The sequence below is a fragment of the Thalassophryne amazonica genome, chromosome 4 (assembly GCF_902500255.1).
Source record: "Thalassophryne amazonica chromosome 4, fThaAma1.1, whole genome shotgun sequence".
Lineage (NCBI taxonomy): Eukaryota > Metazoa > Chordata > Actinopteri > Batrachoidiformes > Batrachoididae > Thalassophryne > Thalassophryne amazonica.
The window spans coordinates 34401819-34473907 of record NC_047106.1 but is presented as its reverse complement, the minus strand read 5'-3'; the positions used below and the strand labels follow the sequence as shown (position 1 = coordinate 34473907).

General features: G+C 42.9%; 1 long non-coding RNA gene across 1 annotated transcript; it reads right to left on the bottom strand.

Annotated features, from left to right (window-relative positions):
• Window positions 1-31317: 31317 nt before the first annotated feature.
• LOC117509140 lies at window positions 31318-47724 on the bottom strand. The gene is made up of 3 exons (XR_004560264.1): window positions 47712-47724; window positions 33457-33463; window positions 31318-31469 (listed from the first exon to the last, which is right to left on the bottom strand). It is a non-coding gene; the product is annotated as an uncharacterized LOC117509140 (long non-coding RNA).
• Between the last annotated feature and the right edge of the window lie 24365 nt (window positions 47725-72089).

Sequence of the window (72089 nt, the reverse complement as noted above, 5' to 3'; positions counted from 1 at the left end):
TCAGTTAGCTGTTTTACAACTACCCTTTCAAGAATTTTTGAGAGAAAAGGAAGGTTGGAGATTGGCCTATAATTAGCTAAGATAGCTGGGTCAAGTGATGGCTTTTTAAGTAATGGTTTAATTACTGCCACCTTAAAAGCCTGTGGTACATAGCCAACTAACAAAGATAGATTGATCATATTTAAGATCGAAGCATTAAATAATGGTAGGGCTTCCTTGAGCAGCCTGGTAGGAATGGGGTCTAATAAACATGTTGATGGTTTGGATGAAGTAACTAATGAAAATAACTCAGACAGAACAATCGGAGAGAAAGAGTCTAACCAAATACCGGCATCACTGAAAGCAGCCAAAGATAACGATACGTCTTTGGGATGGTTATGAGTAATTTTTTCTCTAATAGTTAAAATTTTGTTAGCAAAGAAAGTCATGAAGTCATTACTAGTTAAAGTTAATGGAATACTCAGCTCAATAGAGCTCTGACTCTTTGTCAGCCTGGCTACAGTGCTGAAAAGAAACCTGGGGTTGTTCTTATTTTCTTCAATTAGTGATGAGTAGAAAGATGTCCTAGCTTTACGGAGGGCTTTTTTATAGAGCAACAGACTCTTTTTCCAGGCTAAGTGAAGATCTTCTAAATTAGTGAGACGCCATTTCCTCTCCAACTTACGGGTTATCTGCTTTAAGCTACGAGTTTGTGAGTTATACCACGGAGTCAGACACTTCTGATTTAAAGCTCTCTTTTTCAGAGGAGCTACAGCATCCAAAGTTGTCTTCAATGCGGATGTAAAACTATTGACGAGATACTCTATCTCCCTTACAGAGTTTAGGTAGCTACTCTGCACTGTGTTGTTATATGGCATTAGAGAACATAAAGAAGGAATCATATCCTTAAACCTAGTTACAGCGCTTTCTGAAAGACTTCTAGTGTAATGAAACTTATTCCCTACTGCTGGGTAGTCCATCAGAGTAAATGTAAATGTTATTAAGAAATGATCAGACAGAAGGGAGTTTTCAGGGAATACTGTTAAGTCTTCTATTTCCATACCATAAGTCAGAACAAGATCTAAGATATGATTAAAGTGGTGGGTGGACTCATTTACTTTTTGAGCAAAGCCAATAGAGTCTAATAATAGATTAAATGCAGTGTTGAGGCTGTCATTCTCAGCATCTGTGTGGATGTTAAAATCGCCCACTATAATTATCTTATCTGAGCTAAGCACTAAGTCAGACAAAAGGTCTGAAAATTCACAGAGAAACTCACAGTAACGACCAGGTGGACGATAGATAATAACAAATAAAACTGGTTTTTGGGACTTCCAATTTGGATGGACAAGACTAAGAGACAAGCTTTCAAATGAATTAAAGCTCTGTCTGGGTTTTTGATTAATTAATAAGCTGGAATGGAAGATTGCTGCTAATCCTCCGCCCCGGCCCGTGCTACGAGCATTCTGACAGTTAGTGTGACTCGGGGGTGTTGACTCATTTAAACTAACAAATTCATCCTGCTGTAACCAGGTTTCTGTTAGGCAGAATAAATCAATATGTTGATCAATTATTATATCATTTACCAACAGGGACTTAGAAGAGAGAGACCTAATGTTTAATAGACCACATTTAACTGTTTTAGTCTGTGGTGCAGTTGAAGGTGCTATATTATTTTTTCTTTTTGAATTTTTATGCTTAAATAGATTTTTGCTGGTTATTGGTAGTCTGGGAGCAGGCACCGTCTCTACGGGGATGGGGTAATGAGGGGATGGCAGGGGGAGAGAAGCTGCAGAGAGGTGTGTAAGACTACAACTCTGCTTCCTGGTCCCAACCCTGGATAGTCACGGTTTGGAGGATTTAAGAAAATTGGCCAGATTTCTAGAAATGAGAGCTGCTCCATCCAAAGTGGGATGGATGCCGTCTCTCCTAACAAGACCAGGTTTTCCCCAGAAGCTTTGCCAATTATCTATGAAGCCCACCTCATTTTTTGGACACCACTCAGACAGCCAGCAATTCAAGGAGAACATGCGGCTAAACATGTCACTCCCGGTCCGATTGGGGAGGGGCCCAGAGAAAACTACAGAGTCCGACATTGTTTTTGCAAAGTTACACACCGATTTAATGTTAATTTTAGTGACCTCCGATTGGCGTAACCGGGTGTCATTACTGCCGACGTGAATTACAATCTTACCAAATTTACGCTTAGCCTTAGCCAGCAGTTTCAAATTTCCTTCAATGTCGCCTGCTCTGGCCCCCGGAAGACAATTGACTATGGTTGCTGGTGTCGCTAACTTCACATTTCTCAAAACAGAGTCGCCAATAACCAGAGTTTGATCCTCGGCGGGTGTGTCGTCGAGTGGGGAAAAACGGTTAGAGATGTGAACGGGTTGGCGGTGTACACGGGGCTTCTGTTTAGGGCTTCGCTTCCTCCTCACAGTCACCCAGTCGGCCTGCTTTCCCGGCTGCTCGGGATCTGCCAGGGGGAAACTAACGGCGGCTAAGCTACCTTGGTCCGCACCGACTACAGGGGCCTGGCTAGCTGTAGAATTTTCCACGGTGCAGAGCCGAGTCTCCAATTCGCCCAGCCTGGCCTCCAAAGCTACGAATAAGCTACACTTATTACAAGTACCGTTACTGCTAAAGGAGGCCGAGGAACAACTAAACATTTCACACCCAGAGCAGAAAAGTGCGGGAGAGACAGGAGAAGCCGCCATGCTAAATCGGCTAAGAGCTAGTAGCTACGCTAAGCTAGCGGATTCCTAAAAACACGCAAAGTGAATAATGTGTAAATAATTTAGAGGTGATTCAGCAGAAGGAGTGCTTTAGTTAAGGCACGTAAAGATTACACTGGGAAACAAATCGTAATCTAGATAACTAGATCAATCTAACTGCGCAGATTAAACAGCTAACAGATACAGAAAAACACCGCTGTGCTCCGGAACAGGAAGTGATACAATACCGCAGTGAGAGCCAACCACCAGTAGAGGCAAGCAAGAGCAAGGGAGTGAATGAGGTTGTCAGAATGGCGATAGAGCCCACATCGGCGTCCTCAAGGGCATTTTAACCGGCGACAGAGGCAGACAAAACGGCGGCGCTAGCGGACAGTACGCTGTTCTAAATGCCACCTCCCGGTTAATGGTGTTCCAAAGGCCGATAGGCGGCTGTCAATATAAAAACGCTAGTGCGCTGCATGCAGGCCTCTCACTCGCGGCCAGCTCCAGATATTTTTGCAGAGAAGCTCCAGTATGCCTCCTAAAAGAAAATTGGCAGCGGCAAGGACTTACCAAGAGGTCTGGTTCAGAAGCAGAGGGTAGCCCTGTGGTGGAGGGGGAAAGGAAGGAGAAGAAAAGGCTGAGGATGATCTCCCTCCCCCTGAAGTGACAGAGGCTTCAGCCTATTATACTCTGGGGGTGGTGCCTATATGCAAAAGTTCCTGGAGTAACGCAGGATTTGCCTGGATAAATCCAGCGGTACACAGGGCATTATCGGCGGCAGCAGAACACCGCCGTTCTCACACGCGTCTTAACCTGCGATTGTAAAGGATAGAACTGGGTATTAACCCCCGCTGCCTGACGTGTGCCGGATGCTACGGAGTCAAAACGCCGCTTTATTCGTCAGATTTAGTGGTGTTTTATCCGTGTATTTGCGGATAGTACGGCGGCCAAAACGCCGGCGAAATGCTCCGCCCCTTTCCACCGCGAAAACAGACGGAACTACCGCGAACTTCGGTCTACGTACAGCCCGCCGACAAAACCGTCTATGTGTAAACTAGGCTTTACCAAGTTTCAGGAAGTCTTCTTGTCCAAAATGTGCAAAACTTGGGAAGTAAAATTGCAGCGGCAATGAGTTCAGGGTTGGAAAGCATGGGCCCAAACTGCTTCTGAATTCCTTCTTGAAGAGCAAAAATCAGTGGCCAGCAGAACTTGGATGAGGTTAAGAGGCGAACAACCTTCACAGTTAGGAGGGTTACAGTGAGCACCAGCCATCCCATATGGTCATCCACTTCTGTCTGCACTATGTTCAGTGCCTTGGTGATTGGGGTCATAGTTGCAACATATTCACCCAAGAAGGAAAGTTCTGCAGGGCTGAACCTGTTACATAGTGATAGTTGATCAAGCAAAATGTGAAGACAATCCAATATGTAACATAGACAGACAGCTATTGTTACTAAGTGTACCATTAGGTAACATTACGTAAGAAAATAATGACAGTAACTGTGTTTATACAAGACAATGTGTTTGACAGCATAACATCTACATGGGGACTTTAAGTGCAGTGGTAACGGCTCTGACGGCTCCTTCTCCTCTATCTTGGATGATTCGTAGAAGTCATTCCACTGGAAGAAAGAGGGAGTTCCATCTAGTGTCATTTGAGCAAATAAATTGGAGCTTGCACTCCCTTTCAATAACCTCTGCAGCTGTGAATGAGCGAGCACTTTTGCTCCACAGTGCCAAGCACTTTCCAAATACTGCACGTGACATTTTAGTACAGGTTCTAAGCAAAAGTATTGTTCAGATTATGAAGAAAGCATCAAATTTGGCGCAGGTGTAGCACAGGGTATATATAAAATAATTAAGGGGTGGACACCGGTGAAATTGATCTTCTGAAGGTGCAGCATTTTTTTTTTTTTAAGATAGCCACCAGAGTGCTAAAAACTCCGGAAGCGTATTGCATTCACTGGATAAAAAATTTTGACCACTGATCTCATAATTACGAGATCAGGATCTCGTAATTATGAGAAAAGATCAGGTGTCTAAATTGTTTTATGTATATACTTCTGTACTTCCAGAAGCGGGCTGAGCTCAGCCGATGATAACACACTATAATCAAACATAAAGTGTGGATTTTTCCCCTGAAGTGCTCCCGGATGAATGTCCAGGGAGGAGCACGGGGCGACTTCAGCTTTCACTCACACAGACCCACCGACCACTGAGGGACACAGCGCGGCTCACTCCCACCCGGGCACATGTCAGTCTGTGTGCCCGAGCTGTGCCCAGTGAATGCAGTACTCTTCCGTAAAAAACAGCTTTTCTCGCTTTGGTTTTTTTTTATCACTAATGAAGAAATTATTTTTAAAAACTCAGAAAAAATGTGTTGTAGTCTATTAGAAGTGCATTTTCAACATTTTTACCCCCTGCCTTTGACTTTCATGTTGCAAAGATTGACTTTTTACTTGAAGAAATGACGACAACTGTAATAATCTAAGTTTTACTATTCAGTTTTTAATGATATTGAAAGAGTAATACCCCATCACACATAGCCGGAATCACGCAGAGTACCGTCGGAGTTATGAATTGGTGCATATCCAAAAGGTGTCGGATTTCAGTTCCAAAACCTTCTAACAGCCATCTGCAGAAGTCAACACAGTTGGTCAAAATCGGTGGCCCCAAGTCTGACGCACATGTTCATAATTCTCCGGGCATCGTCGGGATGGAACACCTATCCGACAGCGATCCGTATGTAATCTGATGACCGTCTGACCACAATTTGCATATTCTGATGGCGGCATGAACAGGATTTGAAATGATGTCATTGCGGTTGATTGAGACTGATCGATCACAGCAAAGCCTGCCGACATGCTGTGCCACGTTTGTCCACCTCCACTGGACCCCTGCCAGGGAGGGCGAAGGAAATATTATTATGTAATAACATGTATGTGGCACTGTGCGTGCATCAGAGGCACAGCGCAACGCTTCGCAGCATAGCTGAACAGGATGTCAACACTGTAACGTATGCATTATTAGTACACCTCCTAAAGTCTGTAGCAGGTATGATGTAGAAATGTTTGCCCAGCACATGATGACATAAATAAACATTTAACTCACCTCTGGTACCTTGTGTTCCACAGCGCAGACAGCTGGTCAAGTCCCTTTCACCCGGCTGCGCTGTGTGCTGGCAACATCGATCAGATGACAAAAGCATAATCCACCTCTGTAATGAATAAATCCCATGTGAAGTGCCGTTCCACAACAATAATCCAACTACAGTTGTGTTAAGAAGCGTATCAAACAAAATGACAACAAAAAAGAGTTTAAAAAAAGAGAAAAGAGAAAGTCCACTGCTTGCATCTGAATGTTGCGCACATGTGGGAAGTTGGTGCACTGCCAGCACAGTTCAACAGCAGTTACGGAGTCCAGCCGGACAAATAAAATCTAGCAGTGTACGTATATACTGATCAAACACCTAAAGGGATTTTTCACCGGACTGTACAACAGCAGGTGATCACTGACAGCTGTCAGTGCGCTCGGATGAACATCAGCTCCAGTGCTCACGTGCGCCCCACATGCGCAAGCAGAGTTGTTTGTACAGCATTTATGGACACATATACACACAGCTGAGCGAGCATTTCGGCCACACTCGCACACTGCTTTGATCACCTATGTGGGCAGCTCTTGTGCTCTCATGACATGCTGATACATAATTACATACAGACAAGAGCACACTGGGACCGGCCAGCCATGTTTGAGCGCGCATGACATGGTGTGAACTTTGTCATCAGCTGGCCAGCCAAACTAATGAACCTTCCACCACGTAAATTGCAGTCCACATGACAGACAGAAAGAGCGGAAAATAAATAAAATATATGATAAGGGGAAGGCGTGAATTCAGTGATTGCTTTGCTCATAGTACTGTGGACACACAGGGCACTTCAGCTAATCGCCGGCCAGCGACTCACTGTCAGCTGAAACTGACAATGACTCAGTGCACACAATGTGTTAAATTAAAAACACAGAACAAAGCCAGGGAAAATAAATAAATACATACAACAGTAACTGCATACATAATTACATAACAGTAAGTCCCTTTGGCTGCTCCCTTGTTTGCATTCGGGGTCGCCACAGCAAATCCCAGGTGAATCTGCATGTTGAATTGGCACAGGTTTTACGCCGGATGCCCTTCCTGACGCAACTCCACATTACATGGAGAAATGTGGCAGGGGTGGGATTTGAACCCGGAGCCTTCTGAACTGAAACCAAGCGCATTAACCACTTGGCCACCACCCCTACATACATAATTACATAACAAATACATAAAATAAATAGTCACAGAACAAAGGAACAGAGACTTTTTTTTTCTTTGAGCTGAGCTGGTCAGTAGAGGTGGGCATGTCCGTGGCTGCAGCAGCTGTTGAGATCTGTGGACTCGCAAGTCCCAGCTGGAGAACACATAGCCGTGCCATGAAGGATATCACCTGACAACACTCCACCGTGAGATGTGTGCATGGGCATGCTGTCCTCACATGGAAATACATAAAACTACATATTGCCTTTGCGATGGGCAGCAGCGACTGCATCAGTGCACACATCATCAAGCAGGCTGCCCCATGTGAAAAGAGCCATCTGATCATATGAACACAAATGGCGATCTGAATGTCACGTCCACCACATGAGCTGTGGTCCACATAACGCAGTGTCCTTTGGCGTGCTGCTCACTGGAGACACGGCACTGGCTGGACATGTGGGCTGGCTGGACATGCAACACCGGCAGATGTGGACATGATATGACTGCACAGCTTCATTCATGGCAGTCCATGATTGTTTACATCCATGACCATGGGTCATGTACAGAGGAACAGGAGGTTGTATTGTCTGTCACTCTTACTGCCTTACTGTCACTGTTTATAACAGGAATTAAATATTAGAAACTGCAGGGGAGGGTTTTATTTGGGGGGGGGGTTTACAGTGAGATCAGATTTATGACCAGTAACATTATTGTGTTATGCTGCTTTTACACATAACGACGACAAGTCATGAATGCCACGAAGTACACATTCTTGGCCGCTGATCACGAATGTGATGATTCGGGGCAGAGGTGTCAGGTGTCCTCAGGAACTGCTGCAACCTGTTACCACACGTTACGATTAATGGCACATGTTGCCGGAGAATTATCAGGAACCATTACGCACGGTCAAGAATAGTGTTCCGCGTTGTTACGCGCTATCACGCTATTGCGCGTAACAGTGCATCGTTAAGTTCTGTCACGTTGTGAATGAGGTGAATTGTCTCCACACACACCCATATTCATCCAACCGAATTCAGATCGCTCCAGTTTTTCAGAAGAACTTTGTGACTGCATGCGTAGTTGGGCTCTGTGCCATGGAGTGGCGCAGAGAGGAGGAGGAGACAGAGAGAGCCAGATGTGTGGCTTCATGCGGCTCTCGTCTCGTGCATTTTCCCAAACATCAGGCACATGCAGCAGGTGGAACACCTGCAGGAGCACGCTGAAGAGCACTGAAATTAGACTTTGAGCCAACTTGGTGTCAGCAATCAAACTGAATGCAGTACAGCAGGGTTTAATTGTGCGCGCGCTTCTTATTCCGCCGGACTGGAGGAGGTGCAGAGATGTCTGGCTGCACGTGAGTCTCCTCTAGCTCCTCTGGATCAGACTCGTTCTCCCGCTCATCGGTTACAACAGCAGGTGGAACACCTGCAGGAGCGTCCTGAGGAGCTTCAGCAGGAACTGTGGACCGACATTTGGAGCCGAGTTTAATTGTGCGCACATGACAGAAAACTGATTCGCCGTGGCGCGCAGTGAAATGTGACGCCGCGTTACAAGTCGTGTCAAAACTTGACAGTTTCCGTGTCACTTCGTAATAACGCGTGACAGTTTGGGCTCCAAGAACCATCACAGGAACCACTACAAATGTTGTCACGTTCTATTAAGGATCAATACTCATCAAGACGGATCAGTACGCTCAGTTGCGACCTCCATGACGTGAGACGAAATGAGGATGGTGTGTGACATTCGCTGAAGATTTTTTGACAGGCTAAAACATGCTCCACGAATATCAAGAATATCACCCACCAACACGCACTATTAAGAAACATATTCAGATGCGTTAAGTCACATTAAGAATGTCAGGAATGTGTCACGAATGACAGAAAAATGACATTCGTAACGCGTCTTGCTTATGTGTATACACACCTTTACATTTAAACAGTACATTCATTGTTCCTATAATGTTCTGAATCTGTGCTCTAACACTATTTTGTGCTGCCATATTTTCATTAATTTATGTACATTTGTCCAGCATCTAATTGCTCCACTGCTGTGGGAGTATGATGTGGTGCCACACTTTCCACATGCTCATACTGTGTTTGTGCACGTGCACACAAGAGTGCACGACACCATCGCCGCCGGATTGATCACGCCTGTCTTCTTTCACCCACCTTCATGTTATGTGTGAAGGGGCCAAAAAACATAATTTTGTATTGTCTTGAATTTCAGAGGCAGTGGTCAGAACCACCGAAGAATGGTCCAGATACATATTTAAGAGAATAATTAAAGTTTTTTTGTTCCAGGCATAAGTATAATGATCTCTCACTTCTCAGCAACTCAAGCATGCAGAGGGTTGTGTAAATGCAAGAGAAATGCCCTTACTTGCACTGAATTATGTGCTGATGAAGGAGGATGTGCAGAGTAGATGAATATATGACACATTTTGTTGCTTTAACATATATAATGTGACTTGAAAATTCAGTAAGGTATGTCTTCTATAATACATTCCAATTCTAAGGTAGAACTCTACAAGTGTGTACTAAGGTATATCTATCCATCCATCCATTTTCTTCCACTTTATCCGGAGTCGGGTCGCGGGGGCAGCAGCTCAAGCAAAGCCGCCCAGACCTCCCGATCCACACACACCTCCTCCAGTTCCTCCGGGGGAACCCCAAGGCGTTCCCAAGCCAGCCGAGAGATGTAGTCCCTCCAGCATGTCCTGGGTCTTCCCCGGGGCCTCCTCCCAGTGGGACGTGCCCGGAACACCTCTCCAGCGAGGCGTCCAGGGGGCATCCGGAAAAGATGCCCGAGCCACCTCAACTGACTCCTTTCGACGTGGAGGAGCAGCGGCTCGACTCCGAGCTCCTCCCAAGTGACCGAGCTCCTCACCCTATCTCTAAGGGAGCTCCCAGCCACCCTGCAGAGGAAACTCATCTCGGCCGCTTGTACTCGCGATCTCGTTCTTTCGGTCATGAGCCAAATCTCATGACCATAGATGAGGATCGGAACATAGATCGATCGGTAAATCGAGAGCTTTGCCCCCCTACTCAGCTCTCTCTTCACCACGACGGTCCGATACAGCGACCGCATCACTGCAGATGCTGCACCGATCCGTCTATCAATCTCACGCTCCATCCGTCCCTCCCTCGTGAACAAGACCCCGAGATACTTAAACTCCTCCACTTGAGGCAAGGACACTCCACTGACCTGAAGAGGGCAAAGAACCTTTTTCCGGTCGAGAACCATGGCCTCGGATTTGGAGGTGCTGATTTTCATCCCGGACGCTTCACACTGCAAACCGCCCCAGTGCACGCTGAAGGTCCTGATTTGACGAAGCCAACAGAACCACATCGTCCGCAAACAGCAGAGATGAGATTCTGTGGTTCCCAAACCAGACCCCCTCTACACCCTGGCTGCGCCTAGAAATTCTGTCCATAAAAATAATGAACAGAACCGGTGACAAAGGGCAGCCCTGGCAGAGGCCAACGTGCACTGGAAACAGGTTTGACTTACTACCGGCAATGCGAACCAAGCTCTTGCTGCAGTCGTACAGGGACCGGATAGCCCTTAGCAAAGGACCTTTGCTAAGGGCTGCTAAGGTATATCTAAATAGCTAAAAAGAAAAAAAAAAAGTAGAATAGAAAAGTAGAATAGAGTAGAGTAGAGCCACTTAGGTGCCTGGTCTTGAGAACCAGGGATGGTAGGTTTAACATGTATAACTTGTTAAAGGCTTATCATTTTTATTTTAAAAGAGAAGTGAATGGACATTACATGTGTGTTTCTTTAGCATTTTGTGAAAACACCAAGCTGCAGATTTTGATAAATGGATACTTACATAATATTCCTATCTTTAAAAACTACCACTTGCTGAATATTTAGATGTAGCTCTTTTTTGTGAGATTAAAGCTGTTCAAATATGATTTGTTTGTTTGCCAGCTGACTGTTATACAAGTAGAATCATGCATATGCCCATGTAAATGTGAAACGACTTAATAACACCAAACATTTACAAACATTGGCACGATAATCCTAATTAGTTATGTTTATCACCACACAGATGATGAGCCTATTCTATTCCAACATATTATTATTTGCAGTAGCGCCTTTTTATGTTGCTTCTTTTATGAAGATTGTTTAGGATACAAACTGGACAGAAAGAAATTTTGATTGTTGATGCCAATGTATATGATTTGTATAATGGTGACATTGTATAGAATTTGTTCACTTTTTACTATTACTGGGACCTATGTTATTTGGATATCAAAGCAATTAGTGAGAAATATTGATTTTTACAAGTTCAAGCTGTGTGATTGGTTAATAAACTGCGTTTATCAGCTGTATGTATTTACATTCAGTTTCTTTTGGTGGCCCTTATTAAAACCGCCTACCACACCTATTTAATGTGCCTATTTCACTGGTGTCCACTACTTAAATGGTCAATTACAACCTAAAGATTGAGTGGGAGAAGTTTCATGCTTTCTTCATTGACCCATTTGTGGCACCTCAGAACCTGTACTTTTTTTTTTTTTTTTTTTTTGGAGACATCATGAGTTGATATACGTCGTAATGTGCCAAGCACCTCAAAAAAATTTGGGCATGCTTAAAATTTTCAGCATATGCCAACTCATACATCCCACACATGCGGGACATAAGTTGTAGATAAGTTATGCAATTGTTGACACGTTTCTTGTAATTTACTCATAAGTCAAAATACGTCCATTAGGGCCCCTTCACACATAGTATGATTGTGGCCAAATTGCACACAAAGCAGGAATCGTATGTAATATGTGTAAAATTGGAGCTGCCTCCAACGCCTCGTACACCTGTTGCTACAACTATTTGTGCACACCAGCAGCTGAAAGACAGAGTGTGCATTGTGAGAGCCCATTTGATCCCTCTCGCGACAGGAGTTGGCCAAATTCCAGGTGACACACACAAACATTTAACACCGCTCACTTGGCACTGTGTGGACATTCACACTATTAACACGAAAACAGTCAGCAGACAATCAGTTTCGAGCTGGGGGTGAAATTTGTCTAAGTGCCCCCACAAGTGTGCTTTTGCAAAAAACAACACACGTGTGCATGTGTTTTGCATGCTCCCCCGACTCCCCCCACTGCAGGCGGGGCGCCTCTCATCTGATCACAGAGTGAGGCCTTGGTCTGGGGGACAGAGGGCGTGAATGTGGTCCTGGACATTACAGCTGCAGAACATGTACTGTGTTTGGATGGACACACGTGTGTGTGTGCTTGCTGTCCTCACGTGGCCCAACACTCATGTCCTGTGAGCGCACGCTGCAGGACAAGCCAACAGTATGACAAATATGCCATTTTCAGTCAGGTGTCAGCAGAAATACCCCGTAACAAATGCCGTTTGGTGAGTTATCACAGCGCTTTTTTCTCTTTTTAAAAAAATACGTTTATCTCTTTGTTGATTTTATCCATTCCATGCTCCTTTTATAAGACAGTGATTGTAGCGCAGTGGTAGTTTCCATCTGGTAATCAGAGCTTTTGTAAATTGTAGGTTCAAATCCCGTGGGTGGCATGTATTTTTTTTCTTTCACAGCAGCTGCGTGATGTGGTTACACATGCTTCAGCTGCTGGCACTGTGTTCTTGCTGCGACAGTGTCATGCACATTTGTGCATGACATCGTTGCAGCGGGATCATTCACGCCTGCCCGTCAGCTTGATGTTTTCATGGTTCTCTCATACGAGCTGTTCCACCGTGATTCGCCTTGATTCGTACTATGTGTGAAGGGGCCCTTAATGCTGACCATTGATTGGCTGAAAGCTGCAGTCCTCATGCAAAAAGACTGTTTTAAATATTAGAAACCATTCACACATGGAGTAAATATCAAGTCTTAACCTTACCTGTTTGTTTCAGTCTGATTCATCATCACAGCCTGAAGAGAAATTATGCACATAAAGCGTCTTGATTTTTGAAAACAACATCTGAACATTCTTTATTTCCCTGTCGTGGCTGAAACATAGTGTTTTATCTCTCAGTGGTTTATCTGCTCCAGCTGCAGCATGAACCACAGGACGCTGTTCTTTTCGCCACAAATTTTAAAGATTCACAGCACCTCATTCACCTCAGCTTTTAACACAGCCATCAGAAGTCTGCGTGCAATGAAAATAAGCCTGTGATCCACCAAGACAAAAATAAAATAATCCACCACCACAAAAATAAAATAATGTTAAATTACTCTGTTTTGCCTCCATGTGGAGAAGAGACAACCCGCAACAGTGTATGTGTGCTCGATGACGTGCTCATCAATATATTTAAGTGTTCCAGGAAAAGATTACACTGGAATCTCCACAAGCCTTTTTTTTTAATCCTTTTTAATTAAAATAATTCCTGTAAATACGGCCATGGATGGTTCATTGAATCAGTTACTTCAGATGATGCTTCAGACACGTCTGCTGTGAGCAAGTGCAAGCTGCAAGTTGTAGCCACTTGGAGTGGCCTGTAGGTGCCTGCTGCCTGTTGCTGCCATTGGAGAAGGATCATACCTGACTGGTTTAGAGCAGGATGGTCCCACTTAGTGCTAGATCCACCAACTTGCTGGAGAAACAAATGTGTGCTGGTCAGATAGCATTTTGGCGAGGAAAAAAACTGATCATAAAATGTACTAGTGTGATGGAACGTATTGTAGAAATGTAGAGTAGAAAGTACAAATACTTGCTACTAAATCAACTTTCACATCATTCAGCATTCAGATCATCTCGCCGGGCAAAACAGTGCATTTTTGAAGATTGTTGGACCATACTTTAACTAAGATATAATGTTTGTGATAAGAAAGAGCTTAATTGCACTCAAGGAAAGAACAAGGGTACTGGAAAAACCATAACTGAATTAAAAAAATACATTTACAGTATTGTAACAGATACAGTATTGTGCAGTTGCACTTTAGCGTGTACCCAGAATTCACACTCTGTCATTGTCAATATGGATACTTTAGTTCATTTCATCACCATTGTGTGGACGGAAAACTCATTTACTATGAGCTTTACATTGGGGTGGTCCCAAAAAACAAACTTTTTCAAGGTGCTTCTTCATTTTTTTATTTTTTTATTTATTTATTTTTTTTTGGTTCTTTTAGTGGTAAAAATATATTGGGTGAAACTTCATGAGATTTGAAATATTAACCACTGCCACCCGGGCCCCTGTTTTTGATTCAGGGCCCCCTGAATCATATTTATCTAATAGATTACAATTTGTTCATGTAAATGGGGAATCTTCTTCACAGACTAAGGTTAATTATGGAGTTCCACAAGGTTCTGTGCTAGGACCAATTTTATTCACTTTATACATGCTTCCCTTAGGCAGTATTATTAGACGGCATTGCTTAAATTTTCATTGTTACGCAGATGATACCCAGCTTTATCTATCCATGAAGCCAGAGGACACACACCAATTAGCTAAACTGCAGGATTGTCTTACAGACATAAGGACATGGATGACCTCTAATTTCCTGCTTTTAAACTCAGATAAAACTGAAGTTATTGTACTTGGCCCCACAAATCTTAGAAACATGGTGTCTAACCAGATCCTTACTCTGGATGGCATTACCCTGACCTCTAGTAATACTGTGAGAAATCTTGGAGTCATTTTTGATCAGGATATGTCATTCAAAGTGCATATTAAACAAATATGTAAGACTGCTTTTTTGCATTTACGCAATATCTCTAAAATTAGAAAGGTCTTGTCTCAGAGTGATGCTGAAAAACTAATTCATGCATTTATTTCCTCTAGGCTGGACTATTGTAATTCATTATTATCAGGTTGTCCTAAAGGTTCCCTGAAAAGCCTTCAGTTAATTCAAAATGCTGCAGCTAGAGTACTGACGGGGACTAGAAGGAGAGAGCATATCTCACCCATATTGGCCTCTCTTCATTGGCTTCCTGTTAATTCTAAAATAGAATTTAAAATTCTTCTTCTTACTTATAAGGTTTTGAATAATCAGGTCCCTTCTTATCTTAGGGACCTCATAGTACCATATCACCCCAATAGAGCGCTTCGCTCTCAGACTGCAGGCTTACTTGTAGTTCCTAGGGTTTGTAAGAGTAGAATGGGAGGCAGAGCCTTCAGCTTTCAGGCTCCTCTCCTGTAGAACCAGCTCCCAATTCGGATCAGGGAGACAGACACCCTCTCTACTTTTAAGATTAGGCTTAAAACTTTCATTTTTGCTAAAGCTTATAGTTAGGGCTGGATCAGGTGACCCTGAACCATCCCTTAGTTATGCTGCTATAGACTTAGACTGCTGGGGGGTTCCCATGATGCACTGAGTGTTTCTTTCTCTTTTTGCTCTGTATGCACCACTCTGCATTTAATCATTAGTGATTGATCTCTGCTCCCCTCCACAGCATGTCTTTTTCCTGGTTCTCTCCCTCAGCCCCAACCAGTCCAAGCAGAAGACTGCCCCTCCCTGAGCCTGGTTCTGCTGGAGGTTTCTTCCTGTTAAAAGGGAGTTTTTCCTTCCCACTGTCACCAAGTGCTTGCTCACAGGGGGTCGTTTTGACCTTTGGGGTTTTTACGTAATTATTGTATGGCCTTGCCTTACAATATAAAGCGCCTTGGGGCAACTGTTTGTTGTGATTTGGCGCTATATAAATAAAATTGAATTGAATTGTTTTTTGTGACGTGCGAGTGACATTTTGAAGTATGGTCAGTTAAAAGAGAAAAGATTGTTGTTTCAATTTGTATTTCAATTGTGAACAGGTACGTTACTACCAACCATTGCAATTTCCACCCCGCGTGGTTAGAATAGTCGTATCAAAATAAAATTTGGCACAAAACATTTTTTCATCAAGATGAAACATTTTGTTAGGAAGCATCTTAAGAAAGTTACATTTCTATTTTTGCCATGCTGTAGAGAACCACCCTACTTCACATGCACATTTACATGTGAATTATCAGTGTCATAAACGGTACTGATTTTCTTCCTCATGGCATCTGATATCATGACTGGAACTGACCATGTTTGCTGAGCGATATTGTTAGTGCCCCAGATTCCAAAAAATCTGAGGAAAAACAGTTCATTTCTGTTTGTTCACATACCTCCACTGATCAGTTGATTATGTTCAAACTGCTGAAGACAAGAAATAGTCTCAAAAAGTTCAGGAAAACATTGTCATTCTGCTATGTGCTGTCAGAACAGCTTATCTGATGATAGGCAGTCATCATCAGAGTTTCCTTCTCAGAGTGGGTCCAGATGGTGCAGGACGTGCTGTCCAGATGTTCTGCATGGCAGTACTCAGAGAGGAACTCTTCTCTTAACGCTTCTTTCTGAGATCCCTCGTGTGGTTTTTACTGAGTTACTTAAGGCCATGTTTCTTCTGTCTGCTAATGCTGGCCAGCTATGTTTTCTGCCATGTCTGCATCTGGACCTTCGTCTTTTCTCTGCCTTCTTTTGTGCTCATCTTTTGTTTTCAGAAGGCTGGAACATGTTGTCTTTCTTCCTCCAGCCAATCCTCTGCTGACTTTGGCATCATTTGTTTGATTCTGCGCTTTTTCTGGGTTGCTTGGACCGTTGCTCCCCTTGATTATCATTTGGCCTGTTCTTTCAGTCTTGGTTCTGAGCAGCACATTTCCTCTCTTTTATCAGCAGAATCTCGCTCCTCTGTGGACATTCTGTCTTTTCGTTTTGGCTAGACTTGGGGGTCTTTTTCTCAACTGTCTCTGTTTGTGCCCGTTGTCTGGCTCTGTAGTCAGCAATGCGCTGTCTCTCACTGGCCTTGTACATCTCACACTACTCTGCTGTCCTTTTTGCAGCTTACTTCTCCCATGAGGTCCTCTTTCTGGGAGCTGCATCTGAAGGGATTTGTTTCCCCATCGTTACTGAGTGGTAGGCTTTACTTCAGGCCTACAACATACAGGAAAACATTTTTATTAATATTTGTGCATGTGACTGGTCTAGAGGCAAAGTCTACTTCCCTAAAACTAATACTCTTCCAACAGCATGTCCATATTTCTGGTCCAATATGAGATACACAAAAATGTGACGTTTACAAAAACGTGACATACAGCAACTGAGACATAAGAGAGATTTGTTGGAACTGTTAGCTACTGCTTGAAGTGTTCAAACCAAGATGTATTGTGAGTATGAAACAACAATGTAATCTTAACTCGTGGCATAGTTCCAAGCCGGTTCTGTAACAATTGGAATGCTCTAGAGTGGGACGTACACAAATCATGATGTACCATGTCTGTGCATCATTAATGGACCTGATATCAAATACATTCAAAGAAATAGATGACTAAATAGTAACTACATCTTAACTATACTTTAACTACTAACATTCCATAAACAGCTGTCCTGCATCATTGGAATGTCATTTCTAAGGTGGAAGTTTTGTGACGTACAAAGTGTTGATTCCCTGGTGGGTAAGGGAGCATGAAAGACAGCCCTCCCCCCTATTGCGCATGCAGTGGGGGGGGGGGGGAGGCGGTACATGCAGCCGCTGACGTGTTCATGTCAGGACCTGCCTTACCTCTCCTCTGGTGTCTGTATGTTATCCAATATATGGACTGATGTGTGTTATACAGGGTGCCCCGATATGGGTTTACTGCACTGCACCATGGACTGGTAGCTATTACTAGTAACAACAGCAGTGGGTGTGCATGCTGGTGATCAGATGTCTGTAATATTGTGATCACACACATAACGTGCAGTTCAGTGATGCGATAGGCAGGGGACCCTGGTTTATATGTATTCAGTCCATGGGTTGGATGTCATGCGAAACCACGCGTGACATCCCCTCCCCTTGCTTGCCTTCCACCCAGACCTCGGGTGGCAATTGGACAGGAACAGGTGCATTCTGCATATTCCTGCAGAATTCTGCCAGCATTGTGAGGTTTCATGCTGTGTTGTGGCCGCATCCGGCCTGCACTCTGGGCATCCATACTGTGTTCCAGCCGCAGTCAACCTGGCGTCGGGAGCTGCTGCATTCCAAATGTGCGCGATTCATTTGAGGCAGCCTGAACACACATTCTGGGTATTCATACGGCATTCGTACACAGCTGTCCGAATGTCTGTCCCTCCAGAATTTGACTTGAATTTGGCTGTTTTTCCCATTCAGGCAGCCTCATTCGCATGCATCCATGCTAACCACAAAGACAGTGTTGTCCAAAGTATCCCAGAAAGAGCCAAGAGGGTGCAGGTTTTCTTTGCAGCCACTGCACTAAGAGAACCTCAGGTCAAGAAAGAAGCTACACCTCTACCAGAATAGCAAAGGCTAGATTTGGACATCAACCATTTAGAAGTGGGAGGGTGTAAAAAACATAAATAAGTGATACGAAGTCCAAGTCTCATTACCAGACAGCAAAACAGGTAGCACCAGAACCCAAAAGTCTTGGACCTTTGTTGGCATGCAAAAATATAGGCATTGCCAAACACCTCTGTCCAGCGACCTAATGACTCCATAATGGCCCGGTCACAAGGCATAGGATGATTCCTGAGCAGGGGCGGATCTACTGGGGTGGCATGGGGTGGCAACTGCCACCCTAAAAATAGCTCTTGCCACCCCAGTTGCCACCCCAATCAGAAGTGGGTGACATTTTTTTCAAAAAAGGGACCTCGCGAATGACTTTAACCAGAGAAAACTGTGCTCTCTGAGCGCCCTTGAATGCAGCACAAGCTGCGCTTCACGCTCTCCCAACCCCCCCACCCCCACCTGTTGTGACGTCGAACTTTCCCTAAAAGACACAACGACACGCCAGCACACACGGCTGCCAGGAAAACTTTGCGGAGAAAGAAATATAAAATTGATACATTCACCAAGTACTGTATAAATTAATAAACAATGAGGAATAAGTTTTCAGTGGTATTTTTTTTAGGGCGGAACCTCTTGTTTCCCTCGTCGTTTCAGGTGAACTGAAAACAAGGACGGATCCACCTGTCCATTTATTAGAAAGTGGAAGAAACACAAGATGAATGTCAATCTCCCTCTGTCTGGGATTCCATGCAAGATCTCACTTTGTGGGGTAAGGATCATTCTGAGAAAGTTCAGAACTTCACAGGAGGACCTGGTCAATGACCTGAAGAGTGCTGGGACCACAGTCACAAAGATTATATTAGTAACACATGATGCTGTCATGGTTTAAAATCCTGCAGGGCAGCAAGGCCCCCCTGCTCAAGCCAGCACATGTCCAGGTCCGTTTGAAGTTCACCAGTGACTATCTGGATGATCCAGAGGAGGCATGGGAGAAAGTCATGTGGTCAGATGAGACCAAAATAGAGCTTTTTGGAATCAGCTCCTCTTACCATGTTTAGAGGATGAGAACAACCCCAAAAAAACCATCCCAACCGTGAAGCATGGGGGTGGAAACATTATACTCTGGGGGTGCTCTTTTGCAAAGGGGGCAGGATGACTGTACCATATTGAAGGGACGATGGATGGGGTCATGTATTGCGAGATTTTGGCAAGCAACCTCCTTCCCTCAGTAAGAGCATTGAAGATGGGTCATGGCTGGGTCTTCCAGCATGACAATGACCCCAAACACACAGCCAGGGCAACTAAGGAGGGGCTCTGTAAGAAGCATTTCAAGGTCCTGGAGTGGCCTGATCAGTTTCCAGACCTCAACTCAATAGAAAATCTTTGGAGGGAGCTGAAACTCCAAACCTGAAAGATCTAGAAAATATCTGTATGGAGGAGTGGACCAAAATCCGAATCCGGCAGAAGCAATCAGAGCGCCGCAGCTAAACGAGCTGCTAGCTGTTGCGTTCCCTGTGCGTCGGACATTTCAAAACGTCACGAAATTTCGCCTCGTTTCCACTTAAAACGGCTTTGTTTCTGCTTAAAACTCACTTTAGAATGATTTAAGAGGTTTTACCTTTACCATTTGATAGTTAATAATCATATTAATCCATTTGATTGCTTTGGGTGAAAAGACTCTGTCTCAGACGTGCTGCTGTGGTCCGAAATGACGCATGTGCAGATGCAAAAGGCAGACCGATTTTTAGGGACAGACCAGTTGGTCTGTGACACCAGTTATCATTTGCAATACCTGCACACTAGCCACCATGGTAAGAACCACTATTCTGCAAAAATATGCATTAAACACCCAAACCACAGTTATCCTGCTAGCATTAGGTTGCTTGGTAACTACGAGAAGGGTGAAACATGTTCTGGCTTCTTTTGTCCTGCCCGGGTCATACTGGTCTTGCCCATGCTCCACCTCTTTATCCATTTATGAGTTGCCTGGGAGTCAGGTGGAGACAGGTGCTGCCAAGATAGCGACATCTAGAGCCACTCCATCTGAGCTGAGAACTTGCTCTTCAGAAAACCTATGAATGACATTATGGAGGGTTTGCCCTTTCAATTTAAAGTCTATGTGATCACACCCCAGCCTTCATGACCATAAGTGTCGGTTCAGATGTAAGTTGATACTTGACCTCTTCCCCTTCTGGGAGTAACTAACAACTCAGCAAGAGCGATCTGCACATTTCCAGCAGAGTGTGCTGAATCCCATCTTGACTAGTTCACAGCAGAGGTTGGACAAAGTCATTCTCAAGTCGTGAATCGGCAAGTCACAAGTCTTAAGTCCCAAGTCTCGTCTCAAGTCATAATGACCACCAATTGTTTGCAAGTTAACTTGAGACTTGACTTGAGACTTGCCAATTCATGACTTGACAATGACTTGACAGTGACTTTGTCCCATCTCTGGTTCACAGCCTACCAACAACAACCTTCCTGTAGAGCACTGGAGGTCATGTTCTGAAGAAGCCATCAGACCATTGTCATCTGTTCAAAAGAAAGAATTCAATGCCAAGGCCACCATAACAAACACTCCATATCCGGCTGCAACACTTTGAGACTCCGTACATGATAACCACATGTAGAACCGGGAACAAGGCACAACTATAGGCTATTTCCAAACATATCTGAGAAACTCCACCATAAAGCAAGAGTTCATCACCCCACCTGCCACAAACCCCATTTGTTCATCTTTTTTTTTTCCTGTTTTCTGTCTCAGTGTTTCTGTCTTAAACTAGATTTCTGTTTTTTCTTTCTCGATGGAGCCTGTGTGTGACAGTGGTAAGCTATAGGCCTTATCCTTATTAGAAGTAAGGTTATTTGTTTGCTCCAATTATTTTTTCTTCCACAGTTTGTTTTCTATCCAGAAGGCTCCATAAAACAACCTTCTGATCAATACGATCCTACTGCCACTGCCCAATCTCTCTTTCCCTCTGGAACCTTAATTCATCCCTGACCCTCAGCCAAAAACCCAGCAATAAACTCACACACATATAAATACAGACACATTATATTCCCCACAAATTAAATATATCCTTTTCTGCACACACAAACTGGCTCACTCGAGTCAGCAAAGATGACATGCAGTGATGATGCACCACCTGGCTGATTACCGGCTGGTCCCCAAGCAAATATTTACCAGATTCCTCAATAACTGACAAAATAAAACATAAGCGGGGAATAAATGGAAAAGAGGGAAAACATTCATCCCATCCTGAGAGACGAAAGATATCTCACAGCTGTAAATATCTGATATGACGAGGGAATAGATGTGAGTAAAGAGAGAGGGGAGATGAAATGACAGGAGAAGACGAAAGACGACGTGGATGCAGATCGGAAAAGCGGAACAGGCGGAGAAGACCGAGATGAGACAAAAGAAGTGAGCAAAGGAGGAATGAGTGAAAACACAGACAATCTACTTCTTAATGAGCAAAACGGAACTCTGTTAGGGAACGCCAAGTGCATTTAAGGAGAAAATCCAAAGAGCATTTTCATGCTGATGTAGGTCAATTTAATTTTTGTTTTGGCACATGCCACTTTTAGAAAACAAAAATGTTCCTCGTGCACATCTCTCTTTAACAAGTCCAGTTTTTTTTTTTTTTTCCAAGTGGAAACAATAAGGTGTAAAACTGAAAAAATAAATAAAACTGAAACATGTATATTCTTTGCAAGCAAGCACTTTTAAGCGTAAGAAATGGATGGATGGATGGATGGATGGATGGATGGATGGATGGATGGATGGATGGATGGATGGATGGATGGATGGATGGATGGATGGATGGATGGATGGATGGATGGATGGATGAGCTTTATTGTCATTGTCATTACAAGTGCAACATCAACGAGATTACGTCCACACTCAAATTGCCACAGACAAGATACAGTAATTAATCCACAATTATTACTTGTTTACCGTAATAATGGCACACATCTCAATTAAGACAACACATATGCATTTGACATTGTTTATGTGCACTAAACTTGAAACAGTCCGTTTTCCGAATTGAGGCTGTGAGTGTGGGGGGAGCCGCTGCAACAGGAGTTGCGCCGCTGTCAACTTGGGGGGAACGGGGACCTGCCGCAGCGAAAATTGCGCAGCCGCCGGAGGGGAGAAGGGGTGGCGTGAGCAGTGGCCGGGATGGGGTGTGTCATGGGGGCAGGAGGGGAGGTACAAGGGGGAAGTGGAGCATGCTTCAGTCTTTGTCCATCTGTGAGTCAGTTACTGTCCTTGAGTTAGAGAGATAAGGAGGCAGCCAATATTCCCCAAGGCCATAGAGATTCTTCTGGAGGAAAACAATGGGGCATTTTATCCTTGAGAGGCTGATAAGCCTGCCGTGTTTGTGGTTCAGCAGTGAAAACACTTTTCCAGTTTCACATGAACAAACCAGATCCCAAATTATGAATATTCTCTGGTCTCTGAAATCTTCACCTTCTCCTGCAAGGCACACATTTGCTCCCAGATGCTATCCAATTTGTGTCTAAGTTCAAGGGTTAACACAGTCTGAGAATGCATCACCTTGCCCAACTCATTAATCATGACGGACAAGCGAGGGGTCATGGTTTTGGCAGCAGCCGTCTTGCCAATTTTCCGGTAGGTCAGGGCAGCACATAAGCCAGTAAGTACCAGCCCTCCTACTATGAAACCAAATATGAATAAATCTTCAACGTCCTCCACAGAGAATGGCGCAAAGCATGCGACATGCCATGACTCCCGGGCGTCCAGAACATAGGCCGCAGTGTAAGTTCCATCCAGGCACGCAGGGTCCCCCGGCCCTGAACTTCTTGTAGAAAAAATGGTGTCGATAGCGTTCAGAGACCAGCTGATCGATTCCATGGTTAATCCAATATAGTTTGAAGAATTCACAGTCTGGTGAAGTAGGGACTTTGAAGGTTGGAGCAGAGATAGAGGAGAGAGGAGGAGATGCGACCGCCCTCGCCGGAGTTCCAAGCTGTCATAGCTGTCTGAAATGAACAAAAGTGCATTGAAGGGAAGTCATGTGCATAAGTATCTGGACAGTGACACAGTTGTAATTTTCACAGTGGAGTAGAAATCAAAGAAGATGGAATTACAGTGTCACTTTTTAGCTTTAATTCAAGGGGTTTAACAAAAATATCACATTATCTATTTAGAAATGATGGACTCTCATCAAGCTCTTCATTTTCAGAGCCTACAAATAACTGAACTAACTGATTATTGTTACTACAAATCATCACTCTTGCAGCCAGTTTTCTTTGTACAAGTCAGAGGACAGACATGGGAACATTTCCAAGTCACTGAATATGTCTTGGCCTTCGTTTACATCAATCAAAAAGAAATACAAACCTACAGAAGTGCACTTGTGACACCTGATCTCATAATTGCAAGAAAAGATCTCGTAATTACAAGATCAGGTGTCTATTTTTTTTTCTATAGTTTCCATGCAATGGGCTTCCATACTTCCAGTCCCTCAGTAAAGACAAGCATGAGAATTCCCAAGTCATAATCGAAAATCTGCCAATTTGTAAACACCGACACTGCACTGTGATCAGATGTAAAGTGTGGATTTTCCCCTAAGGTGATCCTGGATGAATGAAAGGTGGAGGTGGGGCACGGGGCACCCAGACTGACATGCGCCCGACTGGTAGTGAGCCTTTCTTCGTCCGTGGTCGGTGGGGCTGTGTGAGTAAAAGCTGGAAGTATGGAGGGGGGTCTTTCCCATTCTTCCCATCAAGCAAGAATGGGAAAGAATTGCACCTACAAAGCTTCAACAATTAGTGTCCTCAGTTCCCCAATGCTTATTGAGTGTTGTTAGAAGGAAAGGTGATGTAACACAGTGCTAAACATACCACTGTCCCAGCTTTTTTTGAAACGTGTTGCAGGCATCCATTTCAAAATGAGCAAATATTTGCACAAAAACAAAGTTTATCAGTTTGAACATTAAATATCTTGTCTTTGTGGTGTATTCAATTGAATATAGGTTGAAGAGGATTTGCAAAACATTGTATTCTGTTTTTATTTACATTTTACACAGCGTCCCAACTTCATTGGAATTGTGGTTGTATTAAAAAAAATTAGACACCTGATGTGGAAATTATGAGATTTTCTCGTAATTACGAGATCAGGGGTCTAATTTTGTTTTACAATGAATGCAATACACTTCTGTACAAACCTTTTGCTCACTTTTGCTTTTGGAAACCATTCGGAAGATTCAGACAGCTTTCGGTGGCTTTTCAGTCGAGTGAGTATCCGAGAAATTGTGTAACAGCTGGGCATGTCACAACTTGTCCTGTGAGACTTCCAACACGGACGTGCTTTTTGTTGTGCACCATTGCGGCTCCGTCCCGACGTGCGAATTCCTCTGCACGTCTTTCATTACAAAATCTCCTGTAACAGTGGAATGTGCCGCAAAAGTGCTGATGTACACCTCTTCCACAATTTCTCTGGTAGTCAGACGATGTCCCGGATCAACACAGCGTTCACTTTGGAAATGATCTGGTCGTTTCAGCCTGTCGATGGCCGCTCAGAGCGCGGCGCGCCCTCCACCGCTGTGGGCCGTCTTTAATCCGGTTGTAATGCTCCTTAATTTGTGTGATGCCCAGAGTATCCTCACCGAAAGCCGTCTGAATCTTCCGAATGGTTTCCACCTGGCTGTCTCTCACAGTTTCTAGAAAAATTTGATTCAGCGCTGCTCCAATCGCTCAGCCATTTCCCTGACAATGAAAATCTGATGAGTGGGGTGGACCAGTGCTCACTCAAAGCCTGCCCACAGGCGAATGACGCAACCGACAGGCGTGAAAAAACTCACGCATGCGCACGAAGGTTCAAGCTTGGCTGATGTAAGCGCACGATTCAAATCCATATAGTTTTTAAAAAAAATAAAAAGGTCAGATAGTTTTCTAACAGACCTTGTACACATCAACACATACACCAAACACTAAAACAACTTAAAACATATTGCATAACATTTTTGCACTTCCCAATTACAACTGATTGCTGACCTGTCTCCCTTGCTCCTCCAGGGCCCACTTCCTCCAAATCCAAACAATGGGTGAAAGAAAGACATTATTCAATAAAATTTTAAAGCCAATCATGTGCAAATGATTCAAAAGTGCAAAACGTTGTTAAAGTGCTGAGTGCAGTCCATTGTGCAAATGTGCATCAAAGTGCTTAGTGAACAGAGTAAATGTGCAAGTGTAAAATCACTTAGTAACAAATTGGCTATTTGTTACACACCAGTTATAGAGCTTCATGGTGGAGAGGAGCAGAACAGGCTGTTCTTAATAGATGGAGGATTTCAGCTGCTAGTGTGACAAAAGGCACATCAGAGACTCAACAAATAAAAGTTGCACTATTCTAAGTTTCTTCCATCACAGCTGCCGAAGCCAGTAACTCCTTCAGTGCAGTCATAGGTGACTTGCGGCTCCCCTCACTAGTCTGCTTCTTGCAGAGTTTTTGAGAATTGATTTGTTTAACTTGTATTTCAAACAATCCTTATGCTCTTCTTGGTCACTTACTTATAGGATGTGAAATAGGATGTACTACACAGACAGGTCCTTCAATTTGAAATATTTAATGCCATATTTTCAATAAATTTCTTGAATTAAAGCTCAAGTCCCTGTCCAACTACTTGTGGGCTTGACTGTATGTGAAGGGGAAAAGACGGATGCCCAAAGGAACAACAGCCATAAGTACATTTAAAAACAAAGGCTGATTTAGTATCGCAGAGTCTATTTCTGCAGCAAATGACTTGATACGTCAAGACAGTTTGACCTTTGAGGAGTTTTATCTGCCATGATCTGATTATGAAGAATTCCAGGGCTACTCTTTGGTATGTTTACTTGCAAAATCCTAAATAGATTGTATATCTCTGGTACTTTTCCAATTTCTGAGCGGTTTTCTCTCTCTCTCTCTGTCTCTTGGAAAAATACCCCCTGACCTGGTTTCATCATTTAAAGGCCCTAATATGCAGTTGTATTATCAGCCATTTCTCATCATCTCAGTAGATCATTCATCAAAACTGAAGTTATTGTACTTGGCCCCACAAATCTTAGAAACATGGTGTCTAACCAGATCCTTACTCTGGATGGCATTACCCTGACCTCTAGTAATACTGTGAGAAATCTTGGAGTCATTTTTGATCAGGATATGTCATTCAAAGCGCATATTAAACAAATATGTAGGACTGCTTTTTTGCATTTACGCAATATCTCTAAAATCAGAAAGGTCTTGTCTCAGAGTGATGCTGAAAAACTAATTCATGCATTTATTTCCTCTAGGCTGGACTATTGTAATTCATTATTATCAGGTTGTCCTAAAAGTTCCCTGAAAAGCCTTCAGTTAATTCAAAATGCTGCAGCTAGAGTAGTAACGGGGACTAGAAGGAGAGAGCATATCTCACCCATATTGGCCTCTCTTCATTGGCTTCCTGTTAATTCTAGAATAGAATTTAAAATTCTTCTTCTTACTTATAAGGTTTTGAATAATCAGGTCCCATCTTATCTTAGGGACCTCGTAGTACCATATCACCCCAATAGAGCGCTTCGCTCTCAGACTGCAGGCTTACTTGTAGTTCCTAGGGTTTGTAAGAGTAGAATGGGAGGCAGAGCCTTCAGCTTTCAGGCTCCTCTCCTGTGGAACCAGCTCCCAATTCAGATCAGGGAGACAGACACCCTCTCTACTTTTAAGATTAGGCTTAAAACTTTCCTTTTTGCTAAAGCTTATAGTTAGGGCTGGATCAGGTGACCCTGAACCATCCCTTAGTTATGCTGCTATAGACGTAGACTGCTGGGGGGTTCCCATGATGCACTGTTTCTTTCTCTTTTTGCTCTGTATGCACCACTCTGCATTTAATCATTAGTGATCGATCTCTGCTCCCCTCCACAGCATGTCTTTTTCCTGGTTCTCTCCCTCGGCCCCGGCCGGTCCCAGGGGAGGACTGCCCCTCCCTGGGCCTGGTTCTGCTGGAGGTTTCTTCCTGTTGAAGGGGAGTTTTTCCTTCCCACTGTGGCCAGGTGCTTGCTCACAGGGGGTCGTTTTGACCGTTGGGGTTTTACATAGTTGTTGTATGGCCTTGCCTTGCAATATAGAGCGCCTTGGGGCAACTGTTTGTTGTGATTTGGCGCTATATAAAAAATTAATTGATTGATTGATTGATCAACCCTCTAACAACTGTATGAACTGCAATCTTCATTAACACTAGATGTCAGTATTTTCCCTAAAGTTCTCAATATTAACATACTTACAGCATGTCACTGAATTATATTGTGGACCTGTGGGCTTTTAGTGTGAGTTAATGACAATTAAGCACAATACATTCATCAAGAACTGGTGTAACTGTACAATAACGCATTAGTTTCTGAATGGAGTGACTGCTGAGTGAACAGAAACGGCTCCAGGATTAATCAAACCTGGCAGTTAGCCAGCTCTGGAGAAGGCTAGACTACATCACCCTGGTAATTTATGTGCCATAAGACCAAGCTGTAGCTAAATTGTGTGTTATTCTTCTGTTTGTTTGGCAACTTTCTTCAGCGTATTGCACAATAGCGATCTGATCTCACAACAGAATATTCCATGTTGCTATATGGCAATGTTTCAAGAAGATAAGCAACACAAGAGAAAATTGCTCTTTTCCCCCAAACTTCCTTCATTCTTTTAGTGTTAAGCACAAACAGAGCCATTTCTTTCTCCACTTCAGATTGGATATCTTTCACCTTGTTGTATTTTGGACAGGAACGGGCTAACTGGAGTGCAGTAATGGCTCAGCAGCAGTGCAATACACTTAAAGCCAAAACACTGGAGCAATGGGCCAAAGGATCTGCTCCTGGTTCTGAGGCTGCACATTACCACATATTTACTACTCAGTTCTCCTTCCGAGACCTGCATTCAGACCTGGCACAGAATATTTCACCTTGATTCTGAGGTAGGAATTTAGTCTGATGATTCAGGTCAGGTCAGGATTAGCACTTGGCTGGGAGACAGTTTGGGAACACCAGGAGCTGAGTATGTTTCTCCTTGAAGATCTGAAGCTGCACCATGAAGGGCACCCGGTGTCAAACGTGAGACAAATCCAAATGCAGGACTGTACTGGATCTGCTGTGGTGACTATGAGAAACTGGGGAGAGACAAAAAACACCACCACTGAGGTCCAATCAGATTAGGTCCAGGAGCATGCGCCTGTGCTATGCATGGCCATATCCATCAGTTGAAGGAACCACCCATGGCCATACTCGCCTTTCGAAAGTAGCCACCTACCGCAGCAGTCGGTTACCTTTTCCAATTGGGGGTGTCTGATGGGATATACAGTGCGCCCAGAAAGTATTCACAGCGCTGCACTTTCACCACATTTAGTTGTGTGACAGCTGTGAAGGAAAAATCTGAAATGACAAGATCTTGTTACAAATGAGGCAACAAAACTCTGTACAGAGGTTCAGAAGCAGTCTGTTGCATCTGACAAAGAAATGTCTGTCTGGGGAGACATTTATACAGTCAAACTCCTCCCATGGCTGGCATGTTTTACATTCTGTGGTCAGGGACAAAGGTCCATCAGATATCCCCTATGGTTTCAACAAGTTTGTTGTTTTTGTTTTGTGAGATTTTTTTGTAAAGTATGTGTGTGTATAAATTCATTCATTCAAGTTCAAAATTGAGCTCAGGTGCATCCTGTTTCCACTTGATCATCCTTGAGATATTTCTACCGCTTAACTGGAGTCCACCTGGGGTAAATTCAGTTGATTGGGCACCATTTGGAAAGGCACATCCCAAAGTTGACAGTGCATATCAGAAGATAAACCAAGCATGAAGTCAAAGGAATTGTCTGTAGACCTTCTAGACAGGATTGTTTGAAGGCACAAACGTGGGGAATGTTACAGAAACATTTCTGCTGCTTTGAAGGTCCCAATGAGCACAGTGTCTTCCATCATCCATAAATGAAAGAAGTTCGGCTCCACCAGGGCTCTTGCTAGAGCTGGCCGCCCATCTAAACTGAGCGATCGGTTGTGAAGGGCCTAACCAGGGAGGTGCCCAAGAACCTGATGGTCACTCTGTCAGAGCTTCAGCATTCCTCTATGGAGAGAAGAGAACCTTCCAGAAGGACAACCATCTCTGCAGCAATCCACCAATCAGGCCTGTATGGTAGAGTGGCCAGATGGAAGCCACTCCTTAGTAAAAGACACATGGCAGCCCACCTGGAGTTTGGGCACTTGAAGGACTCTCAGACCATGAGAAACAATATTCTCTGGTCTGATGAGACAAAGATTAAACTCTTTGGTGTGAATGTAAGGAGTCATGTTTGGAGGAAAACAGGCACCATCCCTACAGTGGAGCATGGTGGTGGCAGCATCACGCTGTGGGGGTGTTTTTCAGCAGCAGGAACTGTGAGACCTCAGACTGGAGACAGACATCAGCAGGACAATGACCCTAAGCAAACAGCCAAGATATCAAAGGAGTGCCTTCAGGACAACTCTGTGAATGAACTTGAGTGGCCCAGCCAGAGTCCAGACCTGAATACGATTAAACATCTGTGGAGAAATCTACACCAATGCTCCCCATCCAGCTTGAAAGGTGCTGTAAACAAGAATGAGTAAAACTGCCCAAAGATAGGTGCACCAGTGGTGGGCACAGCTAACCAAAAACTTAGCTTCGATAACTGTTAATGAGTCTCCTCTCAATCACTGGTTGGTTGGTTTATTTATTTGTAAATATGTCTTTTTTTCATTTGTAAAAAAGAAAGAGTCATTCGGCAAACTGAAAAGTCTGTTTGTGAAATGTGATTCAGCACAACAAATAGGGACCAACGATCACATGTCGGTCACTATTCACACTCCATCCAGTAGATGGCAGTGTTCTATGCATTTTGATGGGGGGAGTGATTGAGAGGAGACTCATTTCCCATAATGCCTTTTGGCGCATGTGTCTGTAAATGCTCAAACCTTCAGAATTAGCGCATTAAGATATGTGCAATATTTTCACTCTGTAAAAATGACAGAGTTGCCATTAATGTTGGTCTAGTGGTTAAGGTGTTGGGCTTGAGACCAGAAGATCCTCGGTTCAAATCCCTGCTTGACTGGAAAATCACTAAGGACCCTTCGGCAAGGTCTTTAATCCCCTATTGCTCCCAATGTGTAGTGAGCACCTTGTATGGCACCACCCTGACATCGGGGTGAATGTGAGGCATAATTGTAAAGTTCTTTGAGCGTCTGATGCAGATGGAAAAATGCTATATAAATGCAGTCCATTTAATGTTGATAAACTATCCTCCAGAACTAGTTTTGTTTATAAATGAAACCATGAGTGACAAGTGCTTTGCTTTTCATGTCTCCTGCCACACATCTGTGTCATTGTATGTGGAAAGTAAATGACACTTTTTGCAGCCTCAATCTCACATCCCTGACATTGTCTCCAAACTGTCCTATCTGTGCTGTCCCTACTGGAACCAGTTGAAGTCTGTTACTACTGTAGCATCCTGTGTCTACGTAAAAGTTTTTAGCAAGGTCTCTAACTTCGGCCTCTGTCCGTAGAAGATGTACTGTGTGACAAGATGTAGCATGATCACCTTGTACACTTGGCTAAATTTATTGGAAACTACTTTAAATGAAAATTATATATAAGTTATATAAGTGCAGGCAAATTTTTTTAACTACACTGACTGATGGTGTCGTCCACAACCCCAATTCCAATGAAGTTGGGACATTGTGAGAAATGTAAATAAAAACAGAATACAATGATTTGCAAATCCTCTTCAATCTATATTCACTTGAATACACCACAAAGACAAGATATTTAATATTCAAACTGAGATTTATTTTTTGTTTTTGTGCAAATATTTGTTCATTTTAAAATGGATGCCTGTAACACAGTTCAAAAAAGCTTGAACAGTGGCAACAACAGACTGGGAAAGTTGATGAATGCTCAAAGAACACCTGTTTGGAACATTCCACAGGTGAACAGGTTAATTGGAAACAGGTGAGTGTCATGATTGGTTATAAAAGGAGCATCCCCAAAAGGTTCAGCAGTTCACAAGTAAAGATGGGGTGAGGATCACCACTTTGTGAACAACTACATGAAAAAAAATAGTCCAACAGTTTAAGAACAATGTTTCTCCACATTTAGTTGCAAGGAATTTAGGGATTCCATCATCTACAGCCCATAATATAATCAGAAGATTCAGAGAATCTGGAGAACTTTCTACACGTAAGCGGCAAGGCCGAAAAACCAACATCGAATGCCTGTGAACTTCGATCTCTCAGGCAGCACTGATCTTACCACGTGGGCTCAGGAACACTTCAGAAAACCAACAGCAGTTAACACAGTACGTCGCTACAGCTACAAGTGTAAGTTAAAACTCCATCATGCACTTGGCATCACTGTCCTTCTTCTGCAAACTGCAGCAATGATACTGAATGTGATGAAGCAGGGTTGAATTATGCGTACATGAAAGAGGTGTTTCGTAGTGGCGTGCAGTGAAATGCAATACCGCGTTACAATTTGTGTCAAAACTTGACAGTTTCTGTGGCAATTTGTAACAACGTGTGACAGTTTGGGCTCCAAGAACCATCACAGGAACCACTACGAATGCTGTCACGCTCTATTAAGGATCATCACTTATCAAAACGCTTAGTTGCGACCTTCATGACATGAGGCGAAATGAGGGTTGTGCGCACTGGACATTTGTGGAAGATTTTTTGACGGCCAAAAACATGCTCCACGAATATCACACACCTACACGCACTGTTAAAAATCCTATTCAGATGCGTTAAATCACGTTAAGAATGCCAGGAATGTGCCACGAATAACAGAAAAACGACATTCGTAACACATCCTGCTTATGTGTAAATGCGGCATTAAGTCTGCCACATTTAAGTAGTACAAAGAATTTGTCACCTCAGCGGCACAGAGTTTTCAGTGATAAACTCCGATAACTGCTCGTAAAGCATCCTTATTTTCATAGTACATTGCTAGATGAGTTGTTTGAATGGGTTCGCTGACCCTGTGCTCTTTTGGAGACCAAGCATTACTGATGCAAACGGCCATGACAGATGACTACTGAGCAAGGGTTGAGTATTTCTTTATGAAGTTGGAGCATTGATGCGAGTAGTAGCAGTACAAAGGTCATAACAAAAAAGACATGGAAATAGCTTAAACAAAAAAGCCTAAACCTCCAGCAATGCAAAACTATTTTATGGAGCTCTTCTTACTTTATTTTTGCCAAATTGCAGTATTGCTGCAGTTTATCATAATATAAGCAAAGCAATGAAGATTTATAACTGAACTTCAACTTTAAACCATCGCTGTGGCTCTACATGCACCCTCAGCAACAAAAGTACCAACCTGTGAGAAATACCACTTCAGCTATTAGTGCCCAGAAATTAGATATGTGAATGTGACTGGAAGATTAGCACTGAAATATCATTATGGATGGTTTTTAATGTGAGTTTTAATAGAACAGTGAGAAAAATCATTACAGGATGCTCCATATGTGCCTACTGATGGTTGCGCCCGAGCAGTAACTGTAAATCAGATGCAGCAAGCACACGTTTGCATGCTAATCTGGCTCCTTATCCTCTCCTATCTTGTATAACGGCCCCTTCCTGACCCGTGTCTGTAATCCACAGCTGTTGAAATATTGCCAGCCTTCCCCGTTCACCGTCTCAGCTTCCCTCATCTGTAGGCAGGTGCTTGTCTGCTGGTACTGCAAAGGTAATGGATAGACAAGATGTGCGACGACTACAGAGCATCTGGCAACACCTGCAAAGCGAAAAGTGTGAAGTGACAAAGAAGAGCAGCGTTAAAACAAAAGAGATAAATGAAGAGAAAAGATGAAGGAAAACAAAACAAACAAACAAAAAAAACTGAAAGTTGCAAAACGAAATGGAGACTCCGGAGAGATTTCAGACACGGAACGCTATCAGGGACAGTCACAGCTTCAACAACCAGAATCCCTTGGAGAAAACACGGTTGCTGAGTGATTGATGTGGCTGATGCTGCTAATTGCTTATTTTCATGTTTTCTGCTTTTTTCCATGAAACGTGACTTGAAGATCCAAAGCCAACAGGAAGAAAACAAGGACTGTTTGCTCCTCAGTTTGCTTGGTTGATTGTCTGCAGACAGGATAACTCATAGTGCTATAGACGGACTGTAAGATAGGTGTTTGGCCCACCGCCACAGCTTTACCAAGTTGAAATGATGAGCAATTGATGACTTTATTGATGTTCCAATGAGTCAGTAAGTGTGGTCCCAAACCTGCATCCTTCAGATCAATTACAATCAGCAGGTGTTAGACTCGCAGTCATCCTTCAAAAATATGGTTCTCTTTGAAATCAATCAATAAAAGCTTCTGTGCTGTCTGTGTTACAGTGGGATGCATTGCTCTTAATATACAACCAAAAATGTGTTTATTTAGCTCATTATTTTTAAAAACATGATCCATCTTCACTAACTTTATTACCTCTACAATAAAGCTACAGTATCTTTGTATTTCCCGTTTAGAAATTGTTTAGTAAAGTATATTGTAATTTTTGGAAAAATGAGATTTGATGAATGAAGTGGGCCAATTTAAGCTGATATTGAGAAGGAGAGCTGGAGCAACCAAACAAGACAAGCATCATTTACGAGTTAACAATTTATTAAAAAAACACAATTAAAAATGAGCGGTCTCTAAACTAAGATAAACGCCAGTGGGTGTAGAGTGATCAGTCCGGGTCCAAACAAAGCGTCCGCAAGTCGGGTCAGTCTGTGGGCGTCTTCGAGACATCAGCTTATTTGGGGAGGGTCCTCTTGACATCCAGAGTGCTTCACAATCTTCCCCTAGGGAACATAGAGGCAAAGCCAACACAATGCCACCAACACTGGACGTACTTCAAAAGCCAAAGGCTATCTGTTGCACTGTTCCAAGCACCGCTACAAATACTCACAGACGGGGCAGGGTTCCTCAACTTCACGGTGCTCATCTCCCCTCTCAGCTCCTCTCCGGCCCCTTTCTTCCTGTACACCTGGCAGACACACACAGGGGGCCAGCGAACGCACAGCGAAACGTCCCTGGAGCCAAAGACTGCTGCTTCACGAGCACCACCACCTCAAACACATGAGCTGTACATATGAAACCGGCAGGGTTCTCCCCTGCTGCTGCGTGTGATCCACGTTGTGGTTCTCCTTCTGGACGGTAAACCAGCTGGGCCATGTGGTGCCTACCGGTACTCTTCCCAAGTTCTCTGGCAGCTTCTTCTCCTTCGTCCTCTGCTGTCCACGCCACATCCTGTTCCTGCTCCCGTGCCCGTCCTGCTCCGATGCCGGTCTCCTCTGCCCGTGTCCTCATGTCTGCATCCCTGCTGCGTGACTTTTTCCCAAACTCCACCATCTTTTATGGGCCACGTCATGTGCCACGCCCCAGGTGCATTGACTGCAGGTAATCAGCTTGCCATGACAAACACTGAGGAGGCAGAACTCAAAGGCACAACAAAATAAAGCAAAACATGGAGGAAACATGCAAACACAGCAGCAAAAAAAAAATAAACCCTTCCCCAGGGCTGGATCACATTAGCGCCTTGTATGGCAGCACCCTCACATCGGGGTGAATGTGAGGCATTATTTTAAAGAGCTTTGAGCATTTGATGCAGATGGAAAAGCGCCAAAGAAATGTAGTCCATTTACCATTTTTCAACCAAATACTGTATGCTGCCTTTTGTAAAAAAAAAAAAAAAAAGTGCATTTCACTGCTAAACTGTGTTCAGCACTCACAGTGCCACGAAGCAGGCATCCTGACCTGATCTGTCTTTGTCTTATTCCCAATAGAGAGAACAAGAAATATGATATTGTTGATGACAGGTCAAAGAAGACCTTCAGTAGTCGAAAGCATTTTCCATCACTGCTGTGAACAAAAGCACATCAGCTGTGTGATTTTCACTTTTGGGAGTCTGACACTCACCAGACTGAGAGTCATTTTGTTCACTCAGTTATTCATTTAACCTTCCTGTATTCATTATGACTACTGGTCAATTTTGTAGAGCAGGTAGCTCAGTGGATAAGGGGCTGGCCTGCCAACATGTAGGCCTGCGTTTGAATCCCGCTCATGGTGCCCAAGGGGAGTTGTAGACTCTTATCCGCTTGACACTATGGAATTTAGAGATTAGCAACGACCTCGGGGCTGTATAGGTCCAATGAATTTTGATCCATTCCGAGAGAAACCACCTTGCAGTTAGTGAAGTAGGTATTGTTCATTTGATTTCTCTTGACCTGAAAGATGCTCGAAGCAAATATTTTGACTGACCAACGCTGTTTCCAAAGGTAATATCACTCAGTTTAATTGAATTTATTTATATAGCACCAAAATGCAAAGATACTTCAAAGTACAGACAGTGGTTGAGACAATGCCCACAAAATGAAGATGCACATTTGTGACAGCGGCAAAGGAAATATTCCCTTCTTTTAACAGGATGAACCCTCGAGCAGACCAGACATGTGGTTCTATCAAGACAGAACAGACGGCATCAAACAGGTGTGGGCAAAAGTGTGCCATGAAGGGCCAAGATGGTGCAGGTTTTCATTGCTACTGATTACTTTAGCAGGTGATTTCACAAATGATCAAGACATTAACTTGAGGGAAGGAGCTCATCAGTAAAACCATCTGCTTAAGCAATGGGTTGCAATGAAAAGCTGCTCCATCTTGGCTCTGTTTGCCCTCCCCTGACACAAAACAAGACTGTTGAAACATTAGTAACTTTTAAAAGGAAATGTACAGCTGAGATAAACAAATATAGCTCACTGTGAGCAACGGAGGAATAATATAAATGAAGACAGAACAAGAAATAGATCAGAGTCTCAGAGAAACGTGCAGAGTTGGAGCGCACTGTATGTCGATGTAGACTCTCAGTCATCCACGTAAGAAATATCGAGACAATGACTACACGAGCTGGACTTCATTCCGGTGACACCGGTAGATCCTTTAAAGACACCTGGTACCAAAGGCATCCAGTCGTCACCACAGGTCACTGATGAGCAACCCAGTCTTGCAACCATACAGTAAGGGCCCCTTCACACATAGTGCGAAGTTTGGACAAAATGCACACTTAGTGTGCATGACGCAGGAATTGTGTGCAAACCCTGTAATGTTGTCCCTGTCGCCAAAGCCTTGTACACCTGTTGCTACAACTTTTTGCGTACACAAGCGCCTGAAAGACAAAGTGTGCGCTGTGCAAACCCATCGCGCCCTCTCGCGGCAGGTGCCGGCCAAATTCCAGGTGACACACACGAACACCTAACACCGCTCGCATGGCACTTAGAAAATGTGTGGCCAGTCGCACTCTTGGCACGACAACAGACTGCAGACAACCACTGTCATACTGCTGTGAAATTTGCCCAAGTTCCCACGAGTGTGACTACAAACACACACACTGACACGTGGTTGTGTGCGCTCCACTCATGGGAGGTGTGGCTTCTGACAGAAGCAGCTGTGGTGATCTGTCATTCTGGACATTCCAGCTACCCAACACCTACTGTGTTTGGACAGTTATGTACTAACAACTGTCCACTGTGAGGCACGTGTGTCTGATTGCTGTATTTACGTTGACATAAATAAAAACATATATCGCCGTGGTGGCGACAAGCTGCAGCAAGCGAGCACACGCACGGTGTGGACACTGACAGCCCCCCAGGTTGAAACGGACCGTCAGATCAGAACATGCAGCGGGCAATCTCACCGTCATGTCACACACGTGAGCTCTGTTCCACATGACGCGGTGTCTGTGCTGTGGTGCACCATCCACAAGACGTGTCGGGCAGAACATGCATGTTGGGTAGAACGTGCACGGCCGACTGGACACACCTGACCAGTAGACCAGAGCACACTGCTTCTCATTCATGTCATTTAATGACTGTATGTCTGTGACCATGGGTCATCACCAGCAGAACAGATGGATCATATTTGTATTGCACGCTTGATAAATGTGGTGTTTTTAATATAGTGTGGGATTTTAAATTTTTTTTTTTTTTTTTGTAATACCTCCATGTCCTTCCTGATACTATGAGGCAGCTTCCCACAGCTTTCAAAGAAAAGCTCCATAGCTCAGTGGTAAAGTCTCTGACTAGGAATCAGAGGCTTTGAAATGTGTTAGTTCGCGTCCCGGGTGGTGTGGGTTTTTTTTTTCTTTCTTTTTTTTTATTATTCCACATAAGCAGTGCGATGTGGTCCCACATGTACCGGCTGTTTGTTTTTTTTCTACATAAGCAGCGCGATGTGGTTCCACATGTACCAGCCAGTTTTTATTTCTTCCATATAAGCAGCGCCATGTGCTGCACCTGGCACTGTTCCTGCTCAATGGACACCAAGAACTCACTGAATGTCTTTATTTTTCTTATCTTATCTTATCTTATTTGTGATCCAGGAAAATCACAAACCCAAACACTCCAACTGCTCATTCAGCTTCTCAAGTACTGAAATCAGGGTATCCATTGATTCAGCAAATATCATAACATCATCAAACTCAAAGCTAGTAAATCTTTCCTCAAAAGCAAATGCACCTAAACCACTGAGCTCCATAACAACAGCACCTGAATGATGTCCAGCAACTTACTGGGGAGTCCCGAAATTTTTAAGATATCCCACAAAGCAGATTAGGCAACCAAATTGAATGTTTTGTAAAGATTAACATAGGCTGCAAAGATGCACTGCTGGTGTTGGCACTTGCATTCAGTGAGTATTTGCAGAGGTAGATGATCGAAATGATTAAATGATTGTAATACCCCGTCTAGTTGCAGTCCAGGTGATTACCCTTTCTTTTCTGAACAAGGACAAGTCTTTTATTCCAGTTAGTAGATCAAATCTCAGTCATTAGAATTAAAGTTCAAAACATCTAAATTCATTGATTATGAATAAAAGTAATTTTTTCTTCACATTCAATGTCTGATACAAACCTTGCATAACTTAAATGTAATGTCATCTGTATATTTTTATTGTCTGTTGTGTCGTAGCATGGCCCAAGCAGAGGGTCACCCCTTTGAGTCTGGTCTGCTTGAGGTTTCTTCCTCAACATCATCAGAGGGGTTTTTTCCTTGACTGTCACCTGTGTGCTTGCTCTAGGGGTTGATAAGGTTAGACCTTACTTGTGTGAAGCACCTTGAGTCAACTTTGTTGTGATTTGGCACTATATAAATGAAAGAAATGAAATTAAATTAAACTTAAAAAAGTTTTCTAATTTGCATCTAAACCCAAGTTGCTTCTTTGTCAATGAATATGGGATTCCATTTGCTCACTTTTGCATGTCCAACTCAAGATAAGAAATAAGGCAATCATGAAAACCCCAGAGGCATTGCAAAGACATCAAGTTTTGGAAAACAAACAGCAAAAAAAAAAAAAAAAAACTTTCTGGATGATATATTTAAAAGTCTTGAGGGTAACTATCTATACACTTGCCAAATCCACCTACACACCATTAACAGACAAAGACTTGATCTAATTATATTGGATGCAATGTACACACTTTCCCTGAAGCCACGGAACAAGTTAAGCTTGTAATCACTTTACAACTGCAGCAATCTCAGTATAATTCTACCCACACTGATAACGTTTAACTGTGAGAATTGGTTAACTGCGGGTTTATTAGGTTGAGTTTGTTTTAACAATCACAACTTCTTAATGTATGTAAGTATGGTGCAGTTTGCATCTGCTTTATAATCAAGAGACTTAAATTTAATGTTCTGTAGAATATATTGGAAGGTGACGCCAGACAAAAACATGGCGAGAGCTTGGTGAGTAAATATTGCAAAACTAAAGGGTACTCAGAGAATGCATAGTTCCTCCATGGTCCAGCAGTGTCCTATTTGTCTTTCCTTAACAGAGCTGTAGGTCAAGAGGATACGTGCATTGTTCCAGAGTGAGCAACCATTTGTTTGTTTTTGTTTTATGAGGTGGCTCATTCACCTGAATTAATTTTGGAATGATGTTTTATGAGCTCCATATTGCAGACAGTGAACTTACAAACGGTAGTATATGGTGATGATGAGTGTATCCTGTGTGCAGGTCTGTGTCAACAAAACGTTTGTCATGCACCTCACGAGGAAGTACAGCACTGATTGCATTCCAAAAATTCAAGCATGGTGGATGCTTCAGTTTAAGCACACATATGTTTCTGTGTGAATATGATGTAGCCCACATTCCAAACACATGTGGACAGATGCTGACAACATGTAGAAGCTGGTGAGAGTGTGAATAGTTTGCCTTTTGAACATTTCCAAATGGTGCGATAACCTTACACCTGTTGTAATGTCACTGGGATGCAAACGATTAACTGCAATATGCAGCTTGCGGTTATTTATGTTTATCCAAATAAACTTGGGGTTTTTGACACATATGGGAGGGGCTTCTATTCTCCCGCCAATGCTACCATCAAGTGGTGATTATTTGTAATTACATCACATTCTCAGCTCTTTTGATAAACATTCATGAGGCTTCTTTAACAAGAGCAATCAGAGATGTCTGACGTCTGCCAATCCAGATCAGGATCACCTCCAAAATGCAGTGGAGTCTTTCATGCCCTAATATCTATCTGTGGTGCAAATTTGGTGAGAATCTGTGAAGTAGTTTTGAAGTAATCCTTCAAAACCTATATGAAGTGAAATCTTGATCCAGAATCTGTATCCAGATCACCTCCAAAACTCAGTGGAGTGTTCCATGCCCTAATATCCATCTGTGGTGCAAATTTAGTGAGAATCCGTGAAGTAGTTTTGACGTAATCCTTCAAAACGTAACAAGTGAAACTTGATCCAGAATCCAGATCCAGATTCTATGTATCTGTGTTGAAAATTTCATCAAAGTCAGTTTATTTGTTTTGACGTATTCATTCAAAGCATATATAAAGTGAAACTTGATCCAGAATCCGGATCCGCATCACCTCCAGAATTTAATGGAGTCTTCCATCACCTAATATGTATCTGTGTTGAAAATTTCCTCAAAATCCGTGCAGTAGTTTTGACGTAATCCTGCTAAAAGACAAACAGACAAATAAATCAACAAATAAACGGCAATGATTTTATTACATCCTTGGTGGAAGTAATAGGTCATTTTTTTTTAGCACTATTATTTTTGCAAACAACCAGCACATCACAGTGCACCTACTGGTGGGGATCCACCCACACTTGCTTCCACAGCATGACATTGTGCTGGATTTTAACATCCGGAACATGATAAATGCAGGTATTTCTGCATTACTGTATGTGACGTATTGTTTATTTTTCCTCAACCGAAACATCTTTGCCATCATTCTGTTTCGCACTGTTCATGCCCTGCTTCAGCAGTTCATAGGTTTCCCTCTTCCTTTTCAGCTGATTTTGACAAACACAAAGCTCCTTCCTCCCTGTCAAATTCCAGGTACACATATTCCATTTTCTGCACTTTATATTTCCGTACAGATCATTCTGGTTCACACTGTCCTGTATACCCAGCCTAACCAGTGTGACAAACAAATGCATATAATGACAGTAAACAGAGAGCACAGCTGTTACAAAGTTGCCCCTGCTGATCAGCTAATAATGTTGAAATATCTCCAGTGCCAAATATCTGCAGTGTAACTTATGTATATTTAATTTACAGGCTCATGTAAAGAGCACCACAGAAAGAAGGCTATCATAATTGCTTTACAATTGCATTTGACAGCCTGAAGCATGGATATTTATTTTGCTGAGATGCAATCCTAGCGGTATTAATACGAGCATATTTAGAAGCATATTAATAACTTCCTCGACACAGCTTGAAAGACCAATCTGTTACCACTCTGTGGTTTTAAATGTATGAACATTAATCCTTGCAGTCACATTTTCCATTTAAAGTTCCATGCAGTCTGTAAGTATTTGGACAATGACAATGCAGTATATTTTTCCCTTTTGTACACTAATACAGTGTAGATGAAATGAAACAATAGAGATGTGATTGTAGTTTTAGCTTTAATTCATGGGGTCTAACAGCAATTTTGCCTGAACATTTATGAGTTACAGCCATTATTCTACACATTTCCTCAACTTTCAGAGGCCATGTGTCTTTGGACAAACTAAATAAAAGTATTATTTTTAATACACATCACTTTTACAGTCAAGTAGTTTTGTTTTGTTTTGTCAGAGGATGGAAACATGAACATTCCAAGTCACTGAATATTATTTAAATCAATCATTAGGAAATACAAACAGTATGGTACTGTATGGCAAAATTGTCTGTAGTAGGAGGTGTTTAACTGGGAAACAGTTAAACAGTTGATGACGTGAGCTTAAAAAGTTTTTGTGTGGTTTTAAATTAATTCCTTTCTGAAATATCAGACATTCGTGTTTGCCTTTTGGAAGCCAGGCAACTCTCTGCACTTAAACAATAGAATAGAATGCTCTTTATTGCCATTATACAAAATGTACAAGATTGGAGAGAGCTTGTTGTTTTTCAGTGCAAACACATAAAGTGAAAAAAGTATAAAGAGTTATAAGTATAAGGTCCTGCAGGACAGTACAGTGAAAATCTATGTGCAAATATAAGAGTATAAGAACATAAGATGATTGTATTGTAAAGGATGAATAAATATTGAGGTAATGTTTAAAGCAGAGCAGCAACAGTGACAGTGATACATACAGTATATTGCACATTGTACCTTATACTGGTAACTGGGGTCATTGCATGTTCATGGTAGTGATGGCTCTCGTAAAGAAACAGTTTTTAGTATGTTTGTCCTTGCTTTGATGCGCCTGTATTACCCGCCATCAATCTGTCCATTATTCCTCCTCAGTAAAGATAAAACACAGCCAGGATGTCCTTGTAGCTATAGCCAACAGCAACATCCCATACCGTACACACACTTGCACACATGTGCGCAGCTTAAATTCTGCTTGAGCAGGATTGAGTTTGAATGTGTGTGTAGGATGAGCCACATTTCTCAAACCATCTATGTCCCCAGTACAAAATGTGAAGTTGGTCATCTTCAAAAGAGTGTGCTCTGTCCTTAAGGTGATGGAATATAACTGAGACCTGACCAGAAGAACTGCATCTCCTATACTGGGCCATCTTTTTGTGTAGTGCCGGTTTGGTTCCACAATGTAGAAGTATACTCTAACTGATGAGCCAACACACAAGTTGAACCATTGAGCAGTTTCTACAATCTTTAGCCACCAAAGCCTAAAATTCTTTCAGACCTATCACAGGGTCTTGGTGACTTCCTTTACCAGTCCCCTTCAGTACAAAAAGTACATGGTTTACATTTACATGCTTTAAATATGTGCACTGGTTGTACATGATCATAATGTGTTCAACTTCAAATACCATAATTTTCTTCTGTATCTAATTCAAATGCATAAGAAAACTGATTATTTGAAACATTCTGATCATGTGCAACCAATATACATACAATATACTTTGTTTCAATCTCTGTGTTTTTGTATTTCCTGACAATGCCAGTTCCATCACATTCAATCTTAAGTCTCCACCTTCACCCTGTGGTCATACTCATGTTTTCTTGTTTACCTGCACAGCTTCATCTCTGTTGCCACAAAACATGAACTTGCCAGGTACAACATCACTGGTGGTACTCATGCCTTGTGTATCTTTCTTTTGGTTTTCTTCTGTCGTACAGCGCTCCTGACTACTTACGAGGTACTAAAAGTACATCGCTTGTAACAGGTGGCTGTTCTGCATTTCACACATCCTTCCATTGTTCCATTCAAGCACAGACGGGTTACAAATAAAGGAACAACCTGAATAATTTAGCTGAGAAACACAATGAATGTTGCCCTCGATGGGGAGCAAGGCCTCACTGAATGGTTTGATGAGTATGAAAACAATGTCTTTGCTGTCATTGACGTTGGCGATTTCCCACAGCTCTACCCCACCCAGATTTATGCCAAACTCTCCCCAAGATGCCTGGTGATACAGCAAAGTGAATTCCCAAGTTCAAAAGTTCCCATATACTAGCGTTCACATATGTTGATGCAAATTCCCACTTATTCATGCAGGAGATAACTACAGGTGAGTTCAGCCCACACCTTTTCAGAATGCCAACACTTATGACATTGCTCAAATGAAATCCAGATCATCTTCAGTCACTCCACAGCAGCCACTGCTCTAACATGTCAATGTTTATAATAATATCAGTCCAAACCATCCATCCAGTGAAGACAATTTTTATTATTATGGCAGTTTACGTTGTCATTTTTAACCCATCTGTATCTGTTTGGCATCTTGATTCTCTTATTCCCATTGTTTTACAGCACTTCTATTCTCTTCAAAACTAGATCTTCTTAAGCACGAGACACAACGAGCCAACTGTCAACCATCTGGCCTTGTTGGGAGTGGATGACCCATACAATTGTCACATCTGTAATCATCCACCTTGGCCATTAGTTGCTTTTTTATGTCTAATGTGCATTGGTTCCCCTGGGTAAGAGTGGACACTATGATGGGCTGTTCAGCTTTTAGCGAATCAGTGCATATGAAGAGAAACATAATTGAGGAAAACAAGAAAAAGATGAAGGCCTTATGACCAAATATTGCATATAAAGTGTTTGTTGTGGTCATTGACTGATGAGTCACAAGCTGTCAATGACTGCAAAAACTGTCAGTGATTAATAGAATGTGGTATAAATGGCGAGCAAACTCTTCTTTGGCACCTCTTTTCTAATTTCCTCACTCAGGCAATACATTACAATCAGTTCAGGTCAAACCACGTCCACGACACCACAGAATTGCCCTGGTTCCTGGACGGGAACCACCCAGGCAGACATCCGGTCCAACCCTATCTCTTCAAAATAGCCGTCTGTCTACCACAGCCAGGTGTACCATGACAGTGACAAATGAAAATGAGCTGAATAATTTACAAGCAAATACAAGAAATGTTTACATGCAGAGTGGGCTTTTATCAGTCAGTGGCGCTAATGTTGTTCATTTTATACATGTACTATAACAGGGGTGGCCAAGTTCGGTCCTCAAGAGCCACATTCCTGACGCTTTTAGTTGTCTCCCTGCTCCAACACACCTGAATCCAATGAAAGACTCATTAAAAGTCTGCTAACGAGTCTTTCATTGGTTGGTGTGCACTGAACTGACAGGGGGCGTGTCGTGTCCGCCCACAGCAGCTGCTGTTGGATCTCTGGTTCTGGACATTACGGCTGGGAAACACGTACCAAGTTTGGATGGACATGAACTTTCAACTGTCCACTGTGACTCGCATGTGTCTGCTTGCTGTCCTCACGTGGACATACATAAAAACATATATTGCTATTGCGACGGGCTGCAGCAAGCGTGTGCACAGTGCGCACATTGAAAGGATGCCCCGGGTGACAATGGACCGTCAAATCATAACACACAGTGGGCGATCTGACTGCCACGTCACCGCGTGAGCTCTGTTTCATGTGACGTGGTGTCTGTCCAATGGCGCACCATCCACAAGACATGCATGTTGGCCCGGACATACACTCTGGGCTGGCTGGACATAACATGCAGACATAACAGCACACTGCTCCATTCATGTCATTTCATGACTGTGACCATGGGTCATCTACAGAGGAACAGACGGTTCATACTTAATAAGAGGGATTCAGTAAAATGCAGTGTTTTTTATGGTGTGTGCTTTTATTTTTTTTAAATAGGTCCATCTCTTTGTTGATTTTAGGCATTTTCCTGCACTGTTTATAAACCAGTGACGGTAGCGCAGTGGTAAGGTTTTGGGCTGGTAATCAGTAAAATGCAGGATCAAATCCTGTGGGTGGCATGTATTTTTTTCCAAAGGTACCAACTGGTTTATATTTTTTTTTCCACAGCAGGGGGCGCAATGTGGTTCCACATGTACCAGCTGGTTTATATTTTTTAGTTTTTTCCACAGCAGCTGCACAATGTGGTTACACATGCTCCAGTTCCACACAATGTGTTTGCGCACGCTCATGCATGAAAATGTCACAGCTGGATTGCGCATGCCTGCAAGTCGCCACGATGTTTTCATGGTTTGCGAATTCGAACTATTTCAATCCATTTTGCCCTAATTTGACCAAATTTATGTGTGAAGGGGCCCTTAGGTATTCCAGTTGTTTACATAAATCCCTTTCACTGTTGGTTGAAAGTTGTGTATACTTTATTTTGGCAGCTCTCATTTTTGCTCTGCCTTGCAACAGCAGACCTGGTCTGGACCTCACATTGATGTCACGCAAGTTATAAGCCAGACACTCTTCCTGACAGAACTCTAGATGTAGATAGAGAATAGGCTGATTGTTGTGTGTGGGCCGCCAAAAGAGGAGGTACTGCTGGCCCACCATCAGAGGGCGCCCTGCCTGAAGTGCGGGCTTCAGGCACAAGAGGGCGCTGCCGCCATGGACACAGCCGGGGGTGACAGCTGTCACTCATTACCTCTTGACAGCTGTCACCCATCTACTCAACGTCCTCTCACTCCATAAAGACCAGACGTCATCTCCACCTCGTTGCCGAGATATCATACTTCATTGGAGGTAATATCCTCAGCCATTTGTGTTTACTTATAAGCTGTATATTGTGAGTGTTTGCAGGAGTACCGGTCCTTTTTGTGGAGGCTGTGCAGGACGGCACTCTTTTTCCTCTGAGGGATCGCTGCAACATATTGAGTGAGAGGTGGAGGTGGCATTCCCACCGCTGTTGTTACTGGGTGTACACACACCCACACTTGACTGTCTTTGTTCTTCGCCAGCAGTACCAGATCCGACAGTCGGGGACGGTGATCACCTGGGAATTCGGGACTTGGCGGCTCCAGTATTCACCAGGTTCTGTGGCTGGCGGAAATCGTGTGGTTCCGGCTCTTCTCAGGACAGACGTCTTCTATCCTCGAGCCTGCCCACACGTCACCTTTGTGGATTGACTGTAATGATATTCTGAGATTGTCTGTATGTTCGTTGTGCACAATTCACAACATTAAATTGTTATATTTTGGCTCATCTATTGACCATTCATTTGCGCCCCCTGTTGTGGGTCCGTGTCACTACACTTTCCCAACACTGATCTTGAATTGGGGACTAGCAACTTGCGTTTCCATTGGGTTGGATGTTGTGTATCCTTTTATAATATGCTAGACACATATTGCAGATATGGAATACATGTGAAAAAAGATGGATGATGCATGTTTCATTTGACGCGGTGTCTTGTTTTGTGAGAGCTTCATACAATTTTCATACAAAATGTACTCTGTACAAGTAACAGCTGTTTGCTTGTTTTGTTGGTTTGCAGACAGTGTATCATACGTCTGTGCTAAAACAGAGCTCTAATTCCTCCTTTTAATAATAATGGAACTTTCATCCCACCAACTTCTTAATTGTTAGGTTAATTTATTCATAAATGTACACTGTCCCGTCTTTTTTATTGGTCTTTACTAGTTTTTACTTATTTGTGACCAGGTTGAGACAGAACATCTGTCTTTACCGGGTTGGTCATCGGCAATAAATATAAGAAAGTGAGTAAGGAGTTAGTGTTTTTGTGTTCACATCAGCGAATAAGCGCAACTGTTGTCTACGTTTCTCGACTACATAACTTTTTACTAAAACATCAGCATCAAGTGGAGGGAAAAAAGAAGACAATATATGTGCAAAGGGTGAAGAGGTGGAGCAAAGGGACAATAGTGGGATTGGGCCAAAGTCTTAAGGTCAAGGAAGCACGATTTTCAGTGTTTCTTCGTTCGCTGAATATTATATTTGAGTTTAACTCTAAATATACTTTCCACATACCATGCAAGAGTTTTAATGACATTTATCCACAGAGGCGGTTGGTGATTCAACATCGAATGAAGTCAAGCCTGAACAGCTTTAACTCTTCTCACACTGGTGTTCCCACTCCCCTTGTTTTATCTCCCATCACTCTACGGCCTCCTCAGACCTTCCCAATCAGATCATCAGTCTTTTTCTACCTTCTCCTTCACTCTTTCTCGTTTCTCTCTTTTAAGTTTCTCTCTTTTTTGTTCTGTTTGCTTTCTGCTCTTGCTCATTCAGATGTTACACTTTCATTTTAAGTCAGTACATTTTCTCAGCCAGAGGGGCTGAGAGGGAAAACAGCAGATAAAAGGAGACGGGCATGAAGAAGAAAACGAGGCAGAACGTAGAGGCTGCAAATGCAGGCATTCACACCTAAATTACAGGGGCATACAGAGAGGGGAAACAGTAAGAGGTTTGACACTAAATGGGGAATATTAGAAAAAAAGGCTTGACTCGAGTGAGAAACCTTGCAGTTTTTTTTCATTTCTTCACAGATGATGCAAAAGCTGTGAATTGCTGACATACCAAAGTAGGATAGAGGATCAGACTAAACTTGCCACAGCCCATATTACAGTATGGTGTTCATGACATCTTTTTCAAATATTCTATTAAGAGACAATATTTTTAAAGTTCAGGCAGGTTTACATTAGGTTGTGATTCAAGCAGATTCGGACTTCAGCGAAACTTGGCTCAGAGATGGAACCAAGAAACAAACTTTCCAAAAAATTCTCCACCGAAAACCATGCCAAGGGTCATCAAAGTTCAAGGCAAAAATACACAAAAACTTACATTTCATTAAATTCCCATCTTTCAAGTGATGTAACATTCAGCACCATCATGTTCACAAGCTAGTTTAACTATCAAATGACATAGGGAGGCAAACTCTTTCATCTTATATACATACGAGGTCTATTAGAAAAGTATCCGACCTTATTCTTCTTCTTCTTTGTCTTTCGGCTGTTCCCGTTAGGGGTCGCCACAGCAGATCAATCGTTTCCATCTCACCCTGTCCTCTGTATCTTCCTCTGTCACACCAACCACCTGCATGTCCTCTCTCAGCACATCCATGAACCTCTTCTTTGGTCTCCCTCTTCTCCTCCTGCCTGGTGGCTCCATCCTCAGCATCCTTCTCCCTATATACTCTGGGTCCCTCCTCTGCACATGTCCAAACCATCTCAATCTTGCCTCTCTGACTTTGTCTCCAAACCGTCCCACCTGAGCTGTCCCTCTGATATGTTCATTCCTAATCTTGTCCATTCTTGTCACTCCCAAAGAGAATCTCAACATCTTCAGCTCTGCCACCTCCAGCTGTGCCTCCTGTCTTTTTGTTAGTGCCACTGTCTCTAAACCATACAACATAGCTGGTCTCACTACTGTTTTGTAAACTTTCCCCTTCACTCTTGCTGATATTCTTCGGTCACAAATCACTCCTGCTACCTTTCTCCACCCTGCCTGCGCTCTCTTCTTCACCTCTCTACCACACTCTCCATTACTTTGAACAGTTGACCCCAAATATTTAAACTCATCTACTTTCACCACTTCTACTCCTTGTAACTGCACTATTCCACTGGGCTCCCTCTCATTCACATACATGTACTCAGTCTTGCTTCTACTGACTTTCATTCCCCTTCTCTCCAAAGCATATCGCCACTTCTCCAAACTAGACTCAACTTGCTCTCTACTCTCACTATCAATCAATCAATCAATCAATTTTATTTATATAGCGCCAAATCACAACAAACAGTTGCCCCAAGGCGCTTTATATTGTAAGGCAAGGCCATACAATAATTACGTAAAAACCCCAATGGTCAAAACGACCCCCTGTGAGCAAGCACTTGGGGACAGTGGGAAGGAAAAACTCCCTTTTAACAGGAAGAAACCTCCAGCAGAACCAGGCTCAGGGAGGGGCAGTCTTCTGCTGGGACTGGTTGGGGCTGAGGGAGAGAACCAGGAAAAAGACATGCTGTGGAGGGGAGCAGAGATCAATCACTAATGATTAAATGCAGAGTGGTGCATACAGAGCAAAAAGAGAAAGAAACACTCAGTGCATCATGAGAACACCCCAGCAGTCTAAGTCTATAGCAGCATAACTAAGGGATGGTTCAGGGTCACCTGATCCAGCCCTAACTATGAGCTTTAGCAAAAAGGAAAGTTTTAAGCCTAATCTTAAAAGTAGAGAGGGTGTCTGTCTCCCTGATCTGAATTGGGAGCTGGTTCCACAGGAGAGGAGCCTGAAAGCTGAAGGCTCTGCCTCCCATTCTACTCTTACAAACCCTAGGAACTACAAGTAAGCCTGCAGTCTGAGAGCGAAGCGCTCTATTGGGGTGATATGGTACTATGAGGTCCCTAAGATAAGATGGGACCTGATTATTCAAAACCTTATAAGTAAGAAGAAGAATTTTTAACAGGAAGCCAATGAAGAGAGGCCAATATGGGTGAGATATGCTCTCTCCTTCTAGTCCCCGTTAATACTCTAGCTGCAGCATTTTGAATTAACTGAAGGCTTTTCAGGGAACCTTTAGGACAACCTGATAATAATGAATTACAATAGTCCAGCCTAGAGGAAATAAATGCATGAATTAGTTTTCAGCATCACTCTGAGACAAGACCTTTCTAATTTTAGAGATATTGCGTAAATGCAAAAAAGCAGTCCTACATATTTGTTTAATATGCGCTTTGAATGACATATCCTGATCAAAAATGACTCCAAGATTTCTCACAGTATTACTAGAGGTCAGGGTAATGGCATCCAGAGTAAGATGGTTTGGATGAAGTAACTAATGAAAATAACTCAAACAGAACAATCTGAGAGAAAGAGTCTAACCAAATACCGGCATCACTGAAAACAGCCAAAGATAATGATACATCTTTGGGATGGTTATGAGTAATTTTTTCTCTAATAGTTAAAATTTTATTAGCAAAGAAAGTCATGAAGTCATTACTAGTTAAAGTTAAAGGAATACTCGGCTCAATAGAGCTCTGACTCTTTGTCAGCCTGGCTACAGTGCTGAAAAGAAACCTGGGGTTGTTCTTATTTTCTTCAATTAGTGATGAGTAGTAAGATGTCCTAGCTTTACGGAGGGCTTTTTTATAGAGCAACAGACTCTTTTTCCAGGCTAAGTGAAGATCTTCTAAATTAGTGAGACGCCATTTCCTCTCCAACTTACGGGTTATCTGCTTTAAGCTGCGAGTTTGTGAGTTATACCACGGAGTCAGGCACTTCTGATTTAAAGCTCTCTTTTTCAGAGGAGCTACAGCATCCAAAGTTGTCTTCAATGAGGATGTAAAACTATTGACGAGATACTCTATCTCACTTACAGAGTTTAGGTAGCTACTCTGCACTGAGTTGGTATATGGCATTAGAGAACATAAAGAAGGAATCATATCCTTAAACCTAGTTACAGCGCTTTCTGAAAGACTTCTAGTGTAATGAAACTTATTCCCCACTGCTGGGTAGTCCATCAGAGTAAATGTAAATGTTATTAAGAAATGATCAGACAGAAGGGAGTTTTCAGGGAGTACTGTTAAGTCTTCAATTTCCATACCATAAGTCAGAACAAGATCTAAGATATGATTAAAGTGGTGGGTGGACTCATTTACATTTTGAGCAAAGCCAATTGAGTCTAATAATAGATTAAATGCAGTGTTGAGGCTGTCATTCTCAGCATCTGTGTGGATGTTAAAATCGCCCACTATAATTATCTTATCTGAGCTAAGCACTAAGTCAGACAAAAGTTCTGAAAATTCACAGAGAAACTCACAGTAATGACCAGGAAGACGATAGATAACAACAAATAAAACTGGTTTTTGGGACTTCCAATTTGGATGGACAAGACTAAGAGTCAAGCTTTCAAATGAATTAAAGCTCTGTCTGGGTTTTTGATTAATTAATAAGCTGGAATGGAAGATTGCTGCTAATCCTCCGCCTCGGCCCGTGCTACGAGCATTCTGGCAGTTAGTGTGACTCGGGGGTGTTGACTCATTTAAACTAACATATTCATCCTGCTGTAACCAGGTTTCTGTTAGGCAGAATAAATCAATATGTTGATCAATTATTATATCATTTACTAACAGGGACTTAGAAGAGAGAGACCTAATGCTTAATAGACCACATTTAACTGTTTTAGTCTGTGGTGCAGTTGAAGGTGCTATATTATTTTTTCTTTTTGAATTTTTATGCTTAAATAGATTTTTGCTGGTTAATGGTGGTCTGGGAGCAGGCACCGTCTCTACGGGGATGGGGTAATGAGGGGATGGCAGGGGGAGAGAAGCTGCAGAGAGGTGTGTAAGACTACAACTCTGCTTCCTGGTCCCAACCCTGGATAGTCACGGTTTGGAAGATTTAAGAAAATTGGCCAGATTTCTAGAAATGAGAGCTGCTCCATCCAAAGTGGGATGGATGCCGTCTCTCCTAACAAGACCAGGTTTTCCCCAGAAGTTTTGCCAATTATCTATGAAGTCCACCTCATTTTTTGGACACCACTCAGACAGCCAGCAATTCAAGGAGAACATGCGGCTAAACATGTCACTCCCGGTCCGATTGGGGAGGGGCCCAGAGAAAACTACAGAGTCCGACATTGTTTTTGCAAAGTTACACACCGATTCAATGTTAATTTTAGTGACCTCCGATTGGCGTAACCGGGTGTCATTACTGCCGACGTGAATTACAATCTTACCAAATTTACGCTTAGCCTTAGCCAGCAGTTTCAAATTTCCTTCAATGTTGCCTGCTCTGGCCCCCGGAAGACAATTGACTATGGTTGCTACTGTCGCTAACTTCACATTTCTCAAAACAGAGTCGCCAATAACCAGAGTTTGATCCTCGGCGGGTGTGTCGCCGAGTGGGGAAAAACGGTTAGAAATGTGAACGGGTTGGCGGTATACACGGGGCTTCTGTTTAGGGCTATGCTTCCTCCTCACAGTCACCCAGTCGGCCTGCTTTCCCGGCTGCTCGGGATCTGCCAGAGGGAAACTAACGGCGGCTAAGCTACCTTGGTCCGCACCGACTACAGGGGCCTGGCTAGCTGTAGAATTTTCCACGGTGCGGAGCCGAGTCTCCAATTCGTCCAGCCTGGCCTCCAAAGCTACGAATAAGCTACACTTATTACAAGTACCATTACTGCTAAAGGAGGCCAAGGAATAACTAAACATTTCACACCCAGAGCAAAAAAGTGTGGGAGAGACAGGAGAAGCCGCCATGCTAAACCGGCTAAGAGCTAGTAGCTGCGCTAAGCTAGCGGATTCCTAAAAACACACAAAGTGAATAATGTGTAAATACTTTAGAGGTGATTCAGCAGAGGGAGTGCTTTAGTTAAGGCACGTGAAGATTACACTGTGAAACAAATCGTTATATAGTTAACTAGATCAATCTAACTGCACAGATTAAACAGCTAACAGATACAGCAAAACACCGCTGTGCTCCGGAACAGGAAGTGATATAATACCGCAGTGAGAGCCAACCACCAGTAGAGGCAAGCAAGAGATCACTACAGATCACAATGTCATCTGCAAACATCATAGTCCATGGGGTCTCCTGTCTGATCTCATCTGTCAACCTGTCCATCACCACTGCAAACAAGAAAGGACTCAGAGCTGATCCTTGGTGTAATCCCACCTCCACCTTGAATGAGTCTGTCATTCCGACTGCGCATCTCACCGCTGTCACACTATTCTTGTACAGGTCCTGCACTACCCTAACATACTTCTCTGCCACTCCAGACTTCCTCATACAATGCCACAACTCTTCTCTTGGCACCCTATCATAAAATTTTTCTAAGTCCACAAACACACAATGTAACTCTTTCTGTCCTTCACTGTACTTTTCCAACAGTATTCTCAGAGCAAACATTGCATCTGTAGTGCTCTTTCTCGACATGAAACCATATTGAGGCTCACAGATCTTCACCTGTTTTCTAAGCCTAGCTTCTACTACTCTTTCCCATAACTTCATGCTGTGGCTGATCAGCTTTATGCCTCTGTAGTTACTACAGCTCTGCACATCACCCTTGTTCTTGAAAATAGCAACCAGCACACTTCGTCATCCTCAGGCATCCTCTCACTTTCCAAGATTTTATTAAACAATCTGGTTAGAAACTCTACTGCCATCTCTCCTAGACATTTCCATGCCTCCATTGGAATGTCATCTGGACCAACTGCCTTTCCACTCTTCATCCTCTTCATAGCAGCCCTCACTTCTTCCTTGCTAATCTCTTTTACTTCCTGATTTACTCTCACCACATCATCCAGCCTTTTCTCTCACTCATTTTCTTTATTCATCAACTCTTCAAAATATTCCCTCCACCTTCTCAGCACACACTCCTCACTTGTCAGCACATTACCATGTGCATCTTTTACCACCCTAACCTGCTGCACATCCTTTCCAGCTCTGTCCCTTTGTCTGGCCAATCGGTACAAGTCCTTTTCTCCTTCCTTACTATTCAACTTCTTGTACAGCTCGCAATATGCCTTTTCCTTTGCTTTTGCCATTTCTCTTCTCACCTTACACCGCATCTCCTTGTACTCCTGTCTACTTTCTTCATCTCTCCGACTATCCCAAAACATTTTCGCCAACCTCTTTCTCCTTATGCTTTCCTGGACCTCTTCATTCCACCACCAAGTCTCCTTGTCTTCCTTCCACTGTCCAGATGTCATACCCAGTACTGCCCTAGCTGTCTCCCTCACCACATCTTCAGTACTTTTCCAGTTGTCCAAAATTGCTTCCCCTCCAACTAGTGCTTCTCTCACCTGCTCGCTAAATTTCACACAACAGTCTTCCTCCTTCAGTTTCCACCATCTGATCCTTTGTTGAGCTCTCACTCTCTTCTTCTTCTTTACCTCTAAAGTCATCCTACAAACAACCATCCTATGCTGTCTAGTGACACTCTCTCCTGCTACCACCTTACAGTCTGTGATTTCTTTTAGCTTGCATCTCTTATAAAGAATGTAGTCCACCTGTGTGCACCTTCCGCCTCCTTCCTTATACGTTACCCTGTGCTCCTCCCTTTTCTTAAAGTAGGTATTCACCACAGCCATTTCCATCCTTTTTGCAAAATCAACTACCATCTGTCCTTCCCCATTCCTATCCTTGATACCATATCTACCCATTACTTCCTCATCACCTCTGTTCCCTTCACCAACATGCCCATTGAAGTCTGCTCCTATCACCACTCTTTCATGCTTGGGCACACTCTCCACCACCTCATCTAACACACTCCAAAAATCTTCATTCTCCTTCATCTCACAACCTACCTGTGGGGCATATGCACTGATGATATTCATCATCACCCCTTCAATTTGCAACTTCACACTCATCACCCTGTCCGACACTCGCTTAACCTCCAACACACTTTTAACATACTCTTCCTTTAAAATGACCCCAACACCATTTCTCTTCCTGTCCTCACCATGGTACAACAACTTGTACCCACCGCCGATGCTCCTGCTCTTACTTCCCTTCCACTTGGTCTCTTGCACACAATATGTCTACCTTTCTCCTCTCCATCATATCAGCCAGCTCTCTCCCTTTACCAGTCATACTACCAACATTCAAAGTCCCCACTCTCATTTCCACCCTTCTAGTTTTCTTCTTCTCCCGTGGAAAAACTCACGCATGCGCACGAGGGTTCAAGCTTGTCTGACGCAATCACGTGATTCAAATCCATATGGTTTTTGAAAAAAATAATAAGGTTGGATACTTTTCTAATGGACCTCGTATTTGTTTGGGGGATCGATGGCGCTGAATATAGGGAGCGCTCAAAGTCTGGTTATTTTGTGAAATTGTCTGTATTTAAAGGCCCATAACCCTCTGCACCATCAAGACCACAACCAGATTTCCATGTTATCAACAGATATAGGCCCTACTATATCAAATCAAACATTGAGGTCTTGATGTTGCTGGCCACCATCTGGTGGCCCACGCCATCAGCCTTTTTAAACGCAATTTGCAGGAGTGGATAAACCAACATCTCTACTTTATATAACAGTTGGCAGAATTTTGGGGACTCCTCTTACATTGATTTGATACCCCTTTAAAATCAGGTCATCAGACATTTGTCTCTCGATCTGCATCATCTGCAGTACAAGAGTTCATGCATGACTTACTTGGATATGCTTCAAATTGCCTTTTCCCTTAGCAGGCGTGAGGATTTAGGTATGGGGAAAATAACTTCAGGAAAATTCTTAGGTTCTATTGAACAGGACATGTTCACAAGCTTGTTGTCATAGCAACTGATACAAATACACATGTACTGGATTGACTGTACATAAGGGAAGGAGAATCAAAAGAAAATATCATCAGATTATACATGCATTCATGTAGTAATTCATGCAACTGGGTTAGCGAGCATATGTTCAGTGGCTTGACCATGGAATTGATCAGCTGGTCTCTCAATGCTATTGACACCATCTTTTCAACAAGGAAATCAGGGCTGGGGGACCCTGCCTGTCCAGATGGACCCTATCCCGCGGGCTATGTACTCGACACCTGGGAGAAGTGGCATGTCACATGCTTGGCAACACTGTCCATGGAAGACGTTGAGGATTTATTATTTGCTTTTATAACAGGAGGGCTTTTGCTGCTTGGATTAGGCATTGCCCTGACCTACCAGAAAATTGGCAAGAGGCTGCTAACCAAACCACAACCCCACATCTGTCAGTCATGATTAATGAGGTGGGCAAGGCGGTACAATCTCAGATTGTTAACTGTGAACTTGAACACAAATTAGAAATCATCTCAGAGAAAATGCCTGCCCTGCAAAGGAATTGATGTTGGAGACCAGTGAATATTCACAATTGGATCTGGATGGTTAAAGAGAGGCCATATTGGAACTCTGTGCTTCTCTGCTTAACCCAAACATGGCAGCCTTATCAGCTACCGAAGGTTAAAATGCCCCATTTGTTTTCCTCCAGAAGGATTTCAATGGCCTTGGTGAAGCATCTGGCTCCCTCTTCATCCCCCCCCCCCCCCCACAGTCTTCGGTTGTCTAGGACACTCCAGACTCTATGCATACATGGACAGAGACTGATATGAGCTCATCTGCACACATGACACACGCCCCCCACCCCTACTCCCCCCCCCTTGCATTTCTGTCCCCGCTCCCCACCCCTCTGCTGTGCCACTCTTCCCAAGCTCGGCGGAGCGGCAGAAATGCTACTGCCACCCCCACACACTCATTGCCTCAATTCGGATGATGGCCTGTTTCAAAGCTTAGCGTACGAGGTCTGTCCATAAAGTAACGGTCCTTTTTATTTTTTTCAAAAACTATATGGATTTCATTCATATGTTTTTACGTCAGACATGCTTGAACCCTCGTGCGCATGCGTGAGTTTTTCCACGCCTGTCGGTGACGTCATTCGCCTGTGAGCACGCCTTGTGGAAGGAGTGGTCCCGCCCCCTCATCGGATTTTCATTGTCTGGAAATGGCGGAATGAAAAGGACTTTTTTTCCATCAGAATTTTTTCAGAAGCTGTTAGAGACTGGCACCTGGAAACCATTCGAAAAATTTATCTGGCTTTCGGTGAAAATTTTGCAGGCTTCACAGAGAATAAGGACTTTAACTACAGCTTTAAGGACCCCTTCAAGGACACCTTTGGACATGCCTATCTCGGCTTTCAGAGCTTACCAGTCGAGTGAGTATAAGAGAACTTGTGGAGAGCTGGACATGTCCTAACTTGTCCTCTAACACTCCAAAACGGAGGTGTTCCTTTGTCTCGCTTCATCAATGAATCGGCTTGCCTCTACTGGTGGTTGGCTCTCACTGCGGTATTGTATCACTTCCTGTTCCGGAGCACAGCGGTGTTTTGCTGTATCTGTTAGCTGTTTAATCTGTGCAGTTAGATTGATCTAGTTATCTAGATAACGATTTGTTTCCCAGTGTAATCTTCACGTGCCTTAACTAAAGCACTCCTTCTGCTGAATCACCTCTAAATTATTTACACATTATTCACTTTGCGTGTTTTTAGGAATCCGCTAGCTTAGCGCAGCTACTAGCTCTTAGCTGATTTAGCATGGCGGCTTCTCCTGTCTCTCCTGTACTTTTCTGCTCTGGGTGTGAAATGTTTAGTTATTCCTCGGCCTCCTTTAGCAGTAACGGGACTTGTAATAAGTGTAGATTATTCATAGCTTTGGAGGCCAGGCTGGGCGAATTGGAGACTCGGCTCCGCACCGTGGAAAATTCTACAGCTAGCCAGGCCCCTGTAGTCGGTGCGGACCAAGGTAGCTTAACCGCCGTTAGTTCCCCTCTGGCAGATCCCGAGCAGCTGGGAAAGCAGGCCGACTGGGTGACTGTGAGGAGGAAGCGTAGTTCTAAACAGAAGCCCCGTGTACACCGCCAACCCGTTCACATTTCTAACCGTTTTTCCCCACTCGACGACACAACCGCCGAGGATCAAACTCTGGTTATTGGCGACTCTGTTTTGAGAAATGTGAAGTTAGCGACACCAGCAACCATAGTCAATTGTCTTCCGGGGGCCAGAGCAGGCGACATTGAAGGAAATTTGAAACTGCTGGCTAAGGCTAAGCGTAAATTTGGTAAGATTGTAATTCACGTCAGCAGTAATGACACCCGGTTACGCCAATCGGAGGTCACTAAAATTAACATTGAATCGGTGTGTAACTTTGCAAAAACAATGTCGGACTCTGTAGTTTTCTCTGGGCCCCTCCCCAATCGGACCGGGAGTGACATGTTTAGCCGCATGTTCTCCTTGAATTGCTGGCTGTCTGAGTGGTGTCCAAAAAATGAGGTGGGCTTCATAGATAATTGGCAAAACTTCTGGGGAAAACCTGGTCTTGTTAGGAGAGACGGCATCCATCCCACTTTGGATGGAGCAGCTCTCATTTCTAGAAATCTGGCCAATTTTCTTAAATCCTCCAAACCGTGACTATCCAGGGTTGGGACCAGGAAGCAGAGTTGTAGTCTTACACACCTCTCTGCAGCTTCTCTCCCCCTGCCATCCCCTCATTACCCCATCCCCGTAGAGACGGTGTCTGCTCCCAGACCACCAATAACCAGCAAAAATCTATTTAAGCATAAAAATTCAAAAAGAAAAAATAATATAGCACCTTCAACTGCACCACAGACTAAAACAGTTAAATGTGGTCTATTAAACATTAGGTCTCTCTCTTCTAAGTCCCTGTTGGTAAATGATATAATAATTGATCAACATATTGATTTATTCTGCCTTACAGAAACCTGGTTACAGCAGGATGAATATGTTAGTTTAAATGAGTCAACACCCCCGAGTCACACTAACTGTCAGAATGCTCGTAGCACGGGCCGAGGCGGAGGATTAGCAGCAATCTTCCATTCCAGCTTATTAATTAATCAAAAACCCAGACAGAGCTTTAATTCATTTGAAAGCTTGACTCTTACTCTTGTCCATCCAAATTGGAAGTCCCAAAAACCAGTTTTATTTGTTATTATCTATCGTCCACCTGGTCGTTACTGTGAGTTTCTCTGAGAATTTTCAGACCTTTTGTCTGACTTAGTGCTTAGCTCAGATAAGATAATTATAGTGGGCGATTTTAACATCCACACAGATGCTGAGAATGACAGGCTCAACACTGCATTTAATCTATTATTAGACTCTATTGGCTTTGCTCAAAATGTAAATGAGTCCACCCACCACTTTAATCATATCTTAGATCTTGTTCTGACTTATGGTATGGAAATAGAAGTCTTAACAGTATTCCCTGAAAACTCCCTTCTGTCTGATCATTTCTTAATAACATTTACATTTACTCTGATGGACTACCCAGCAGTGGGGAATAAGTTTCATTACACTAGAAGTCTTTCAGAAAGCGCTGTAACTAGGTTTAAGGATATGATTCCTTCTTTATGTTCTCTAATGCCATATATCAACACAGTGCAGAGTAGCTACCTAAACTCTGTAAGTGAGATAGAGTATCTCGTCAATAGTTTTACATCCTCATTGAAGACAACTTTGGATGCTGTAGCTCCTCTGAAAAAGAGAGCTTTAAATCAGAAGTGCCTGACTCTGTGGTATAACTCACAAACTCGCAGCTTAAAGCAGATAACCCATAAGTTGGAGAGCAAATGGCATCTCACTAATTTAGAAGATCTTCACTTAGCCTGGAAAAAGAGTCTGTTGCTCTATAAAAAAAGCCCTCCGTAAAGCTAGGACATCTTACTACTCATCACTAATTGAAGAAAATAAGAACAACCCCAGGTTTCTTTTCAGCACTGTAGCCAGGCTGACAAAGAGTCAGAGCTCTATTGAGCTGAGTATTCCATTAACTTTAACTAGTAATGACTTCATGACTTTCTTTGCTAACAAAATTTTAACTATTAGAGAAAAAATTACTCATAACCATCCCAAAGATGTATCGTTATCTTTGGCTGCTTTCAGTGATGCCGGTATTTGGTTAGACTCTTTCTCTCCGATTGTCCTGTCTGAGTTATTTTCATTAGTTACTTCATCCAAACCATCAACATGTTTATTAGACCCCATTCCTACCAGGCTGCTCAAGGAAGCCCTACCATTATTTAATGCTTCGATCTTAAATATGATCAATCTATCTTTGTTAGTTGGCTATGTACCACAGGCTTTTAAGGTGGCAGTAATTAAACCATTACTTAAAAAGCCATCACTTGACCCAGCTATCTTAGCTAATTATAGGCCAATCTCCAACCTTCCTTTTCTCTCAAAAATTCTTGAAAGGGTAGTTGTAAAACAGCTAACTGATCATCTGCAGAGGAATGGTCTATTTGAAGAGTTTCAGTCAGGTTTTAGAATTCATCATAGTACAGAAACAGCATTAGTGAAGGTTGCAAATGATCTTCTTATGGCCTCGGACAGTGGACTCATCTCTGTGCTTGTTCTGTTAGACCTCAGTGCTGCTTTTGATACTGTTGACCATAAAATTTTATTACAGAGATTAGAGCATGCCATAGGTATGAAAGGCACTGCGCTGCGGTGGTTTGAATCATATTTGTCTAATAGATTACAATTTGTTCATGTAAATGGGGAATCTTCTTCACAGACTAAAGTTAATTATGGAGTTCCACAAGGTTCTGTGCTAGGACCAATTTTATTCACTTTATACATGCTTCCCTTAGGCAGTATTATTAGACGGTATTGCTTAAATTTTCATTGTTATGCAGATGATACCCAGCTTTATCTATCCATGAAGCCAGAGGACACACACCAATTAGCTAAACTGCAGGATTGTCTTACAGACATAAAGACATGGATGACCTCTAATTTCCTGCTTTTAAACTCAGATAAAACTGAAGTTATTGTACTTGGCCCCACAAATCTTAGAAACATGGTGTCTAACCAGATCCTTACTCTGGATGGCATTACCCTGACCTCTAGTAATACTGTGAGAAATCGTGGAGTCATTTTTGATCAGGATATGTCATTCAAAGCGCATATTAAACAAATATGTAGGACTGCTTTTTTGCATTTACGCAATATCTCTAAAATTAGAAAGGTCTTGTCTCAGAGTGACGCTGAAAAACTAATTCATGCATTTATTTCCTCTAGGCTGGACTATTGTAATTCATTATTATCAGGTTGTCCTAAAAGTTCCCTAAAAAGCCTTCAGTTAATTCAAAATGCTGCAGCTAGAGTACTAACGGGGACTAGAAGGAGAGAGCATATCTCACCCATATTGGCCTCTCTTCATTGGCTTCCTGTTAATTCTAGAATAGAATTTAAAATTCTTCTTCTGATCAGGGAGACAGACACCCTCTCTACTTTTAAGATTAGGCTTAAAACTTTCCTTTTTGCTAAAGCTTATAGTTAGGGCTGGATCAGGTGACCCTGAACCATCCCTTAGTTATGCTGCTATAGACGTAGACTGCTGGGGGGTTCCCATGATGCATTGTTTCTTTCTCTTTTTGCTCTGTATGCACCACTCTGCATTTAATCATTAGTGATCGATCTCTGCTCCCCTCCACAGCATGTCTTTTTCCTGGTTCTCTCCCTCAGCCCCAACCAGTCCCAGCAGAGGACTGCCCCTCCCTGAGCTTGGTTCTGCTGGAGGTTTCTTCCTGTTAAAAGGGAGTTTTTCCTTCCCACTGTAGCCAAGTGCTTGCTCACAGGGGGTCGTTTTGACTGTTGGGGTTTTACATAATTATTGTATGGCCTTGCCTTACAATATAAAGCGCCTTGGGGCAACTGTTTGTTGTGATTTGGCGCTATATAAAAAAAAAATTGATTGATTGATTGATTGTGACGCGCGAAGCCTCCGCGCGGCTTTCCATGACAAAATCTCTTGTTAAAAGTGAAATCTGCTGGAAAATGGCTGATGTTCAGCTCTTGTGATAACCAGAGAAAGAGCACACGACGGTCTCGTATCCACAGAGCCATCAGCTTAGAAATGATCCAGTGGTTTGTGCCGCGACGTCGCAGCTCGGAGCGCGGCGCACCGACCGTCCTTAAAGGGGTCCTTAAAGCTGTAGTTAAAGTCCTTATTCTCTGTGAAGCCCGTAAAAGTTTCACCAAAAGCCAGATAAATTTTTCGAATGGTTTCCAGGTGCCAGTCTCTAACAGCTTCTGAAAAAATTCTGATGGGAAAAAAGTCCTTTTCATTCCGCCATTTCCAGACAATGAAAATCCGACGAGGGGGCGGGACCACTCCTTCCACAAGGCGTGCTCACAGGCAAATGACGTCACCGACAGGCGTGGAAAAACTCACGCATGCGCACGAGGGTTCAAGCATGTCTGACGTAAAAACATATGAATGAAATCCATATAGTTTTAAAAAAAAATAAAAAGGACCGTTACTTTATGGACACACCACATACATAAACAAATCAAATGTATATGTCCGGTTGTTTTAATTCTGATGTGTGCCATTATTACATTCAACTAGTAATAATTGTGGATTAATTGTTGTATTTTTGTTTGAGGTAATTGGGTGTGAAGATGAATTGCCCTTTTGGGGATCAATAAAGCTGTTTGAATCTTGAATCTTGAGTTTATTATGTCCAGAATTAAACGGTAAGTTTTTGGAAAACTTTTAAATGCTTTCACACTTCGATGCAGTTCCCAAACTATGAAAAACTTGGGACTTTTGATGCTTTTTGACAGACAAATCCTGTTTTTATTCCCAGAATTCTTAAGTCATGTAATATCGTTTTCTGGATGCTCTGGCTTCCTCCCACTTCCAAAGACATGCAGGTTAGATAATTAGTGACTCTAAATTGACCGTAGGTGTGTGTGTACGGGTGTGTATGTGTTGTCTGTCTATATGTGGCCCTGTGACAGACTGGCATCCTGTCCAGGGTGTACCCTGCCTCCTGCCCTGTGACTGCTGTGATAGGCTCCAGCCCTCCATGACCCTTAACTAGAGTAAGCGGGTATAGAAAATTAATGAATATGAGAGAGAGAGAGAGAGAATCAGTGGATTGGCCATCTGCTATGACCATTCTATGGTCTGATTAACAGCAGCCGGGATGAGTTCATCAATGAAATCACCTGGAGGAGTTGGTGATTACAAAGAAACCTGCATCCTCTTTGCCCTTTCTGGAGTCAAGTTGACACCTATGCAGAGGGAAGGCACAACACAAGATTGACACTACATGCCCTAAAAGAACAGAAAAGCTGCAACTGAGACAACCAAGTATAACTCATTTTTGCAATGGCAGGATATGAAATAAAAACTAGCCTTGAGTAAAACAAACATCACTTTCTCCATCTTTTTTTTCCCCCGGGATCCAAAGGTCAGCTTCGCCATTCAAATCTTGCAGTGAATTTTGGGTCTTGTACTACTTGAACTTTCCAGAAAATATGCACTGGGAGACATTCATGGCAATCCTAATAACAAAATATCCCCCACACAACTCAGCCTGTTTCAAACAAAAGAGCAACTGTTAAGAGTTTCTTCTGGGTGGTAGAACTCCTGGTGCCCTTCAGTGAGCCGACTTGTAGCAGAGATCTCATTTTTCAGGCACAACGCTCAGGACCATAGATGATCTTTGAAATGAAAACGTCTTTCAGTCTTAGTCTCGATTTTAACCTCACTCATGAGCAAAGCCCCAAGCGACTTGACCTGCTTCACTTGACACCACAACTGCTGATTTACATCCCAACTGAATCACACTTACCTGAAAATCATCCCAATGAGCACTCGGAATTTCACCTTCTGAAGAAGCTAAATCATCTGCAAAAAGCACAGGCGCAATACAGAGATCGCGATAACTGTCCTGGCATGGTTTGTATATGTCAGTGAAAAGTGAAATACATGGTACTGCTCTGTTTCACCCAGTGTTTGTTCGTACCCAACTGCTGAACACTATGTGTTTGAGTTACATTTGGAATCTGCCTTTAAAACACACAATTTTTATCATATTTTACCTCAGGTAAAATCCGTAGCCTGACAAAATTTCTCAATTTTTTTGAGAGACAAAACAGCACAAAAGCTGGGACCATTATGCAATGACCAGCAGCTTACTGAGCTTGCGATGATGATAATCTCCTATAGTTGCTGTTAAAATATACTGTAATTGGCCATTCAAGGCAGCTTGAAGAAACAGTAATTGCATTGACAATGTGTGTAACAACAACATATACATTAGTGAGACAGAGGGCAGAGAAGTTGAAACTGCTGGGCTTTTTTTATTTTTCCCATCAAATTTTGAAAGGGCAGTGACCATATATGCTACAACAATAAGCCAATCTCTCTGGAGTACAAGGAAATGGCCAAAGGCTCCTACAGATAGACGGCACGGAAGATGTCTACTTCATCCCATTTCAGTTTTTTTTTCAATTTATTTTCATTTATATAGTGCCAAATCACAACAATGTTGCCTCAAGGTGCTTCACACAAGTAAGGTCTAACCTTACTATCCCCCAGAGCAAGCATGCAGGCAACAGTGGCAAGAAAAAAACTCCCTCTGATGATTTGAGGAAGAAACTTCAAGCAGACCAAACTCAAAGGGGTGACCCTCTGCTTGGGCCACGCTACCGACACAATTTACACAACAAAAATATAAACACAACACTTTTGGTTTTGCTCCCATTTTGTATGAGATGAACTCAAAGATCTAAAACTTTTTCCACATACACAATTTTACCATTTCCCTCAAATATTGTTCACAAACCAGTCTAAATCTGTGATAGTGAGCACTTCTCCTTTGCTGAGATAATCCATCCCACCTCATATCAAGATGCTGATTAGACACCATGATTAGTGCACAGGTGTGCCTTAGACTGCCCACAATAAAAGGCCACTCTGAAAGGTGCAGTTTTATCACACAGCACAATGCCACAGATGTCGCAAGATTTGAAGGAGCGTGCAATTGGCATGCTGACAGCAGGAATGTCAACCAGAGCTGTTGCTCGTGTATTGAATGTTCATTTCTCTACCATAAGCCGTCTCCAAAGGCGTTTCAGAGAATTTGGCAGTACATCCAACCAGCCTTACAACTGCAGACCACGTATAACCACACCAGCCCAGGACCTCCACATCCAGCATGTTCACGTCCAAGATCGTCTGAGACCAGCCACTCGGACAGCTGCTGAAACATTCGGTTTGCATAACCAAAGAATTTCTGGACAAACTGTCAGAAACCGTCTCAGGGAAGCTCATCTGCATGCTCATCGTCCTCATCGGGGTCTCGACCTGACTCCAGTTCGTCGTCGTAACCGACTTGAGTGGGCAAATGCTCACATTCGCTGGCATTTGGCACTTTGGAGAGGTGTTCTCTTCACGGATGAATCCCGGTTCACACTGTCCAGGGCAGATGGCAGACAGCGTGTGTGGCGTTATGTGGGTGAGCGGTTTTTTGATGTCGATGTTGTGGATCGAGTGGCCCATGGTGGCGGTGGGGTTATGGTATGGGCAGGCGTCTGTTATGGACGAAGAACACAGGTGCATTTTATTGATGGCATTTTGAATGCACAGAGATACCGTGACGAGATCCTGAGGCCCATTGTTGTGCCAACATCCAAGAACATCACCTCATGTTGCAGCAGGATAATGCACGGCCCCATGTTGCAAGGATCTGTACACAATTCTTGGAAGCTGAAAATGTCCCAGTTCTTGCATGGCCGGCATACTCACCGGACATGTCACCCATTGAGCATGTTTGGGATGCTCTGGACCGGCGTATACGACAGCGTGTACCAGTTCCTGCCAATATCCAGCAACTTCGCACAGCCATTGAAGAGGAGTGGACCAACATTCCACAGGCCACAATTGACAACCTGATCAACTCTATGCGAAGGAGATGTGTTGCACTGTATGAGGCAAATGGTGGTCACACCAGATACTGACTGGTATCCCCCCCAATAAAACAAAACTGCACCTTTCAGAGTGGCCTTTTATTGTGGACAGTCTAAGGCACACCTGTGCACTAATCATGGTGTCTAATCAGCATCTTGATATGGCACACCTGTGAGATGGGATGGATTATCTCAGCAAAGGAGAAGTGCTCACTATCACAGATTTAGACTGGTTTGTGAACAATATTTGAGGGAAATGGTGATATTGTGTATGTGGAAAACGTTTTAGATCTTTGAGTTCATCTCATACAAAATGGGAGCAAAACCAAAAGTGTTGCGTTTATATTTTTGTTGAGTGCCGGTGCACAGGACAGGAGGGTTGCCAAAACGGACACCACACCCATCTCTGGATAGAGCCGCACTTCAAACAGACAGAAAATAAACAGAATTAGGCATCAGAAAGACAACAAATACAGTATAATTAGTCAGCATTAAGCAAGAAAAACAGAAGAAATACTAAGGTGATCTGTTTTACCACAAAGAAGAGGATGCCAACAATGTGGCTGAGACAGCATGGCTGTGTAGTTGAAGTCAATAAGTCAGGCTGTACAACTCTTCACTCAGGGGGAGGAAGAGCAACAGGAAGACAGAGGTTGAGAATGAGAGGAACAGTAGTAGCCAGTAAACCAGTATTGGTCAGTATATCTGTTTTTTTCTGTTTATTTTGAGACTGTGTGCTTCTTACCTTGTGTGCTGCTATACAGTGCTGCTGGAACCCCAATTTCCTTGAGGAAGTCTTCCCAAGGGGGTTCTGTCTAATCTAATCTAATCTAATCAAAAAACACTGTAGCAACAGCTGCTAGAGCCCATGGCTTTTAGCCTCATGGTTAGAGTGCCTGCCTCCTGTCTAGTATACTGTGAGTATGCGCCCCAACGGGGGAACACAACAGAGGTTCTGCTTGACCTACATAAAGACTTACATTTCCAAGGGATTACTTATTTTTTTAGAAGGGTGCAACCCTCTCAGTCTCACATAAGTACACAACTAACTGCTGGGGTCACAAACACCCATTATTATCCTGGTGAGCTTCATCCAGCAGCCTCCAACAGTTAACACACTCTCACTCCTAAATCATCACATTTTTACACTTGGTCAGTGCTCCTTTCCATCATGATGTGATGAGTTGGGTAGCCCCGTTGCATCATGTAGTGAGGTGCAGGGAGACACATTTTATTGACAGCTCTGACTTCTTCTTCTTCTTTGTCTTTCGGCTGTTCCCGTTAGGGGTCGCCACAGCAGATCAATCGTTTCCATCTCACCCTGTCCTCTGTATCTTCCTCTGTCACACCAACCACCTGCATGTCCTCTCTCAGCACATCCATGAACCTCCTCTTTGGTCTCCCTCTTCTCCTCCTGCCTGGTGGATCCATCCTCAGCATCCTTCTCCCTATATACCCTGGGTCCCTCCTCTGCACATGTCCAAACCATCTCAATCTCGCCTCTCTTTGTCTCCAAACCGTCCCACCTGAGCTGTCCCTCTGATATGTTCATGCCTAATCTTGTCCATTCTTGTCACTCCCAAAGAGAATCTCAACATATTCAGCTCTGCCACCTCCAGCTCTGCCTCCTGTCTTTTTGTTAGTGCCACCGTCTTTAAACCGTACAACATAGCTGGTCTCACTACTGTTTTGTAAACTTTCCCCTTCACTCTTGCTGATATTCTTCGGTCACAAATCACTCCTGCCACCTTTCTCCACCCACTCCACCCTGCCTGCACTCTCTTCTTCACCTCTCTACCACACTCTCCATTACTTTGAACAGTTGACCCCAAATATTTAAACTCATCTACTTTCACCACTTCTGCTTCTTGTAACTGCACTATTCCACTGGGCTCCCTCTCATTCACACACATGTACTCAGTCTTGCTTCTACTGACTTTCATTCCCCTTCTCTCCAAAGCATATCTCCACTTCTCCAGACTAGACTCAACTTGCTCTCTACTCTCACTACAGATCACAATGTCATCTGCAAACATCATAGTCCATGGGGACTCCTGTCTGATCCCATCCGTCAACCTGTCAATCACCACTGCAAACAAGAAAGGACTCAGAGCTGATCCTTGGTGTAATCCCACCTCCACCTTGAATGAGTCTGTCATTCCGACTGCGCATCTCACCGCTGTCACACTATTCTTGTACATGTCCTGCACTACCCTAACATACTTCTCTGCCACTCCAGACTTCCTCATACAATACCACAACTCTTCTCTTGGCACCCTATCATAAGCTTTTTCTAAGTCCACAAACACACAATGTAACTCTTTCTGTCCTTCTCTGTAGTTTTCCAACAGTATTCTCAGAGCAAACATTGCATCTGCAGATTTGGTGTTTGGTCCTTAATTTTAATACAGTGCAGAGATCCAAAATATGACTTAATCTTTTAAGTAAACATAGAGCAAGACAAACAGAACCCAGAGCCCACTCATTTAATTCGTGAGTATTAGAAGGGCTACATAATGTTGTATGTATGTTCATCTATTTGGGAATGTCTAATTCTACCCAATTTGCTGCAAGCGAGACCCTGCGAGGTCAATTTATGTAGTTCATTAACTTGTCAAAGTTATGAACAGGCCCTTCCTTTTTCTCTTGCAAATAAAAACCACTAATTGTGGCTCTTGATTATACTCCTCGCAAGCTGTCAAATGAGCAATCAAATATTCAGAATATGTTGTATTATTTATAAGATTTATCACTATTATTTTTAGCAATGTTGTTATTCCCGTGGCAACCATCTGAAAGCCTATTTCTCAGCACCATGACAGGCAATGTTTTCCATGGCAACCATTTATAACCTATTCTATAAATTACTCTAATTAGACTTATAATAAAAGAACCCTTTATGAGCTTTGTAATTATAAACAAAACCCATTTTAAAGTGGTGATCATCATTTATAGCTGAGCAATTCATTTGTTAACTGAAGGAAAATGCCATCTTGGTGCAACAAAATGAATGGATGATCTTGGTTCTTTTAATTTACAAACACATATAAAGGTACTTTAATTATAATGTGCCACACATGGTAGTCAATAGGCCCCATTTTCCCCTACAGCCAAGCAATACTCTGGCCACTCAACCCAGATCCTGGGTTTTAGCCAACTGGGCACAGTGTCTGCCTCCCATGCCAGAGATGGTGAGTTTGTGTTCCCAAGGGGAGCAAGTGGGAGGAATCAAAAAAATCAAAAACAAAGTAGAAGCAGGGAAGGTATTAGCTGATATATATATATATATATATATATATATATATATATATATATATATATATATATATATATATATATATATATATATTCAGTACTTTAATTGTGTATGTGTATATATACTGTCCATTCATTAATTTGAATATCTTTAAAAATATATAATTGACTGTATGTAGACATACAATATTCTGCATTCATTTCACCCATCCATTATTATTGATTCCAAGCTTTAACCATGATTTTCACAGGTAAAGCTAGTATACAGTGCATCTGGAAAGTACTCAGAGCTTAACATTTTCAACTTGTTTTTAAATGTTACTTCCTTATTCCAAAATGGATGAAATTCATTTTTTCCTCAAAATTCTACACACAATACCCCATAATGACAATGTCAAAAAACATTTTTATGAGATTTTTGCAAATTTATTAAAAATAAAGAAAACAAAGAAAGCACATGCACATAAGTATTCACAGTCTTAGCTCTAAATTGAGCTCAGGTGCATCCTGTTTCCACTGATTATCCTTCAGATGTTTTTACGGCTTAACTGGAGTCCACGTGGGGCAAATTCAGTTGATTGGACATGATTTGGAAAGACACACACCTGTCTACATAACAAGTTCCACAGTTCACAGTACATGTCAGAGCACAAACCAAGCATGAAGTCAAAGGAATTGTCTGTAGACCTCTGAGACAGGATTGTCTCGAGGCACAAATCTGGAGAAGGGCACAGAAACATTTCTGCTGCTTTTAAGGTCCCAGTGAGCACAGTTGCCTCCATAACCTGTAAATGGAAGAAGTTCTGAGCCACCAGGACTCTTCCTAGAAGTGGTCATCCACCTAAACTGAGTGATCAGGGGAGAAGGGCCTTAGTCAGGGAGGTGACCAAGAACCCGATGGTCACTCTGTCAGAGTTCCAACATTCCTCTGTGGAGAGAGGAGAACCTTCCAGAAGGACAATCTCTGCAGCAATCCATCAATCAGGCCTGTATGGTAGAGTGGCCAGATGGAAGCCACTCCTTAGTAAAAGGCACATGGCAGCCCACCTGGAGTTTGCCAAAAGGCACCTGAAGGATTCTCAGACCATGAGAAACAAAATTCTCTGGTCTGTGGAGACAAAGATTGAACACTTTGGTGTGAATGCCAGGTGTCATGTTTAGAGAAACCAGGCACCATCCCTACAGTGAAGCATGGTGGTGGCAACATCATGCTGTGGGGATGTTTTTTCAGTGGCAGGAACTGGGAGACTAGTCAGGATGAGGGAACAATGAATGTAGCAATATACAGAGACATCCTAGACATCCTGGATAAAAACCCACTCCAGAGCGCTCTTGACCTCAGACTGGGGTGACGGTTCATCTTTTAGTGGGGCAATGACCCTAATCTAATTGAACATCTCTGGAAAGATCTGACAATGTCTGTGCACCAACGCTCCCCATCCAACTTGATGGAGCTTGAGAAGTGCTGCAAAGAGGAATTTGCAAAACCACCCAAAGATAGGCCCCTTGCACTCCTGCTGGCTGCACGGCCATGTGCCTGCACTCTTCACATTGGACTGGTCTCACTTTGGTGTTCCGGGTTTTTATTTCAGTGATAGTCCATCACCTCCCCTAGTTAAATCAACCTATGTAAAGCTAGCAAAATAGCTAAAAAGTGGCAGCATGCATCCATGTTCTACAACTTCATGAAGACAAATGAAAGGCAAGTCATAGATAATGTAAATGTGACTTCACGTTTGTGGGTATGGAACATAAGCAAAAGCACAAATAATGAGCACCGCAGGCGAGTTTGAAACAGACTATGAATGTGACTGCTGTCATGCTGCACTGAATAACATGAATGCTACAAAGTTGTAGTATTGATGAAAGCAGTACTTGGCATGAGCGCAGCTATTTATTTTTAGAATAATTCTTTGATTGTCTGTTGCATGTACACATGTGCATCATGAATCAATACGAGCGTGTGTCCGATGACTGCAGTATAAAGTCATGACATCATGAAAAGCTGAGTGAATATTCTGTCGACCCACATCACTTGTCTTCTTCCTTTGTGATATCCATGTTTGCTTACTTGTCCCTGAAAGTGCTTTTTCATTTCACAGCTTCCAAGCCTCTGTTTGTTTGCGTGTGTGCCCACCAATAAGTCTGTGTATTTGTTCGTCCCCATGCTTGTCTGTTTTCACCGTTTCCCTCTCTGTCTTCCTGCTCACCGCCCTATTTCATGTGATATCACAGCTTGTCTGCCTGTCTGCTTGTTTTTCACCTTTTGCCAAGATCCATACAGCTGCATGTCTGTCTTTAAAAAACTCTTTGTGATGCCTCTTCCTACTGTTACACTAAGATCTGCAGCTGTTTAAAATGTCAAATTGCACAGTCTCACTGTTTCTTTATATTCACAGATACAGACACTGTTTTGTGCTTTGTTGACCCCAAAACATGAATGTGCTGCAAATTATGAATTATCCGCAAACTATTAATGAAAATTTACACAATATCCATGAAACATTAATAATTTTGGTACAAACCGTGAATAAAATATGTCACAAAACGTGAACACAGGACTCGCAAAGCATAAGTTGCAAAACGTGAATATCATTCGGGATATATATTGTCTTACAGTTTAAGTAGTTCACTGATTTCAGTTTACGAATCAATTACTTTGGGAAATCTTGATCGCAAACCCTATCTCTGCAAAAATATTTTTTGGTGGGGTGGGGGGGGGAGTCACTACAGGTGAGGCGGGGGAGGCCAGCCCCGAGCAGGCTCTCTCTTCTAGTGGACAGTGGCAGATGCGGAGTTTGACTGGGGCGGTAGACCTGTCAAACGTTAACGCAGGTGTCCTAAACCAAACTCAGGGAGGACAGAAACCTCCCGTGGAGCAGAAGGGTAAAAGCTCGCTTGATCTTGATTTTCAGTATGAATACAGAATGTGAAAGCAGGGCCTCACAATCCTTCTGACTTTTAGGGTTTTAAGCGGGAGGTGTCAGAAAAGTTACCACAGGGATAAATGGCTTGTGGCTGCCAAGCGCCATAGCGATGTCACTTTTTGATCCTTCGATGTCGGCTCTTCCTATCATAGTGAAGTAGAATTCACCAAGCATTGGATTGTTCACCCACTAATAGGAAACATGACCTTGACAATTGCACGAACTTTATCCCGGTGTCGCAGACCGAACAGTACTCCTAAAAATCAGTCCCCCCCAATGATGCGGCTCACAGATTAACACCTTGTTTCTGCCTCAAACTGCCCACCAGTCATCATCTATCTCAGCGACAGATACACTCAACAAAAATATAAACGCAACACTTTTGGTTTTGCTCCCATTTTGTATGAGATGAACTCAAAGATCTAAAACTTTTTCCAAATACACAATATCACCATTTCCCTCAAATATTGTTCACAAACCAGTCTAAATCTGTGATAGTGAGCACTTCTCCTTTGCTGAGAAAATCCATCCCACCTCACAGGTGTGCCATACCAAGATGCTGATTAGACATCATGATTAGTGCACAGGTGTGCCTTAGACTGCCCACAGATTTCAGCTGGTGTCTTGACTTTCCATACCTTTTTGCACCTCCCTTTCTTCATGTGTTCAATATTTTATTCGTGTCATTTCACATTGTTCCACATAATTGAATTTCTGTACTTATTTTTTTTTAGTTCTTTTTTGTTTCTTTGTATGTGTGGATTACTTGGGTTGTTACTGACA